This window comes from Diorhabda carinulata, chromosome X, assembly GCF_026250575.1.
Source record: "Diorhabda carinulata isolate Delta chromosome X, icDioCari1.1, whole genome shotgun sequence".
Taxonomy (NCBI): domain Eukaryota; kingdom Metazoa; phylum Arthropoda; class Insecta; order Coleoptera; family Chrysomelidae; genus Diorhabda; species Diorhabda carinulata.
In genome coordinates, this window is record NC_079472.1 from 18,434,574 (window position 1) to 18,506,662 (window position 72,089).

The 72,089-nt window shown below is 32.8% G+C and overlaps 1 protein-coding gene across 2 annotated transcripts; it reads right to left on the reverse strand.

The window, feature by feature from the left end:
- Window positions 1–1,138: 1,138 nt before the first annotated feature.
- Window positions 1,139–56,601, reverse strand: LOC130900824 (probable nuclear hormone receptor HR38). 2 transcript variants are annotated; one of them, XM_057811718.1, is made up of 5 exons: window positions 56,319–56,601; window positions 51,404–51,568; window positions 11,203–11,312; window positions 5,037–6,333; window positions 1,139–2,458 (listed from the first exon to the last, which is right to left on the reverse strand). In XM_057811718.1, exons 2-5 carry the CDS (start codon window positions 51,513–51,515, stop codon window positions 2,202–2,204), a joined length of 1,776 nt encoding a protein of 591 aa, XP_057667701.1. In that variant the 5' UTR covers window positions 51,516–51,568; window positions 56,319–56,601; the 3' UTR covers window positions 1,139–2,201. The 2 variants fall into 2 exon arrangements, with proteins under 2 accessions (XP_057667701.1, XP_057667700.1); XM_057811717.1 differs by having other exon boundaries at window positions 51,142–51,568.
- Between the last annotated feature and the right edge of the window lie 15,488 nt (window positions 56,602–72,089).

The following is a 72,089-nucleotide window of genomic DNA, read 5'->3' on the forward strand; positions in this document are numbered from 1 at the left end:
AAGATAGGGGTACCAATCCTTTTGACCTCCAAAAAATTAGATTACGGTACCAATTTGGATCGTTTCATATCATGGTAGAGGTTTACATCATTCCATTTCTAGTTCATCTCTTCTCTGGATATGTCGCACTTCCTAACTTCATTCACAGTATTTAGAAGATTTCTCGCGATAAATCTGGAATGTTGGTGGGAAAAGTCTTAATTTTTTCACAGTAGAACATCCCTTGGAGTGAAAAATAAGGGTACCAATCCTTTTGACCCTCAAAAAAGTAGATTACGGTACCAATTTGGATCGTTTCATATCATGGTAGAGGTTTACATCGCATTCCATTTCTAGTTCATCTTTTCCTGGATATATCGCCCTTCCTAACTTCATTCACAGTATTTAGAAGATTTCTCGCGATAAATCTGGATTGTTGGTGGGAAACGTCTTGATTTTTTACAGTGGAACATCCCTTGGAGTGAAAGATAGGGGTACCAATCCTTTTGACCTCCAAAAAATTAGATTACGGTACCAATTTGGATCGTTTCATATCATGGTAGAGGTTTACATCATTCCATTTCTAGTTCATCTCTTCTCTGGATATGTCGCACTTCCTAACTTCATTCACAGTATTTAGAAGATTTCTCGCGATAAATCTGGATTGTTGGTGGGAAACGTCTTGATTTTTTACAGTGGAACATCCCTTGGAGTGAAAGATAGGGGTACCAATCCTTTTGACCTCCAAAAAATTAGATTACGGTACCAATTTGGATCGTTTCATATCATGGTAGAGGTTTACATCGCATTCCATTTCTAGTTCATCTCTTCTCTGGATATGTCGTCCTTTCTAACTTCATTTAGTTGATGGGATTTGATCCTGCGGATGGCGTCTGCTCCCTAGATCATTCGTCTATTCCACTTGATTCTTTTACGGTGCATCTTTGTTAATCTCCATAGACCAATGAACAACCTGGAGTTTCTTCATGAGATCTTGTCTCAGTGACCAGACTTCACAACAATATTTCATGATTGGTGTTATTAGTTGATTAAATAATCACTACTTTAATGCGTTGTATTTTAGATTTGAAGATTATGAAATTTTTTCCGTATGCTTGCCATGGAAATTATATTCTTCTGCTGATTTCAGGAAGCTGTGACTTTTGATATCTGGTTAGTTTTTAACATGTTAGGATCGATGTAAGTATTTTCTTATTTACTAGACCTTTTCATATGTTTATGTTTCAAAATGTTCTTGATCTTAGGTCTGTACTGATTTGAAATTAGTTTCTTTCAAAAATTTTTGAAGTCAGATGAAAATTTGTAAATATTTTTCGACATAACCCAGTCTATCATAGCTTTCGTGCTAGTTAGACTGCATTTTTTATAGCAATCGCTTCTAGTATTCTTCATATATCATTTTGGCTAACTATTATCACAGTATTTGACTTAAAAATCAATTAAGCCGGTTAAATAGCTCAAAAAGCATTCAGATTTAAGTCAGTCCTCATTCAACGGTAATTAGTTTCGATCTTTCTAGTTAGAACTATAAATACATGGTGACTCCTTTAAGTAGATTACTATGAACTTTCCATTAAAAGTTTTCTGTTCTTTTTTTTTAGATTTTCAAATGACTTAACTATTTTCCAAAGAGAATCTGTTTCTCTTCTGTATTCCAAGCCTATGAGATTTCAAGAAATACTTGGAATTTCATGTACAAGGGTGGTTCAAATATAAAATATTATTTTTGAATAAACATAGGAAAAATTTAGTGCACCTACAACAAAGAAACAATCAAAACAATGGACTGAAAAGGGAGAACCGGCTTAAAAGAATGTTCCATCTGTAGGCAAGGATAAGTGGGATAATTTCATTGACTATCTTTATAAGAGAAAAACTATCAATGGCGAGTATTATGCAAATTTGTGATTTTGTCTTGTTTGGAGCGATAAATGAAAATGTAAATCGTCATTTGCATTAAAATGTTTGGTAAACTAAAAAATGTAAGCGATAATCAAGTATACCAAGGGCCTGTACTATATTTTTTTGGTTTGTTAAGCCAAATAATGAGAATTAAAATTGAAAATAGAGTCGAATCAACATCCATTTAATCGAAATAAAAATCTTAACTTACTAATAACGAATCACATGGACAATTTTATCACGGTTTCAGAAAAATATGTTAGGCATATAAAAAATGATACACCTTTCTTTTTTTTTTTTCAAAAGGGTAAACTAGCCACAAACATCTTTTCTATTAAGGGAGGTGCCGGTACCAAGTCTTCGAATTTCAAATAGAATATCCTTTGTAGTCCTTGTACGCTAAGAGATCTGAGTTCGGGAAGTTTACCAAGAAGACGGCTGAAATAGTGCGATTTTCTTTGTGCTTCCGCGTTATAGGTCACGTGGTCGCGCAACGAAGAAATTATCTTCATTTGTAGCTGTTCCACTTTGTGCGGGTCTTTCAAACCGTGCCTCTCTAAAAATCAAATATAATCTTAAATTGCGAAATTTTTTGATCAGAATTATTGAGAAGCGATATCCACAGCAAATAACGTTTGATTAATGAAAATAATGACTTATTTTCCTCTACATTGTCTATCTTATTAGTCAAAATTTAAATTATCTAAGTAATTTTAACTAGTAAAACTAATTTGGAAAGTCCAGAAGCCCTATGTACGAGGGCTGCTACTCAAGTTTTGAGATATGGCAACTCTGATGTGAATATATCAAATCTGACATAACCAAATCCAACATAAAATTTTGGCACACGAAGCACTTCAAAGTAAATGGTCGCCTCTTTTTTCAGAATGGAAATGTCGCAACCGTTCCATTAGAGCCACGTAGAACTGTCGATTCTGAATGATACACCAGTATTTGTTTGCCAGAAGTGTTAGAAAAAATCAGAGGAACTAATCGTAGAATACAAATCATTCTCCACCACGACAATGCGAGCTCTCGCACATCAGTTGACACAAAAACGTTTTTGAACAGTCAAAACATCGAATGGGTCATCTGCAGTCGTTTCACATCCAATGATTTCTTATTATTCCCGCAGATTAAAAATAAATTGCGAGGTCAACATGTATATCTAAATATTCAGTTTCATATCATGAATTTTAATACTTAAATTGAAAACTAATGACTATTAATAGGAAGAAATAGAAAAGGCTAGTGAAAAGATGAAGGTATAAGAAAAAACAGATTAAAGAAGTGTGTGAGAAGCTCGAAATTTTAGCCAAGTTACACATATCATTCACTTATATCACCAAATTCTTATAGAATAATATTTTTACTTTATTAAATATTATACTTTATAAATAAAGACGTTGTATGTTAACTGTATTTTTGTGTAACGAATTAAATATCTTATTAAACTCTCTTTTTAGTGAGATGAAATATTTATTTGTGTTTAAGTTAGATTATAATGAAAAGCTCTATTTAAACAACGATCTAGTGAATCACATGTTTTGTAGGACACCTCAATCGGAATGAATATCGACAATTGGTTCAAACTTATTCCTCCCAAAACTTGAGTAGCATTCTTCGAATTTGCAGTTTCTTAGCCGTATCATAAGATATTTTAGAATGTTAGAGGGTTAAAAATATTGTTTCATTTGAATTCTAATAATCTCTTTTCGACAATTTCCAGCGAAAATACGATTGTAGGTTTTTGTATTTATACTCCATTCGGAAAAAATATAGAGTAATAAATCCATCCTTCTCCTGGCCACTATAGCCGTAGTCACAATTTATTATTTCATTTTATTAAACCTTACCAAATGAATCCAACATTTATTTTCTGAGAAATTTATTGTATCAAGTGCAAATTTCCAATTTTTTGTACTTATCGGCCAAAACAATTCTTTTTTGAAATTTTAAAAAGGGAATGATGTTTTGTGGGAAAAATGATAATTAGGTACATTTTGTAAGAGGGTAATAAAAGATTAAAATATGAGGTATACTTAAATGGTTATTGACAAGTTTTAGTTTAAGAAAAAATTCTATAAAAGAAAATTCCCAATCCACAACTGCATTTCTAGCGCAGTATTTGTCACAGAAACTTTAGTGAATACTCAATATGTCGGCCTTTGAAAACTATACTCCAATACATAAAGTGAAGAGGCATCCACTCCCTGTTAACGAGAAAGCCATGGCTTTAAATGTATATGCATTAAAATGGCAGTACCCTTAAGTGAGTGTGGATGATCTAACAAGTATGTGTTCGATGATGACAGGTCTAGGTCTACAAACTTCTTAAGGAAAGGAAAACTAAGTGGATGTTTAAGTGGTCCAAAGGGTCGGTCAGGAAGGCCAGAGATTTACATCGATGAAGATATGCAATTCGCAGGAAAGTCCACTAATTTTGCTTTAAAAAGGAAATTTCTACCATTGATAAAATTTTGGCGCCCTTTTTAGAAGACGGATGGTAACCAATCAGCAGAAATAAGTTTTGGCCGGTTCTACACGAACTAAATTTTTGTTGGGAAAAACAACGTAAAAATTCATATTTAAAAGATTTCGAGGAAAGCGTGTGTTGGAGAAAGTCCTATTTTCGGACGATTAAGAAACTCGGGGAGGAAGGAAAAACTATTTTTTATTTGGACTGTAGGAAAAATATAGGCAAGATAAGACGGTTAACAATTTTAGACAAGCTTTCTTGGAGGGACTGTCAACTGTATATATTAAAAAGCTATAATAATATTTTATTAATTACGAAAAACCCATTGCAACGGCTATGATGGTAAGGGATTTCTTACTTTTGGGGAGATTCAGATGTTGGTGTGAAAGTATTAAAAAAGAAAGAGAAATAAAGATTTATAAATAATAAATAAAGAAAGTTGTATTCATTCATTCATAAAAATGGACTAAAGTTGAAATTTTTAATCTCTTAGTTGCTAATATTCTCAACCAACGCATATTTTTGACTAAACTTCTTATTCTATTTTCGCTTGTGCGTGGTGGTACCACGACTTCTCAGAATTATACTCATAAATCTCATATTTAAAGTAAATTCTTTACTTTTGTAATGTTATTGTGTGATAAAAAAAACTTACCCGTAATCAAAGTTAGCGCACAAAGACATGCAAACGCGGATATGTCAATTTCCATGGCATGTAAACCGGCGCAGAACTCCATGATTGAATTTAACCAATCGCCGAATGACCTCTGACATTGTTGCATATCCAACACGACTCCATTACAAAAAGTTAATTTCGAATCATTCGGATGCGTGCGATACGCTAACCTCAAAACGAATAATTCTAAAGAAGCCGATTGGAATAGGAGTTCTCTATCATCTAAACGTATATCTTGAAAACCGGGAATCTTTTCGGCAAAATGCCTTATTACATCCACCGACGTAGTTAATAGAGTATAAAATTGAAGAATCTTCTCAGCTTCCGATATGATCGGTTCAATCGGACTGGGCTCTAAATATTGCGAATAATCTAAATTAGCTAGATCAGGCGTTGTATCTACGTGGGCTCGAACTAAAGCGGTTATTAAAGAAACGGGCGGACTTGGCGGAGATTCTTGAGGACTTTTAGGCTTGGAAGGTAATCTACCTCTTCTGCCTTTCAAAGAATCTGTGCGTACTACCTCTTTGACCATTCCCACTGCGAGACACTTTTGAAATCTACAAAACTGACATCTGTTTCTTCTTCTTTTATCCACCGGGCAAGCTTTATCGGCTAAACATACGTATTTAGATCCTTTTTGTACGGTTCTTTTGAAAAATCCTTTACAACCTTCGCACGTACGAACTCCGTAATGTTGACAAGCTGCCGTATCGCCGCATACCGCACACAATTGCGATGGAGACGGAGGAGTCGGACCTTTTGATACTTCCGGTATACCTCCCGGACTACTAGATGCCGAAGAACAAGTCGAAGCCGAAGGACCGATTCTCAATTTAGGACTCTCGCTGCTACTCGTTGATTCGGATCTTTGTAGAGGTAACGACGCTCTGCGCGATTTGGACGAAGTCGTCACGTGCAAATCCGACGACGGATAAACCGGAAGGGAATAAGATTCCTGGCTGTTGACCGTATCGGTACTCGGAGGAGGATTATAAAAAGAACAAGCAGGAGTGTACTGTTGTTGCGAGTAATCGTAATAATGATTATGTTGTTGATAAGATACGTTGAAACATTCTTCGTCCATTTTGAATGGTGATTGATATCTAACTGAATAAGTTTCTTGAAAGCTCGGTAGAGGAAGCGGAGAAGAAGGTTGAGATTCGATAGCGACGTCGGCGAAAGGATTAAGTTCTTCGGAAATAACGGCGGAAGTGGGATCGTCTAAAAACGGAGCATTCAGCAGATCAGCGAAACTGCTTGGTCCAAACGGGGTCTGAAACAATTAGAATAGTATATATATTTAATCTTTCGTGCGGCCATAAATAGTATCATCATTATTTTAGTTGTCGATTAGTGGGCTAAGAATAAAACAGCGGGGACTTGTAATAGATACTGAATAAAAATATAACCGTGTCGGAATCGACGACTTGATTCAAGGAGGGTGATGTAACAATCGCGATACCGGGTGTTCCCTGTTTCAGCTTCGGTAAGCAAGGCCAAGTTTCTTTCACGACCTTATCATTATTCAACTCATATAATGACGATTATCATAACTAATACTAATATTAAATGATTAAACTAGCTCACAAATTTTGGTTTTTTTTCATATACCCCGAAACAAATGTTTATGATTGTGTCAATCTACCTGCCTTTCAAATCTTAGAGCAGAATTAATCTATAACGTTTCTCTCACGAGGATGGCCCCAGAAGGTAGTTGCTTGTAAATAAAGTACATAATCTATACAGCATATGTTTCGAGTTTGAAGACGACACGTTTTGTTTAGTATTTGTTTGGTAGCCATCAATAGTTAACGTTTCAGTGGTAATTGTTTTGTTTGAACTACCTCAACCAATAAAGAAGCTGAGCGTGACTGCTTCTTCGTTATCAATTGTAAAATATTGCAGATTTTAAGCGAGACCGTACAACCTGTGAAGACTAGTATCGACTGAAAGTGCGCGAGCTAGCATTTAACATAGTAAGCATTTAAAAAAGTGCGGTAAATCGCATATTAACTGTAAATTTGGATATGAGAAATCTGTGCGTAAGATGGATGCTGCGTTTGCTTACAATGAAACAAAAACAGTATCGTGAAGATGTTTCCATCGAGTTTTTGGCAATGTTTCACAGGAATAAAGGCACGAATATGATTTCCGTGGCACCTGGATTAGCCATTTTGTAAATCGACCCAAAATAAGTCGAAAATTAAGAATAAAATTTCTCGATATCTCGAAAACGAAGCGAGATATCGATACTTGAAGTTGGAAAAATTTAATTTTTGTATATACATATCAACTTAACCTAACCTAACCTTCTCGTGGTGCACTTTGAGTGTAAAAAGTTAAAAAATCGTGAATTTTTCACACCAAAATTGTCTAAAAATTTTTTTCTTTCCGTGAGGATTATTTTAGTTTTATTGTATTATTTTTTTTTCTTATGGGTGGCTTCGCCCCATGCCCCCACTGGGACATCGCCCTCGACCCCGGACCCTGATCTGTCCAAAAGCCACAGGCCGCGAGGAGCAGGTGAGTTTGGGGGCAGATAAATTCGGGGCGGGTGGATTTGGAACGATTTTTTATAGTAATTTTTCTTATTCGATTGATTTTGTCGTTAAAAATAGGATAAATGCAGCAAAAACAATTGCTAGAGAACTTTTCCAGGATAATTGTGAAAAACTACAGTAGTTTGGCTTTTCAATCATAAAAAAACGAAAATAAATAACTTTTGAAAGCTTTCAGAACGTACTTCGTACGTACGAAATTACTAATTAAATCTTCAAACTATGATTAAATATTTTTTTATTCTATAAATAATGAAATACAACCGACGATTCTTTATGAAAAACATCAAATTTTTCAAGTATTTTCATGCACTAACGTTTGATTATAACTTCAAGTATCGATATCTAGAAAACGTAGCGAGATATTGAAAAATTTCATTCTCCATTTTCGATTTATTTTGGTTAGCCAAATCCGCTGTTAAATCGCGGCGCCACGGAAATCGTACTCTCCCGGAATAAAGCTGCATTTTTGCACTGTTTCATGACCATGTAAGAAACATTGATCCATCACTCAACACAATAGGCTGAAAAGGAAGAATCGGTTCCAAAGAAGACAAAAATCGTTCCATTTGTAAGCAAGATCATGGCGTTGGTTTTTTGGGATACGCGTCGAATGAGTTCTCTTGATAAAGAAAACACTATCAACTTATACAACGTTTAAGCGAAGAAATAAAGCAAAAATGGCCGCATTTGGCTAAGAAGAAAGTGTTTTTTCATCAAGACCATGCACCAGCTCACACATTTTTTATTGCAATGGCCAAGATTTAGCACCCACTCAGGTGGTAAAAGGTTTTCCAACAATGAAGAGGTGATGTCGACAGTTAATGACTATTGAACATCGCTGGGAAAATTGTGTAGAGCTAAATGGAGATTACGTCGGAAAATAAATATATTTTTTTCCAAAATTAGGTACTTCGTATGTAAAAGCACTGAACGTGACCATTTGCTTTCGTTCCCACAACAAACGTTTTCCGATATACGTTTTATAACTGTATATCTATTTATAAGACACCCTTAATATATGACCGTCACATTTCGCATAAAACAATTACTGGAAGTTTTGACTTTCCGTACCTACCTGACATATTAACATATCTTAAGTAATAACGTAAAATCAACCGCACTGACACGTAAATCACTTTCGCACGATACTCGATTCTCGCCGATGGACCCGATAGCTCTGATAGTGACTCCGCCAGAATTTGAAAACAAAGCTACCGAACCGTTTTAATTCATGACCGATTATATTTCAATGTGCGGTGTGCATCAAAAACGGAACTAAATAAATAAATCTACTAGGCGGGGCTGGCTTTTTTCCGGAACATAAGGTTTTATAAAGCGCGCTTCCACTGTGCGCATTCTGGGTGTGGTTTTGATAAAATTGAAAAGTTATTGGTCCTAACTTTCGTATGTTTAACAAATGTAAGGATCCCGAGGATGCTAGGAAGGTATAATAATCTAGGGAGGGTTGAGTTTTAGAATATTAATAACTAGATTCAAAGCCAGTGCAAGTGCATTCATAAGTTTAGATGAACATAGTTGTACAGAAGTTTGAAGAAATGCATCAGTTTTCATCATATTATTATGAAAATTGATTAATTTTATAAAAAAATATATTATCAAATGTTGACTTGGTTTATCCAACATTTGTTTTGTGAACGGTCGCAAATGTTCACGTTCAGTGCTTTTACATACGAGGATGGCTCCAACAATGAAGACACAAAAATTTTGGAAAAAATAGATTTTTGTGGGAATATGGAATGCAAAAATTCTAATCTTTCAAGATATTGTACTTTTATAATAATGATTCTAATATTTTGGAAATAAAGTTTTCTATTTTAAAACATCTGTTAAACACATTTTAAACTTGTCGAAGAATATATTTTGGTATTACCTAAAATAAAGGAAAAAATGTTTTCGAGCTACTGGTCCTAAAACCAGGTATAAGTTTATTTATATATAGAATGTATAATAAAAAATCTAAAAATGTGTTCATTTTAGGAAATAGGCAGTTCAGTTATCTTCAAGAATTAATGTTGTAAGGACCTCCGAAACTCTAAGTGAAATAAAATAATTTTCCAATTTATAACGTATTTAGAGTAAGATTTCCGTGGCGATTCAACAGCAGATTTGGATTAATTAATTAATTTATAAAAAAATAAATCGAAAATGAAGATTGAACATTTTTTGATATCTCGCTTCGTTTTCGAGATATCGATACTTAAAGTTATAATCAAACGTTAGTTGAAAATTCGCTTTTATTGAACAGATGAAGGTCAATACTTCGTTTCAAAAGAATATTTTATCATTTCAAATTCAATATGAATCTTATAGTTCAATATTATTCATTAAACAAGAGATTTTTTAATTTATTTTTCATATTCTTAACACTAATACTCCAAAATTATATTGAAGAAAACAGATTTTTATAACACAATGAGTAACTTTCATCACTTTGTGATGAAGATAACTTAACATACGATAAATACATGAATAATTTGATGTTTTTCATAAAGAAATGTTGGTTGTTTTTCGTTATTTATAAAATAAAATAAATATTTAATGATAGATTTAATTAGTTAAAAGTACGTTCTGAATGCTTTCAAAAGTTATATATTTTCGTTTGTTTTATAATTGAAAAGCCAGTCTACTGTAGTGGGGGGCGAGGGGACGAAGCCCCCCATAAGAAAAAAAAAAATAATAATAAAATAAAACTAAAATAATCTTCACGCGTAGAAAATTTTTTTAGATAATTTTGGCTGTAAAAAATTCATTATTTTCGAGCTTTTTACACTCAAAGTGCACCACGAGAAGGTTAGGTTAGGTTGATATATACAAAGATTAAATAAAAATAAATTTTTCCAACTTCAAGTATCGATATCTCGAAAACGAAGGGAGATATTGAAAAATTTTATTCTTCATTTTCGACTTATTTTGGGTCGATTTACAAAATGACTAAACCAGACGCCACGGAAATCGTACTTGTGCCCCGTTACTTTATCTATAATCCCAACAATTTTTCAAAGTAATCTCATTTTAGCCCCCATACACTTTTTACAGCGATGTTCAATAATATCCGTGACATTTTTTCAAATCTGGTAACAGATAATTATCCGACTGGGCTAAATATGGCTAATAGAGTGTATGAGGTGGCAGTATAAACTTTAATTTATTAATTTTGACCATTGCAATAACGGATGTGTGAACTGGTGCAATGTCTTGATGAAACAACACTTTCTTCTTAGCCAAACGCGGCCGTTATTGCACCTCCATGTCAAAAGATATCGAAAACGTCAGTAATTGTGTGATCTGATCATTCGCTAAGTGCGTTTGCCGAATCTATAGGAATAAACAAAGAATATGAACGACAAATTTCACACGAAAATATTTGTATTGATACTTGGAATGCGTTTGAAAATGAAACAAATTTATTAGAAAAGGAGTCTGTTGAAGCTGTGAAAAGAAAAAGCAACGCGAATCCTAAGGGAACTAAAAGAAACAGATTTCCTGCACTTTTTCGACAATGGAAGATTCGAATTATCTAGAGACAAAGATTTCTTTGAGTTTCTGCAATAAATACGTACCTGAGATTGCAGCAGTAGCATGCTTGAATGGGGACTGGTTGGAGTTGATGGCTGAGCACTTTCCGCCACCAATGGGGTATTGCTTACTTCGCTTTGAACTAACAGCGTGCCTGGAAAAATAAAACTTTCATTCATTCATAATCATAGTGTATAGATTCAATTCTAAAGAGTATAACCGTTGAGTTTTTCACACAAACAAGATCCAAGCATGTACAAAGTTTTTATCATTCCCAATATGGGTTAATATTGAAAGAGTTTTTTGGAGTTATTTGTTGTCTACGAGACGATTCTTTGAAAAATTTTGTCTTTGGCATCAGAAAAAAAATCGCGTTTCGCATTAAAGGTCTTATTTCGGTTCATAACTTGCGCGAAAAACTCGCAAACGTCTCGCAATTTTCATGTTGGCTATCTAAATAAAAAACATTGATAAAACGGTTCAAATTTTTATTTCAAATAACAAAAACATAGTAAGCTACTAAGATAAATATAAAATGGAAACGAAAATCAATAAAAAAATATTAAAATCATTTCTAAATTCCATTTAAATGAACAAAAACAAAATATATGTACAGCTTTCTTTGCTGCATCCCGTATGTCGTTATCCTGGATAGCTCTGTCTTTCATGGTCTGTTCAATTCAAGATCTTTCAGGATTTTCTTCGTCTTTTGTCATCTGAAACGACATATTCGAGATCTTTGCCTTCTTCATCATTATGACCATCTTTAAACATTGGACACCATCACTCATGAAGTTTTCCACATACACACAACTCATTCTCCGATGGATTTCTGCAGCACCTTCAGCCTGTAGAAAACGAATCACACTTCGTAATGCACACTTGGCTCGAGCATCAATAATGGCGGTGTTTACGTGGTTGTAGCTGAACGCCGACTGACGCCTGAATGTCAACAATGGCAGTGTAGTGCGAGAGCTTCGTAGTCACCTAAAGCGCAAAAAACGGCGCTCGTAGATTAAATATCAGTTAATAACATGATTATTTTCTGAAACTTCTGAATCCGAATAAAAATTCCAACTTGATAAATTCTCTGAAGTGTATAGATTCACACGTGATTGAACTATGGCGTGCGGAAAGATATTTACAACTTTTGATAAATAATGGAGAGATTTACACATAGATAGATCGTGGAAATATATTTAGTTGGTCACCCAAATATCCAAAGCTAACAATTTTCAACTTTGGGGTCGAATAAAAGATCTCGTTTACACCAATAGACCCACGACAACAGATGATACGATTGAAAGAATGCTACAGGTAGACATGGCGATCTGAAATCGATTAATCGATACCTCGTATCAAATAAATCGGTACACAATAATCAGTTGATCGATATTTCACCATTGAAAATTAACATTCTATTTGTTTCTCTTTTGATAGAAACTATAAATTATTTATTATTAGCTGAATGTACTCGTAATATTATGGTGATTCCGGAAAGGATTAATTACTTAAAAACTCGCGAGATGGCTGTGAGGAACTCTCTGACAGATTGTTGTTTTTAGAGCTTTGGGAACTATCAGCTATATTATGTATCTTCTTAACTTTTTAATTTAAAATCCCCGATTTTACTGATAAGAAATGCCAGAAATTGATCATTGTATCTTTCATGTTTTTCGTGAAATGAATTCATATTTACTTGTAAATACAAACTTGTACAAAAATCGATTGACTAGAAGTCGATCTTTTAGACCTCGATTTTTTTATGAATCGATTCTTCAGGTTGCGATTCGCCTAAACTTTATTGCAAAATTCGGTTAACATATAAAAAGTGCAGCTTGAAAGGGGAAGTTCTAGAATTTTTGTTTTTTTAATTTTATATTTTCAAATGCGCTCTCTGGTGATGGACTTATCATTCTAAAAATGAATTCTATGTGTTTCTCGGGCCACTTTTGTTATAATTTTTTCCCCTGAAGGTATAATATAATAATTGTTCATAGAATCAATTTAAAAATTATAGAAAAAGGTGGTGGTATTTAATGATCTTTTTTTAAACAATCAAAAATATCTGTACTTTACGAATTGAAAGAGAAAGATCAAACGATAATTTTTGAAGGTGTTTAAATGTTTATAACTTTTGAAATTCTTCATGGGTTAATTAAGTGAGAAGTAAAATTTTGGTTACCTCTGACCTATTTGCGGAATGTTCATTTTATGATATGAGAAACTACATTGATAGTTAGAAGCTACTATAAAATGTTAATCAATGTATGTAAAATAACAAATTTTTCTTTTGTTTAATTATAATGTTCATAAATGTTAAATAAATTTTAATGTTTGTACTTGAGCTTTTATAGTAAGTACTGGTTAATAAATTACATTTTAATATATTTTGTGGGGTAATAAAATTATTTTATTGGAATTATTGTTTGTTTCCATTGTACAGTTATGTTGGTTTGATAGAGCCCGTTACAAAAGTGAATAAAAATCCAAAAAAAGATCACAGAATAATTGCTATATGAAAGTGGAACCACTGTAGAAGGGACTCTTAAAAGTCACAGTTTTTTAGAAGCATAAAAAGTTGTTTGGGACCAGTTTTATATATAGTTTCGCAAGAAAAATATGGAAGATTGTCAGCGATTTCTTCTCAAACATATACCATAAATCTACACTACCGATCAAAATCTTTATCACACCCCATAATCCATTCATTAAATTTCAAAATGATGTATGACCGTTATTTGTTCATTTTTCATACTAAGGCATGTTTAAATTTTGTCGGTGAGTGAGACAAGTTAAAATTAGCAAGTACTGGACCATTTATTCATTAATCGCAAGTCTTCTTAGTTTAGACAAACGTACATTGTCGCCGAATTAAAAATAGGTACCGGACCAAGAGTTTGGGCGATAGAAAACGTTCAGGGCGGCCTCAAACATCACAACCCCTGAAGGTAAACGTATTGTATCGATCAGTAAACGTGGTTCAGATAGCAGCTCAGATCAATGAATCTAGGAATCTACCTTTAAGTACTTCTACAGTGGAAGGGACATTGAGATAATTGGTCTTTATGGAAGGGTGGTAATGAAAAAATAAAATTAGGTTGCAGTGGGCTAAATAGCATAAAAATTGGACACATAAAAAGTGGGAGAGATTTTTATGGGGTGACGAGTCAAAATTTTTGGGTCAAATGAAGAGCTGATGCTAGATCCACATGTAATTTTTACTATAAAACACAACTTAGGCTCGGTGATGGTTTGGAGAATGGTTTTGAGGAAGGACGACCGGAGACCAGTTAACAATTTAAAGGATTTCACGAGAGAAGGCTTTAAAATATATACAAGGAAAATGTAATACATTCCTTGAAGCTGTGCAAAGACTATTTGAAAGAATTGGAAGGGAAGAATGTACTGAATTTAATAGCTGTCATAGTTGCTCGACCTAAGCCCGATTCAGTTGTGGGACAAATTCAACAGGGAAGTCATGGAGCAGTGTCCAACTTCTACTTCAATATCTATTATATTCTGAAAAATAAATGGAACAAAATAGACGACGACAAAATTGGGTACCAAAATAATAAAAGAAAAAGAGGTTACGTCGATATATCAGAAATTTAAATAGGTAACAATTACAGATTCCGGTGTAAATATTTATACCGATATTAAATCAAACCAAAAGCGTAAAGTGCTCAATGAATGGGAGAACAAATGGTTAACGTCCACACATAAAGTTCGTGAAGTAAACCAAGGTCAATACTATCGAAAAATCGCAGATGAAGTCTCTGTCTAGGCCATACGTGACTGACCCATAGCTACTTATTTGATGCGAAACCTGAACCAAAATGTAGCAACTGCAATTGCAAATTGACTATAAAACATCGCAGAATGTCCATCATTTAATTCAGATGATCAAATTTACCACTCGAAACAATACGTGAAATTTTAGGATCTAAATACAATATTACCTACCTTGAAAATTACCTTAAAACAGATCTCTATCATAGATAAACTTAATTTAACAAATAACTGTAGTTAAAACAATTAATTTTTACTGAATCGCTAATAAATAAATAAATAAAATTGTAGTTTTCTTATTATTTTATTCTTACCTATATATGTTGTTTGGGATATAAATAATTGTTTTTATTTGTTGTGTATCTCGCAAAGTATAGGGTGTGGAAAAGCTTTTGACATTTAGTGACTAGTTCATTGTAAGGATAAAGCCAAATGGATTGATTCCCAGCATCCCATAATTCGAAAACGAGGGTTCAGAACATTCAGAACACCCTGTATATCTAACATAGTTCAAATTCCTTCCAAAAGTAATACTACTACATCCTTTTTTTAATAGGTAATAGGAGTAAAAATTTTAAAAAGTCAATATCTTTTCTTTAGCTGTTAAATGTTAAAAATGACGTTCTGAAAATTTTTCTGTGATATGACACGGTGGGTATCCCACTGCGCGGTCGGCGTACCTTTCGCTCTGAAATGCTTACCTGCCTCAGATATCCCTTAGCGACTATTTCTAATTGTAAATAGTACATAGGGCTACATATAGTTGGCACTAGCTAGACTAGGACCTGTTTTTGTGTTAATGTATTAGTGTAGCGTCAGTTGCATCACCTTTGTCGTCACGTTTTCAAATTTTAATCATTTTTTTTAACACTACCACTACAATTATTCATTTAATTTTGATCCGATCGATACAAAACTTCGATAGAAGCTTCATAACTACGTAGGATTTTATTAATAAATAGAAAACTTTTTGTTTTACGACCGATTTTTCATGATTTTTTTATAAGAAAAAAAAAATTATTTTGTAGAACTTTCGCTAAGATTTGTTAAAATTAGATATTTTTCGAAACCCCTATGTACTTCTTTTGCTTTTAGTTCAAAAATTAAGGAAAGAATTGATTGATATTTCACATCAATAGCTACGACGAAGTTGGTGGCAGTGGAAAATTCCTATTATGCTTATAGCTCTGTGTTGACGCCATTTTGTTTTTAAACGCTCTATAAAAATTAATTTAATTACCTCAAAATATGTATAATAAAGTCATCTAATAAGATTTAGCATCTGATTTGAAGTTTTTTCGTAAAAAAATTCCAAAAATGATCTTTAAAAATCAGGCTCTACAGTGGCGTTACCCCTTAAGTTAAATCGACTTATTTTGACTCAGTTGTGACCTTTTTAAGATGTTTCCATTTTCACTTTTATCCAATATAGTTGTACAATTATGTTTATTTACAAAATTTGTAAATTTGTTTTTGTTATTAGTAGATACTTAACATATGAGTTTGTCTTGTTTGTATCTAATTGCAAAAATATTTCTACTTAATTATTATAAAGAGACATTCATTGTATCAATTCGCATGGATTTGAAAAATGGTAAAGTTGAGCTTTAAACACTATATTTCCATTAGAAAAATCACATAATTCTCTATTCACCTCCAGTAAGTAATTATCTGGTTATCTGTTTCTAATAGGCCAGATATTCAAGCATTTCCCCTCCGAATTCTTTAATGCAGCACCGATTTGTTTGAAATTTTGACAGATGATAGATGTGTGTCCAAAAAGGGAGATCTATATGGTGCCGAAGTGTGCAACCCACCCGGGGGATGCCATCCCTTTTAGGGAGTGGAAAATTTTTCACCCAAAATAACCCCAGAAATCGAAAGATTAGCAAATTTATAGTAAAAAACTTTATATAAAGTTTTTTCGCCCAATCAATAGTTTTTGAGTTATTCGCAATTGGAAATTACGATTTTCCGTAAAAAAAAAACCGCATTTTTCAATAGTTTTTTACTCTGTAATGATGCATTTTATCGAAAAAAGTGTACTGAACAAAAATGAAACTTATGAAAAAACAAAGGAATTAAGCTATATGTTAAGACCTTAATGTTACAACCTAAAGCAAGTTATAGATACTTAAATAGTTTTTGTTTTACGTAATTGAGCATTTAACCTCAAATAACGAGAAAAGGGTACATTTTTCAACAAAAAGTCATAGAATACTTCTTAAAGAGCTTAAAAAAACCTTTTAAACGACCATTAATAATAGTCGTTTTGTCTGACATTTCAGTGAGATATGATGTAAAATAGTTAAAGCTAAAAAAATTGCACTAAAACTAATGTCATTTCATTGGAAACCAAAATGAAACCTATTCCTTGTACCAAATACTTTATTTGGATGTAATTTATGATATCTGAAAGATTGGCTGATTAGAAATGCATAATTTTGATAAAAATGAGTATTAAATAATACCTTTTTTTATTAAAAAAAATTTTTTTGCTTATTTTTTCTCCATAACTATAAGAGACACAAAAACAAATAAACAATCAAATTAAAGTATTTTTTATGACGATTATTTTGTTTTTGTTATTTTTTTGTAGCATAAAAATTGACCGAGTTATTACCAAATTAATCTGTCACTTTAGTGTGAGGATTGATTATCCACAGCCCTTTGACCCTTTATTAATAAAATGTGGAGGGTCTCAAGCCCTTCTAACATACACAGGCTTGTAGCCCTGAACACTACCTTTAAAATGGTTTTTTGTAGGATGCTTCAAAATTAATGGAGTTACATAAACAATAAAAATTTGGGAATTATAGGATATGAAAAAGTTTAAAATTTTGGAGCACGGATTTTTTTGTTTCATACTAAGCTGTCTGTAAATTTTATTAAAATGTTATGAATTTTTCACAGTAAAAATGAAATTGTAACGTTTCACATCGTTAAAAGATTTTTTCCTATATTTTTTTCATTATAAATCGAAATATATAAATTTTCTATTATACAATATATTACGATATTTAAGCTGCATAAACGAAAAAGATTTGAATTGAAAGAAATAAGGAAAAACTATACTACTGGAATTTTTCGATAAGGGGTGGTTTTCACCTCTTAAAAACAATTTGCACACCTTGTCACCTTGTATATCTTGTTATGGATGGTAAGATGAGCTTAATTCTAAATTTTGAGGAAAATCGGAGCTGCATTAAAGAATTCGGAGGGTTGACAGTATTTTAAGCTTGAATGCCTACACTATAATATTTTTCTAACAAACTGATTTATTTCTCATTTAATAATAATCTGTTAATAAAATTCAATGCTCATCTTACCAGTATCCACAAAATCCTGAATCATTCGTTCAAAAAATAATAAAAAATCATTCTGTTGCTATTCGTCACTAATAATCTTATTAACACCACAAAATACGAACTGAAAATAACCGGAAACGCCGTACCGTATTGGCTTATATAGAAAAGGAGGAGGGTGGCGTTTGGCGAAATTATTATCATCCCCAGGGAGCGAAATCGTTGATATTTAAAGCCCCAGGCAATCAGGACTCCAAAGAAAAGTTATGGCCCGTGAAGCTTTGCTTTGTACTTGATTAGGATACAACATATTTATAAAACATATTGTGTTGGTGTAGTGTTACAATTTTAATATAGTTAATTCCTCATTGAATCATTCAAGAAATTTATTAGTTTTCCTCATCGCTCATATATAGAGCATTGTTTAATGAATATTAATTTTAAAGTAATCGAAAATATTTAGTTGGTTATAGTCCATTAGTTCATTATTTTACCCGAATGCAAGTAATAAAAATAAAAATTCCTTATAAACCTTCTCATTTATAAACCTTTCTAGCGTCCATTTGAATGGTAGTCATCCATTGTGCTTTTGACTCTTGCTTCTTAACTCCCAAACTTTCTTATTATCGCTTTCATCCGACTTACGTAGCCGTATCATTTTAGTTTTGTTGTTTCATATCTATTCTGTCTATTTCTTCCAGGACTTTTCTTTGAGTTTTCCTTGGTATCTAGCTTTCGAAGGCACAGATCAGGATCGGTGCATATAAGAAGTTGTATACAGCCATCTTTTTCTTTATAGATTCCTCCTTCTCTTTTCTCTAAAAATGTATTCTTGATAGTTTGGTAAACTTTATCTGCTTTCAATATTTACTTCAACTTCTTAATTTCCTCAGCAATCCATTATTATTTGAAAATGTCATTTATATACAATAGTTATTTGTATGCCAAGGATTGAAAGTGCTACTTTGTTGGACGAGTCTGAAAATTCTCAACAAAGTACTATTTCAGCCACAGCGTACACAACATTTTTTAGACGACGCATTACATCCAAAACTGAAGAAAGAAAATAAATAATAGAGAATTATAAGTATTTGGTGGCGTGGATTCATTGCTGATGTTTCCTTTTTCATCATCATTCATTGTTAATCATCAATTTAGACAAAACTTCGGATAAAACAAATAATTTCAGAAAATTAAAAATTTAAGGTTATGCAAAATCATCGAAATGAAACTGTCAACTGTCAACATTGAAGTGGCTAGAGTCACATTTAAGGAAGTTAAAGTTGTCTACTCCAGAGCGTCCCGAAAGTGTTTTGCAGTACGGAACTGTCACTTTCACTACATTGAACACTCAAAACGCAACTTTCGGTATGTAAATGAATACAGAACGAGAAACTTTTAGATGGCGTCGACTAAAAATGTTATTTTATACGAAAATACTCGAGATTGAACTTGAAAAAATATTTTAACTGTCTACTAGAAGAATAGTTCAGAGCTTCTTAAAATGTATTATGATAGTTTTTGAATCAGAATGTCGTTAACAGACGCCTTTAGTTAGAAACAAAACCAAAAAAATGTAACAAACTTAGTAATCAAAAAATATTGTGATGTTTTTCGTATTTATTTACTTTCTTTTTATTCGTGGGGTGAATTAATCAAACTAGTCTCTTACGTTCTTGATTTATTTACTTACTATACAATACACTCAACTGTAATAATCTACTTATAAATATTACTTAAATAATTTCTGTGATTATTTTTCATAATTAAGTCTTTTCACTACGACTATTTATTCATAGCTAAACTAACTGCGTTTATATAAATCATTTAGATACCTAAATAAATCTCTACAAAGTTCTAGAACAAATAGAATCAAATTTCATAGACGCGTCCACCATTTATAAAAAAGCAGATGAAAGGCTACGCGCGAATTTGTTATCAAAGCTGCACAGGGCCGGCCTAAACACCATTTTGCGAACTTGTTCGTATCAATAGCCTACAGGCGGTAAATCTGTAAATCCGTCAATGTGTAGTACTACCACAATTGAAAATAATGTATTTAACTTTCGTTTCTTATTGTATTTCTCACGCGAGAGGCAGATGAAACATAAAAACAATCCTTTCTTATTTGAAAAAGATACTCAGCTCTTTCAAAACAAAGGATCATTGTAATAGATTTACTACGAATAATATTACTAGAAAAACCACTCAACGTAGGTGTTAGATATGTCAGAATGATACAACAATAATTTTTATTTATAAACATCCGTTATCTCCGTATAAAGATTTAAAAACAACGGAATTGTTTACGTTCGTATAAATATGTAGCTATAATAATATTTCACCGCTAGATGATATCATCGGTATTTCTTTGGAACAATTTTTCTATATCATAGTAGCACTTCTAAAAATTATTGAATACCAAGTTGTTTTGGGTTTAGCACAAATAACACTGGATGCTAATTTTTTTTTAACACAAAAGAAATATAGACACGACCTCATCGGATAATTATAACCTATTGTTACGGTTGCGAGAGTATTAAAGTAATAAAGCAATCTATTCATACGTATATTACTTCTTTCAGTGGACAGTTAATATATTTAGATTTGAACATTGGAAAATGTACACTTATCTTGAATAGTTGATATTTTGCAAACACTTGATGTTGGAGAGGATTAGGAGCGGGGGGACCTGTTGAAAATTTAGACTAATTTTTAATACATAAAACCCCCCCCCCCCTAAGCTCCAAATCCTCTTCAACATTAAATATAATTAGTTACGAATGATTTAATAACAAAAATCAAAATTTCTACCAATAATCAATTATTTACTCGTACAAATAAACATCAATTTCTATTGGATAGATTCGTGACATTCCTTCAATAAATGCTTCAATTCTATTTGAATATGAATAATGTCTTTTAAATAGAAATTCCTCAAAATACTGACGATAATGAGATCTGGTTCTTCCATAACGAGGTATGTTATCACGAATATCTCGCCAATATTTTGAGTATGACCCTAACGTATCTAAATTTTCAACCTCAAAAAAGTATGTGAAGGAATAATTTCCGAGCGCCACATATCATCATCTTATTAAATTAATCAGCGTAATTTTCTTCACGACATACTAAAATTTCAAGGAAATCGGGCGTATGTAACCTAAATTAAATAATTACTAAATAATAATCGAGTGTACACTTACATTTTAGCTAATTAACTTACTTATAACTTCTAAACAACTTGTGACGTGCCATTCAGCTTGTTACGTTTTTCTTCAAACATTTTGAATATTCCTTTATTATTGTGGTACAGTAGTCACTCAGATTTATTTATTCTGGCATTCTGAGTTTTTGAAGAAATTAATTTGTTGCCCCACTCTATTCGAAAAATTCAATAAAACCTCGAAATTAAATCGAATTCTTCATCTACCTATCTACACTACACCTATCAAGGTAAATTTTATTATTACAGAGTAGTAAATATGTCCTCAAACTATTACGAAATGCGGGAAAAGATGATATCGATTTGATTTCCATTGGCAAATGATTGCATACTTTTTGGATTGTAAAGTATTGAGCCTTTAACTAATTCTGAACGTGGAGTAGGCAGATCCGCGTTCCTTAGTAGCCTAGCTGTTCAACGAACTTTCTGAAATTGGAGAAGGCAAATGGATTCAAATATGAATATTTCTAATCTTTTAAAGACTCGGCAGTGAGCCCTGCTGTTTAGTCCGAGTAAATATCTAACAGCTCTCTTTTGTAGTTTATAGTATAGATTCGCTCAAATTGAGTCGCAACACACGTACCCTGGAAGAGAAGGGTATATCGGAGATGCAACTGAATAAGGATGTAACGTCTATTTTAAGGGATTGTCCATAGCAAGTACTAAGCGATGTGTTTTTATATGATAAAGATTTAGTTTTAGAAACGTTTAGATGCAGAAGATCGCACCATGATTTAAGGGTGATTAGGTCACTAGATATGATCCTATGAAGTGCTGTAAGATAAAGGTTGCTCCAAGAGAAACTAGTATATATTTTACCACTGATGTCTAGATATCGTTTATAAACATAAGAAACAAAATAGGGCCTAGTACTGAGCCTTGGGGCACTCCACATTCTATTGGCTTGCAAGAAAACATCCTTGTATCATCCCTTACAAACTGACTTCTGTTGGTAAGGTATGACTTAAAACATGCGAAAGGTATTTCCCCGAAAACGTAGTACTACAATTTGTTAATTGAAATATTATTATTAACAGAATCGAAAGCCATAGAAAAATCTCAAAAAGTTGTTGCAGTGGAGTGATGGCTGTTGCAATTGTTATTAACAAAATAAATTGAATAAAAATGGTATTTAGTTTATCGTTAATAACTTGAAACATATTAGTATGTAAGCAATTTTGAAAAAAGGACATTTCCGATAAAAAAGCCATAACTTCCGGAACTCGATATCTCTTTATTTATAATTTTAATTTGACGCTGAAAATAGGGCTCCGCGTGGCTGTTTAAATAATATATATGTTTTTTTACGCTTTATGCCGTTTAATATATAACCGGAAAAATTTTAAATAATAAATATACACAAATACACAAACATTTTAAAATAGAATCATTTATGTCCAGCAGAGCTCCAATTGAATAAACATCAAACACAGTAAATATAATGTTTAAAGAATAAAATTAAGGATAAAAGTGAAATTAATCATTCAAACACATTTTTTATAGGTGATTCCATTCATATTTTTAGGAACTTTATCTTAATTTCCACGTTTTTGAACTTGTTGACTAGACTAAAAATGGTGAACATTTTACTAGGTCAACAAACTGTGATTGGTCAGTAGAATTGAACAATAGCTTTGGGTAAGAGCTAACTGGCTTTTTAGAGAAAATATGGAGCCTGGAAACACAAATATAGTAGTTCGTGATAAAATTATCATTTCGCCGTTACATATAAAACAGGTCATTATGAAACTTCTTCTTAAGGTGCCATGTCCATTTAAGGAAGGTTAAAGACAACTTCGGCAAACTTATTTCGGTCCTGAGTGGTGCGAATTAAAGATGATGTGTTCTTACCAGTCCAATCGCGTATGTCTGTGCCCAGGTCAACGTTTTCCTTCGATTTTTCCTTCCATTATTAATTTCAGTATATCATACTTGTTGTCACGGTATATGTGGACCAGATAAGCGGTCTTTCTTCTTTTTATTGTTCTAAGTAACTCTCTTTCCTTTCCCCTAGTCCAAGCACTTCATCGTTAGGTATATGTTGAGTCAATGATATTTTTAGTAGTCAACGGAGGATCCACATTTCAAAAGCCTCGAGTCTGTTCATGGTATCCACTTTTAATGTCCATGCTTCTGCTCCATATAAGCACGTATGTCCTACAAAACGGTATTTTAAGTTTAAGTTCGAGGTTGCGTTACATAATAGGTTTTTCACCTTTAGGAATATGGGTCTAGCTTGTTCTATACGTGATTTTACTTGGACGTCAGGGTTTAGATTTTTCTTTTAACAGAAAATAATCTGAGGAGGCTAAATCTGGCGAATAGGGTACATAAGGTAGCAATTCAAGCATTAAATCATTAATTTTGGCCATTGAAATAACAGATGTGTGAGGTGGTGTATTGTCTTGATGAAAGAACACTCTTTTCTTAGCCAAATGCGGTTGTTTTTGCTTGATTCCTTCGCTCAAACGTAATGAGTTCGTACAATCGACCGAATCGACGCCTTGAACTTGCTTGCAGATGGAACAGTCTTTGCCTTCTTTCCCTTTCCAATCCATTGTTTTGATTGTTATTTTGTTTCGAATGTAAAGTGATGGACCCACGTTCCATCCATGATTATGAAACGTTCGTTATGCAGCTGCCAAGATATTTAGATTTCTCAACTTTCTCTATTGCGATGTCAAAGATGTTTATGTTCAGTTGTGGGTTTGAAAGTGTTGTTATGGCCATTATTTTTGTTTTCGTTACGTTAATTTTCATGCCTAGTTAATCTCCCACTTGATCTACAACTTGATTAGGTGTTGAAGGGCATCATGAAACAGTTTGTTAAATCAGTAATTCAAGATGGGAACTGATGTTCTTACATTTGCGAAAAATTTACCCAACACACTATAGAAAATTGAAGCGATATTTCAGATGGCCCCCAAATGAGGCAACTCAAGAAAGATTTTCAATTTAGAAATAAATTTAAAGCATTAAAGCGAAGAACCCGGGAAGAGTGCTGTAAAGGTTTATGTCATACGAATCTGACTGTTTTCGTCTTTGAAATGTCATTTTCCAAAATCTACACATCAGAGAAGAGCATTAAAATGAAGTTTTTCAGGACTCAACGAATAATTTTTGTTTAGTAAAGTTTTTCTTGGTAAATACATGTTTTTTCTGTTTTATACCTACATAGCTTAAATTTAAACACTAGAGCTGATAAAAAATCTTCTGTTTGTGTTTTTAAAAATATCATCAAATGTAGTCTAACACGGCTAAAATTTATGCAAAGACAGTAAACTAGTGTGGTTTAATTATCTTCAGAAAGTTTCACAGTGGAATTAATAAAGATTATCATGCTAAAGAATTATTTGTAAATTTGAAAAAAATTCAGTATTTTTGTGTTCTTTAATATATTGAACTTCTACCAGGAACGTTTCGTGCTATGCTATCAATTCTTCTACCAAATATCGTACAAAGGAATTTTTAACTTATACAAAATTATCTCTCATTCAAACCATGCATATTTAATCATCTTTTGTTTCGTATATAATTATAAATCATACATCACATACATCCTAGACAAGTTTCAAGACTGCGCCTCTGATTTGTATGCGAGCTTTTAGTAGGGCACTGATGATTATTAATTTAAAGAACCGGTTTTCGGTATACTAATATCTTCGAGCCCGAGGCGAGTGTCCACCAACGCTTTACACTTTCAATTTCTAACAGAACCGGAATTGAGCACAAAGAGAAGAAAATAGATTTTAATCCAAAAGTGAAATAAGTAAAAAAGTCGTCGCACTTTCAGCGCGGGAGACTATAGCGCTTTAGTTACTGTTAGAATCAATAAATATTATCAAAACTATAAAAAAAAGTTTATTTAATAATTTTGTCCTAATCATTTCTCGACAATTCACATAATAATTGGTTAATAGAATGGAAAATGACCTCAAATGACATGAATTGAAGACGTCTACTGTCATTTGAAGTTGGCTCGATGTCTATTGATGTCGGTTCACGTCATTTCATGTAATTTTGCCAATCACATTTTGGTTAATTTTTTCCCAATAATGCCCAAAATGTCTTTAGTTTCGGCACATCTACAGCTATACAGGAATTAAATGCAAATAAACAGGAGCTATATGTTTCTTATTGTTACTACAGGTAGATGGACAGAGTTTTTCTTAGTAAATAATGCGCTAAAAACATACCAGATTGAAGGCTCAAGGACGTTAACGAAGAAGAAAATGAAGAATATTATTAAGAATATAGAAAAGGTTAACAAAATGTATTGAAAGGTATTACTATAAAAGGTATTATTATAAAAATATGGTGTTTATTTTATATTTAGAGGACAAATAAATTCACTATTCATTTTATTGATTTATTAACACGGATGACAAGATTCTAGACCGCATCCTAGATTTTTCCTCTAACAGAAGATAATCCAAGGGGGCTAAATCTGGCGAATAGGGTACATGAGGTAGCAATTCAAATTTTAATTAATTAATTTTGGCCATTGTAATAACAGATGTGTGAGATGGTGCATTGTGTTGATGAAACAACACTTTGTTCTTAACCAAATGCGGTCGGTTTTGCTTGATTTCTTCGCACAAACGTTGCAATGAGCTAGTATAATACTCGCTGTTGATAGTTTTTTCTTTTCCACGCTGGTAAATGAAAATCATTCCACGCGCATGCCAAAAAACCGAATCGACGCCTTGAACTTGCCTGCAGGTGGAACGGTCTTTGCCTTCTTTCCCTTTTCAATCCATTGTTTTTGATTCTTTAGAATATGAATTGATGGACCCACATTCCACCCATGGTTATGAAACGGCGACTTCATTCCAGTAAACATTGCCAAACACTCAATGGAAACATTGAAATATCTACTATGTCTGCTAACTCGCGCAATTTCTGTCGACGATCATCCAGTACCGCTTTGTAGGTTTTCTTCAATATATCTGATGTCGTCACCTCATTTGGTCGACTCCTTCGTGGATATTTTACTGTTGATAAGGATCTCACCTAGGTAGAATCTAGTTCAGCTATCGGTTGGGCTGAAGCCTATCAGGCTTCCAAGTATTGTATCACATAACGATGACCAATTTTTCTATGTTTACAAATTCACTGATGTCTGTCAAACAAATACTAAACAACGTGGCGTCTTCAAACTTGAAACATATGCTGTATAGATTGGGTATTTTCTAATACTGTGTGTATTTTTCAAGCAACTACCGCCATCTCTAGGTCCAGCAAGGTAGGTCCGGGACCATAGAGACTTACTTCGAGTGCCAAGGGAAGAAGTCTACCTATCTTTGTATCTTTGATTAAGATGTGTTCTCCTTTCCAGGATATTCTTTCCAATATCACGAAGGAAAGGAAGAATATATATTTGTGGATAAATTGATGTAAACGTGGTGTTTAACGACAACTATCACTTAATCTATGAATTACTAAGAGAATATTGCACACCAAGAGTAGAAATTTTTCTCATTATGACTTATTACTGGGTGGTTGAAGGTAACCTAATATTTAACATCATATTCATTTAGAAAATTAGATTAACATGTAGTAGTATCGAACTAATTTTGATTTACAACACTGATACTTTATCATTTTAAACTAATTAATTCAATAAAATATTGAGTTATACTGAATCTAGTCACTACCACAAAGATGTACTAATACCTCTCTGATTCCTAACACTTCTTATATTTCTTGATTATATTGCACCTTGGTTGGCAGTATGAAGAAGAGAAACACATTTCTAATAGCGTCTAATTTGCAACATGCAGTTTTTTTTATGTAATCCTCACAAAATTATGTTACGTAACGTTTAGAAGTTGATGTTAATATTATAATACTATTTAGGATTATCTAGAAATTTTTGTGAGGTTGTCGATGTTAATCTATGTTGTAACTGTGCAAATAAACGAATTTTATTTGGTCATACGGCTGTTAAATTTCAATTTGAAATTCAAATTTGTTTTTTTACGAGTTTTATTTAAAATACGCAAATCATAAAATTAATTTGTATAGTTTACAAGAGTATAATTTTTTAACACAGAAATCAAAAGAACACGTGCAGATACAATAGTTTGTAACAAGCTTAAAATGAAATAATACGAGGAGCCACGAATATCCACTTTTTTGAAATTCTAATCGAGTAATTAGTGTATTACTCTATTAGAATTTCCATTTTTTTTCACGACATATTTTTTCAATAACCCACTTTATTTGCAATCTGTGGAGAAGTTACAATAAACTATATTTGCGAATCGCTTTAAACTCTATCAGTGCTGACTTATTCTTAGGTGAATTTATATTAAAGCAAACAGAAACACCAACTGCATCATATTCCATCTTGTCTACATGTATGACATCAACCTATACGCGGCAAACTAGTATCAAATCAATTACCTTCTTGATATAACACAAGGATTCTCCACATATGAAGTTTGAGCTGAACTGCCAGACCCTATGTATTGAGAAAGGCATTTACTTAATAGAGTTATCTTGCAGACAATTTATAAACCTACAAATACCTGAGATTTCAACATACTAGGTTATTGGACTACAAGCTGGCAAAAGCTAGAATCCAGAATCAATACAACAAAAGAATAAACTCACTTATGCCACTCTGGTTTTAACATTTTCTTTTGAAATCCTCAAGTGGATGGAATAAGAGCTAAAAGGTATTCAGAGGTGAATACGAAGAATGTCAACGAAGAACAACAACCACCACTTAAAGTCATCCACTTCTAGAAAAACATTACCCTTAAAAAAGGGTTGAAACAGCGTAATTGTGATTTTTTTTAGAGGAAATCAAAAACCACATCCTATATGGGGTTATATCAAAGGCGGGTGAAGATTAATCACCCCTGAACCTCGATTCGCCAGAATCTGACTTTAAGTTAGTATTAGATCCTGAGATACTGGAACAATGGTCACAAAAGACATTAAACGGTAGACATCATCACAACTTCAACCAGGCGCATATCGAGAAAAAAAGTTTCAAACAGATGGCTTATTAGCGTAAAGACGGTAAGCTTCATGATGTCTATCCAGGATCCGAACATTAAATCCGACAAATGCAGAAAGTGTCAGCAAACATCATATAACATTTACTTGTAATGTGTTCGGTCTTTTCGATACTTGTACTATAAGTACCAGCCACAGAAGGTACTCAAAAATGACATTCCTAACCATACTACAACAGGTCCATTCCATCGATAGACAAGTGACGAATAACAAACCTGATAGCGTAGTAGATTCAGTCTTTCACTCACACTATTCTCAACCAGCCAAATACGCGGTTCTTGATATTGAGATTAAGCAGATGTGGCCCACCAAAAATGTGGATATCATCGCACTTATTATGTCAGCAGTTGTGTCTAAGAACCTGCACGATAGAATTACCAAACTGAGATTACCAAAAAACACTTTCGCTGACATAACACATCGATCAATAAGTCGTGTGTTTAACTAAGAAAAACACATTTTTTTATTTATCAATGTAATTCCAACGCATCTCTAACTTCTCGATGCCGTTCTTGTAGAAGGATTTGTCTTTTGCCTCAAAATAGGCTTCAGTTTCAGTCATTGCTTTTTCATTTGAGTTAAATTTCTTACCGGCGATTGTGATCGGTGTATTGTCTTGGTGAAACAGTGGTTTTTTATTCGATATATGAGGCCGTTTTTCCTTGATTTTTGAATTAAAACGATCCAAAAACTCTACATAATTGTAAGCAAACTACCTCAGCTATATCACGCAACTTCAATTTACGATTAGATTTAACCAATTTGCAGACTTTTGGAATAACCGGATGATTAGAACATTCACCATCATCGGTGTCTGTTTTAATTCAGCAAACCAATAACAAATAGCTCTTTTTGATAGAGCCCGGATAACACTTTTGAAGCCATTGCTGATCTTGTACAGCATTTTTCCATCAAGAAGCAATGATAAATTAATACACCGAATTGTTTTGAATCCATTGTTTCGAAAATAACAAAAGTAGCTTCACTTTTTTCTTACTTATGTTTTTTGAAAGTTGGTACTTGATAAACTTCATATGGATTTGACAACGCCATCTGTGTGTCAGTCAAACCACTTATTGAGTCTAAACTGAAGTTTTCCTTCGAATCATTTTGATAATTTTAAATTTTACATATAAACTTTGTGAAACCACATTTGAATACCTGTAAGTTATTTTAAAGAAGATAGAAAAATAGGTTTAGAGATAGCGAAAGGTCAATGAAATATACTTGGCTCTAAATAAGACACATTTAGGGATGAAAGAAGTAATCGAAGTTAAGTTAGGCTAGGTTAGGAAGTTAACTGTACCTACTTCAATAGATAGAAGTGAAGCACATGCAATGAAGAAAAAGACACAGAGTAGAATAGCGGTAGCAGAAATTGAGCACCTGAAGAAAATAGTAGGGAAAACAAGGATGGATAAAGTAAAAGATGAGGTAATTATAAAAAAGCTCAAATAGAAAATAAAATAATAAAAAGGTATTCAAACTGGTACGATACATAAAGAACACTACAAAGCCTTATAAGAAAAAGCACAGAATCAAAATATTAATGTAAAAAATGAGATTAAGGAATACCCAGAAGAACTTGGTTACAAAAAGTAGCACAAAAAAGAGGATATGGAAAATAGAATTTCAAAACTATAGTGCTCGAAAGGGCATAAAGGGTTCACTTCTACACGAATACAATATTGTACTCTACATCTAAAAATTCTTTTTGTAGAAATTAGTTTTTCACTTATATTTTTTTCAAATTAATCAAGTCATATTTTAAAGCATATCATATATATATATATATATATATATATATATATATATATATATATATATTTAAAATTTCTTGTTTAAACTTATAATAAAGTATTCCGATGATTCTTATTCTTCTTGTTTTTTTTATCATCCAAGTCGTGATTGAATGTTGTGTTTATTTCTATTAATTTTTTCAGGTCAAAGATCACCGGTTACGAAAGTAGACTCTCCATATTGCTATTGTTTCAAATACCATTTCAGTTCTTCAAGTATGTGCGAATGAAAACTTCATGCCATATATATCTTAAACATTTCGGAATATAGGAGGGCACACATTTTACAATAATTTTTCCTAAATAGCCACCCTCTTAACAGTTTTAAATTGAGTTAAATTTCTTTCAAAATATTTTTCTGAATACAACAACAACATTTATTGTACGATTTGTATTATTGCAAAATTTAGTCCCTTTGGTATTTAATTCTTTAGAATTAAAGACGGTGAATCAGATCGTTTGCAGAGCTTGTATTCAAACAATTTCTGTGATACTTTGTATGTAATCTGCTATGAATCGATAATTCACAGTAAGTGAATTATCTGATCTGCCATGCACTCTATCGCTTGGCATGATGCAATACATGTGCAAGAAATTGCATGCAATTACTCGCAAGATCGAAATATTGCATAGATTAATATAGCACGTCGCTTGAAATTAATGCAAGTCTCGTGCCATTGCATCGTGGAGGCCACTAAAATTCTATCAGTAACAAAGAAAATAACAAAGCTTTACAGAAGTCAGCTGATCTAAGACTGACATAAGTCAAAAGTAACTAGATTTCTCAAAATTGCAGCTAGCACTTAATAAAAATTGTCACAAAACCGATAATGTTGCAAGTCCGATACAAGTTACGTGAAATAATCAGCTGAACTTCATCTGCGCATGCTTTTGATCAAGAAATATTGCATCTTGCATTGCATTGCACGTTGTATTGCATCATGTCAAGCGGCTGTTACTAAACAGTTTGCACTTGCTGGGTCACAACGATGTGGACCGACAACCACAAAACTCGAGAACCGAGTGGGTGCAGCTTTAATAGCCGTAACTGTTTTTTGATACCAAAAAAGGTATGTTGCTTAGGAGTTTATGCAACCTAGAACAACAATTAATGCAGATTCATGTTGTGAAACGTTGCAACACTTACGGAGAGCTACTACGACTTCTGGAATTGTTAGTATCAACGATAATATCCGTCGAGTCCTGAGTTAGCACCGAGTGTTTTCATATTTTCCCTAAACTTAAGCAGTTGCTTGGATGGCGACGCGGTGCTTCCAAACTGACATGGAACTCAAAGAAATTAAGATGTTGGAACAAGAGATAAATCGATAAATTACTACTCGCTATATTTGTTTTGTTTGGTTGTTGGGAAATATTTATTGAAGGCAGTATAATAAAAAAAGCTTTCTATGCTCTAAAAGCGAAAACTGGTTGAACTCAAGGTGTACATCATTTAAATTATTTTCAAAACTTGAAATGGCATTAGTTTTCAATCGAATTATAATGATTACAATAAATCATTCGATCTAATTATTATTCTAAAAATATATCATTTCACTGTCACTGTTAACGTAATAGTTAGATTTAGATCCAGTTTTGATCGGCATATTTTTAATCCTCTCTCCCAAAACAACTAAAAAACGAGATTCTGAAGGAAAAAAATCACAAGTTGTTATGAAAGTGATTCTTGATAATATGCCGTTACCAAAATCGCTTGTCGCGCGAGGTCGTCCACTTTGTTAAACCGGTTCCGCACATTGTACTAAGACAGAGATACATGGGTAGCTCGTCTAGGGTAATAGGGTAACCAGGATATCAAATTTTGAACAAAATTGCAAAAGTTACATTCAATTTATATAAAATACGATAATTTGTTTTCAAGACATTTCAAATATGCAATACTGCAATCATGTTTAAATGGAAATGATTTATTATTTAGCAATTTGACTTTGACTTTGTCAATTGGAATATGATAGGGGCAATACTCATCCAAATGGGCTACCTAATTAACTTAATAAAAAACCTTGGAAAGTACTGCTGTAGCCAAAATAGAAGAGGAATTGAGATTTCCGCCTACAAAAGGGTAAGAGAGGTGTTTTATCATTTACACTGTTTAACTTCTATAATAAGGAACTCTCTACATGAATGGAAGGGCGGAATTCTTATTTGGGGAGATCGAATAAGCAACAAAAGCTGATGATATCATGATATTAACTATAGCAGAGGAGGATATGACGGTACTCTTCTTCTTCTCCTTCTTCTTCTCCTTCTTCTTCTTCTTCCTCTTTCAATAGGACCAGGTTCTGTTCAATCCTGTACGTTTGGCCGTCTTCCTGGATCTTCCTGAGAAGCTGAACTCCAGCTCTCGTACCACCTCTTTGTTGGTCTGCCTACAAGTCTGCATGTGTTCGGTCTCTGATCGAATCTGTCTTCTGGAATTCTTTCTTCGTGATCCCTTCAGAATCTTTTTCGTGCCCTGACCCATCTCACCACATCTTATTCGGTCCCTGAGGGTGACTCCCTAGATGGTTCGCAGTATTTTCATCTCTGTGGTTCTCATTATTCTTTTTGTTGTTGATGTCTTGGCTCTGGTTTCTGAGGCATATGTGAGAATAGGTCTCACACTCGTTTTATAGATTTTTGTCTTGTTTCTCCACACTATATCTCTAAGACAGCCTCTGACTTTTGCTTTCATTTCATCGCTTGTGTTCGTGCCTTCTCTGTCAGGTTTCTTTTACTAGATATATTCACTCCCAGGTAATTGAATCTTGATACCTGCTGTATTATTCCGCTATCGACTGCCAATTTGCATCTAATAGGATTTTTTGATATCACCATTGATTGTATCTTGTTGACTGAGATGCTCATATTAAATTTTTGGCAGAAATTTTCATCCTATATAGTAGAAGTTGTAAGTCTTCTTCAGAAATGACGGTTCTCCTAAACAGAACAGAGCGGGGGAGAGTTCTAACAATAAACAGAACTAAAACAAAACAACTTTACATATCTATAGTTCATAATAGGTAACTAGGTGGATGCGGAGACGAAATTGAATAAAGTATAGACAATAGTGTGTTGTTAATACTAAAAAACACTCAAATAAATCTGGTCCGAACGTTGGTCTACCGAATCTTCTCATACAATAATATTTTTGACACGTAACTATAGATAACAATATAGACAAGCTTATAGTGATGGAAGAAGTACAGGGAAAAATATGTAGAGGCCGATCGCCTATGATATGATCTGACCAAATCAAATACGCCACAGACCAACTCTTTCATGTATAGTTTCACCAAGCTGAAAATCGAAAAAAAATGGAAGAAGACAATTGAAAAGGGGCTAGAAACATTCCAAAGGGGTCACGATCCTCACGACTGAGGTAACAATTATAAAACATTTCATTTCGGTATTTTTCATAAGTTACAAATGTATTTTTTAAACTGTACAGATTGTATAAATTTTTATCTATGAGAAATAATGCACCTAATCTTCCGAATAGCCAGCATTCTATTAAGTAATTTTCCTGCTTACACAAGTTGGTGCATTTGAGCCTGCCGACTGTGTTTTCATTATCTAAAAGTTCCAAGGTCTGGTGACTTCCAGTGAATTTCCTCTTTTATTTTTTGACTGTTTTCATATGAAGTTTCTTGTAATTACCTTTATTAAAGATATCCCACAGTGCGTTAACTATTTTCCTTAATATTCGGCTTAGAATAGTTGTGAACCATAAAAAATTCAGTTCCAAGTTTTCTCTTTCATATGTTCCTACCATTTCAGTTTAATATCCAGATGTAGTTCCAGAGATTTGACCATTTTCCTTTATGGGATTGTCTCAATGTTTAATACAACTAGAAAATTAATGGGCGCCTCTCCAATTGATTCTTCTACAGCTAGTTTTGCAGTGTCGTCTACAATTGTAGAGGATGTCACTGGTATGTGATAAGTACAGTGTTGGTTTCAAAGCACTACTTTAATCAATCGAAGTTCTGAATAGTCGCTTTCTTGTTTGACTCTGATTATTAAGTCTTTCAGCTAGGAATGTACTTGCTGAACATAATGTACAAGTAAATATTCTTTGTTTTTTGGTAACACACCTTTATATCATGCTTTATCAAATGCTTGGGCAATGTTTAAAAATTTTATTTTCTTCAATAGATCTTTCTATTATATTTGTTGGCATTATCGTTTACTTCTTTATTATCTTTACGTTTCATTTTGGATTTTTGATTATAATCGATTGATTTTCCTAGATAAAAGTTGATTTGAAAACATATACGAGAATCAAGAGATACAAAGATAAGGAAATACATTGAAGAGACATTAGAGACAACAAACTACGTATAGAAAGTGGAAACATATTAATATATATGTATAATGAGGATCTTAATAGAAAGGGCATTAGAATATGGGGATGAATTACATAGTACATATCTAGATTTATAATTGGTATGAGATAGTATAGAGAAGATGAAAGTCTATGGAAAAATAATATAGATAACGAAAGGAGTAAGGAGGAAGGTTGAAATAGATCGAGAGAGTTTAGGATGGATATGAAGATGAAGCAAGTTTCTTCTGTTTATACTAGTGATGCAGAAAATGATGAAAACAATTTAAGATAAGAACTACAAACTGGAAACCTAGAACCGATGAAAATATACGCAGATGAATATGAAAATATTTGTAGAAAGCCAAAATGGTGTCTTAGAATAGGTTTTGATATTATTAGCATTCTTATTAATGGTATTATTTCGCATCTTTAGGATACTATTTCATATTCTAGTTATTATGGTCTGCTTCAGTTCTTTTCCATGTTATTGATACACATTGGAGCTCAAGGTTTGTGAGTTTCACAATGGTGTTTCTCGGTAACTGTTGCTTTTGTTATTAGCTTGAATCCTGTCATAAAAGTGACATTTTCAATGACTGTCAATAGCATTAAGAGATATTTTTATCATTCAATATGTCAAAAGCATTTAGTATATAAAATTTGGTCTACTTAACCTAATCGAGTTCTAAACTTGAAATTAAGGTATACACATGGGCCAAAGGATTTGAATGTCCTTGATATTGACATGATGATTAAGTTTTTCTTCTTGCCTCTTGGTTAATTTCCTGACAGTTGTGATCTATTATCAATGTACAACTGGGCATTAACATTTACCTTAGTACTTTGTTCTGGAATCTTTTTGATGATTGCTAAGTTGTTTGCTTCGGTACATCTGGTACAGATGTATACTATATAAGCTTAAGTATATACTTCTAATTCATAGTGTAGAGATAGAGTGAAGATTTTTCTAATTTGCCACTTTAATTTTCTATATTTCAATTCAAGATCTTTTTTTTTCTTTTACCACGTACTTTCCATCGAAGTTTAATTAATATCTAAGGCATCTAAGTATTTTATTGTGAAATCAGATGAGTTATCCTTGTTTTGGTGAAGTTAATATGAACTGATTTGGTTTTAAAAGATGACGAAACGCTATAAAAATATTTTTCAACACTAATATCAAATATGTTTGTAACATTTTTTTCATCCAATAGCAGTTATTTATTCAACTTCAAATTTCATTATAAACAATATATAATTTTATATTAAGTATTATAATTAACGAACATCAAGATAAATTAGTATAATTGCTGATATTAATAGCTAGTAATTTAATAGATTTTGAACGAGACTTTAAGCATTTAATGAAATGAAGGATATAAACGGCTGGAGCTTCCATTTCTACCTGCAATGAAGAAGACCTTCTAAAACAGTAACCTGTACATTCCTTCGATTCCAGTTGTTTCCAAACCTAAGATTTTTTGTTTTTTTTTGTAACTATATCCCTCATTTTTTGTCTTCTCTCTCTCATTCCTGTTGAAATATTTTCTTACATCAACTCCATTTTGAACCAAAAAATTCACTTAACAAACTTGACGAGTTGTTTATTCTCATATTTTCTTATCGACATGTTGGAATGATGGGTTAACTGATGTTTCCACCAAAGTATTTCATTTTTACATCCATTGCAAAAAGTAAAATAAATTTTTAATGCAATCTTTTATTATCAAACGTGGAAGGTGCAAATCGTAATCAAACCATCAAAACTGCAGTTTGTTTTGTTGATGTTGGATCAAGTAAAAACTGATAGACCAAAAATCGTAAATAATGAAGATTCTTGTATATCATGTTTTTGGCGGATCCGTTATTAAGTATAAGCTTTATCCTTCTAATGAAACGAAACCATGAATCAAAAATTATTTCTATTAAATGATAATAGGAACAATTTTTGACATGGATGTGATACTGATCCTAGATAGATGCGGAAGTCGTTGAACTGTTTCCTGCAGAAGACAACACATTTAGATTTGTTAAAAAATAGGAAATTGTCTGTAATAAGATGTAATAAGAAATGCAGTTAGTAGGTTGGTTTCCAGGATATTGCACAAACAAACTCTGGTTAGGCAATCAGATCTTCCTTCAGACTATTGTTTATATGTTTTAGTCTTATAAGTTTGGTGAAATGTCTTTGGAGGGCTAAATTATTATAATACATGATTCTACCTGTTGTCACAAATAGCAAAAGTAAACAAAAAATTAATAAATGATCCCAATAAGAGTCGCCACTGATGAAAGACTAAACACAGACAGATATTATATATATATTGTCTATTTATAAATCATATTAGTAATTTCTACGTAATCAGAGAAATATAGAAAAGGAAGTAAATAACATAACAGCTAATCAAATCGAATATTCTCATGAGAATTAATAAAATATGGTTGCAAAATATAATAAAATTGTTTTTTTACGTGCTATATTTGTATATACCTAATTGTTATATATATTATTTAGATATATATACCGTATAATACGATTAAAAACATTGGGCTTAGAATCTAGATTCCAGTTAATGTAATTAAATTGATGGAAAATATGCCCACTGAATAGTATAGTCAATAAAGAGCGTTTAGCCAATTTTGTTTCGCATATGCTTTCGAATTGAACCTCTAATATTATGCTGGAAATTAAACGAGTATGAAGAACGTGGTCAAACTGGAAGAAAGAAATAATATCTCAATGGAACCTTTAATAGATTCTGTTTTCTAATTATAAAGGGGTTGCTACTTAAACTTCGAGATATGGCAACATTGATGTGAATATGTCAAATCTGACATTGCCATCATAAAGTTTGACATTTTTTAATATTCATCTGGGCTAAAAAATGGAAATCAATCATTTCTCTTCTATGATTTTTTAAAACTTTCGAGCCTCCGCGTTTTGCTAGCTTTCCGAATTTTATCTTCTGTTGCATGAACATTCGACTGTCAAAAAGATTTGTTCAAGTTGGATACCGCATAATTTGACAATCGATAGGTGCAAAGAAATTCAATCACGGTGCATCAAAAGTCGTCCATAAGATCCATCCAACAAAAATTGTTCGCGCACGAAGCACACCAAATGTTCACCTGTATTTTTCTGACTAATAATGAGACACCAGCATTTCTTTACCAGAAATCTTCGAAAAATAAATGACGAGGTCAACGTTTTTCTACATCTAAAGTAGAGGTTGATGCGTTCAAATGTTTTGGAGGTACCTCAATCGGAATGGAAACAATTATTCCACAATTGGTTTAAACGCTTGCAGTCATTTATTTCATTTATTGATCTCAATGCTGATTCTATTGAAAAACAATGAAGACATAGACAATTATATATATTTATTTCTATTTGTCTTTCTCAAAACTTAAGTATTATTAAGATCATTCCATGATCCTTTTATTATGACTTTTCCTTTATTACCGCGCAGATAAGCTTCTATTTTCTATGTTATTATAAATAATATAACACAGAGGTACCCAAACTTTCTTTCCTCGTAACACCATATTCTCCGTTCCTTCAAAAATTAAATCTAACCATGGAAATTTAAGTATATTTCTATTATAGAGCCTTCCCTGGACGCCTGGGGGTACATCTGAAGCACTTTGGGAATCAATAATGTGATATTTCTAGTGCTGAATCACCTTCCGTTCTCCACATATTCATAAAAGAACATTTGCTCTTTATAAAGGTGATAATTTAATTTTCTCGTGCCTTAGGGTACTTCTTGTTAAAGTTGCACCAAGGTATTTGAAACTATCAATTTTGGATCAAAGTTAGCATCTGTATTTCATTTTAAGCAGTAAAATTGAACAATTTCAAGCAGAATCCAAGCAGAAGACAACAAATATTCAAAACCGTTTTTTCCTACAACGATCTTTGGTGCAGCTGAAACTTTATGTTTTCAAACCATTAGCTTAAGATATTCAAATTTTAATTAGGTTAAAGAGACAGTTTTCAAGATATTTACATGGTCAATCTCATTGGTTAGTATTAATCATATCTTTCTATAAATATAAAGGCTGTTTAGAAACTATGATCCGAGGTCGATCAAATGATTGCGGAACCCAATCCAGAACAATTTCCGAACGTCACGTTCAATTTTTGGTGGAAATTTCAAATTTGAAACACAGAAACCTGTCAATTAATTTGTTCGTGTGAATTAATAGTAGACAGCCATTTAAGAGCAACAAATAAAATTCAAAAAACCAAACAAATGAAACAACTCATTAGCTGATCGCATTTACCTACCAATCTACCAGGGTAAAGAGGATCCTACATATGATTACGACTTGATTTACTCGATCAGTTTCCGAAAAACAACGAACGTGATCCGAATAAGTTTCCGAACATTGAAATCTTGATCGAGTTAACCCGATCTTAGTTTCCAAAATATCTTATAGAAGCAGCTGGTTATAACTTGTAAGATCTTATTAATACACTTAATTTTAGAACCAAAATACTACGATTTTTTCTTTTTTCTTTCATAGCATCTTCTTCTTCTTACGACAGCTCTGAAAATTTCTGTAGACGTCTGTCCGAGCCATCTGCGCAAGTCTTTAATTTGCTGTAGGACCTCTATGTTTGTCTTATGTTCCGTCCAAGATATCTGCAGCATTCGCCTTTAGGCGTACATTTCGAACGCATCTATTTTCTTCTCTGTGGCCGCATCCACGGTCCAACTTTCGCATCCGTAAAGAAAAACAGAACAGCGAAGCATTCTGGTCCGGAGTTACAGGCTGAGGTTGCAGTTTACCAGAAGCGTCCTCATGTTGTTCAGAGTTTTCCGCGCTTGCCCAATTCTTGAGCTGATTTCGAGTTTTGTATTATTGACTAATCAGATGTAAAATTCTGAAATACGGAATATGGAATAATCGATCTTTGATTAAACAAAAGGACAGAATTCAATCATTGTTTTCTCCAGAAGATTTATTGAATTCGGAGATGCATGTGGTCAAATATGGTACTAACAAAAGGAATGGTGTGGCTATATCAGACTCGGAATTTATTGAGTGTTCTAAATCAGTTAATTGTGTTAAGTAGATTCACAAAATTAACTGTGACCATTCAGTTTTTGTAAATGTTAAGTTATTCTAATTAGCTTCAATTACACTGTTAATTTCTAACATTACGTATTTATTCCCAACCATGTAATTTCAAAGATAGATAGCCCGAGGTGATTATTGTGAAAATAAACAACTGATCAAACATTTTTATAATTGGAACCAGTTAATTACGTTTCATTTGATTGATGACTCATTATGAAATGACAATTGACTGACCCGAAATTTTGACTAAAAACATTCGAATCCACATACTACCGGGCTTTTATATAAGCAGAATTATTGAAAAGAATTTAACGAATACACAATAATTTATAGTCAGTCGCTTTCTCTATAATTTGTCGGGAACCTCTTTCAATTCTTCACACAAGGTGCTTATGTGTATTGTTGCAATAAAAGAGAGATCTAATCGTATGAGAATACGAACGTTTGGGGAGTAATCAACTGATGTGCTTTTAGTTAGAGAATGTTTCAAAATATATAATTATTGCTTACCTACGCTTACTAGCAACGGACGAATCGATTGGTTTTTTTTTAAACGCGAGTTAAAAATATTTTTTACCGTTTCAATTCTAGAGAGACCTTTATTAAATAACAACAGCGATATTGTCGATATAAAAAGTAGTATACATACATACTTCAAATCCTGAAGTAGTTTCTGCGGTTCCTTGGGGATAAGTATAAATATTACTTTGCTATTGGGATTTAACCACTTTCATACTTTACATATGATCCGATTTAACCAGCATTGATCAAAAAAATGATATTTTCATTAATCTTAATTCATATCTTCGTTATAGCTTCTTTTTAGTCACTGCCAACGCTCAATATAATATTCCTTACACTTGTTATGAGCATCGCATGGTAGGGAATTTAGCAACAGCAACAGATAAATGTTTTATGAAAGAGGGGATGGTCTGAGAAGTAAAAGATTACTTGTCGGAGCCGCACAAGGGTCAGTTCTAGGACCAGAGCTTTGTAACATATCCTATAACGATATTCTTAGACTAGAGGTGCCCGATGGATGCTATCTCATAGGCTATACCGACAACATTGCTATCGTCATCGCTGGAAGGAGCAGAGAGGAAAGTTGTCCAACGCCATGAGAATTGTGAGAAGATCGCTTGATAACCTTGGAGTATCCCTAGCGGCGGAAAATATCGAATTGATCTTCTTGACCAGATGAAGAAAACAAACTTTGGCATTATCCAAGCGGTGAAAGGATTCACGCTAGATACGAAATGGAAAGTAAACAAACAATTAAATAAACAAAAATACCTTCCTAAAAATTAGTTCTGAAGAAATAACATAACAATTCGCCACTGTTTATAAAAATCTATTGAAACCGGACAGAATCGATTTCATGACCCATGTCGTGGACGAGTTCGTAGCAGTAATAATTTAGATAATCTATTCAGTAGTGTTAACGTCGTTGAGTAACAAATATTGAAATTTTCAAATTTGTATTCAAATTATTATAAAAATTTTCAAATTCAACACTAGCTTTTATTATTTTATGACTAAGTTATAAAAAAAAGTCTTGTGTTTTATTAAAATTCTAGTAACGATATAAAATTACGTATGCGTGGAATATTGATTTAGTCAAAAAATCCTTACAAATATTGTCTATCGTATTTGAAAGATTTAATCATACAATTTGTATGTTAATAGATATGACTTTTGTTTTTATTTTCACAATAAATTGGTAGAGTATTATTAGATTTGCAAATAAGCTTTTAATTTATTGAAAAATGTTAATTTTGAATACTGTTATAAGTCATGTCACTTTTTTTTATTTCAAAAAGTGACTTTTTTCTAACAGTTTCTTTTATATTTGAAACTTTTTTTTGTATAACGCATAGGTTTCCTATGAAATTTATAGAAAATTTTCAATTTATCATTGACCATTAACTAAATATTTAGCAAAAACCATATTGAAAAAAGTTTGGAGCGCTATAATTAAAAACCTATGCGTTGTACAAAAAAAAGATTCAAATAAAAAAGATGGAAAATGTTATTATCTACAATAATAATCTCCACAACCTACTTTTTTGGTTGGCGCTCTTGAACTACACACGGAAAATGCCTTCTGAGCTTATGCTGGGTGAGATTTATCATTAGAGGTTGAGCCAATGTATAGGAATGAGCATACGAGAGATATTTCTTCTTTATCTGACTTGAAAATCACAAGCAAATCGTTGTTGGGTACATACCGTGAAGCATTTACAATTCTGAATGATTTTTGACTGAAATTTTTCTAGATTTGCAATATTTGAGTTGCCTCGTAGTTGAATACCAAACTCCAGATAGGTTTCAAGGTGACCTTGTATATTAATTGCTTTTTGACGATAATTAGTTGAGCATCTTTGATCTACTAACCAGTACAGTTTACAAGTTTTAGCCCCAATCGCTGGGGCTAATATGTGTTATCCAGGAGAACTGTCGGTCCAGATGTACTCTGGACAAATAACAAGTATAGATTTATTTTCATCCATTTTTATTCTCCAATATAGTTACGTTGTTGTGGGTATATCAGCTGTCTACATAAAGTAGAAGATCTGGTCACTTTCCCATCCCTCGAGAAGGCCTGACATCATTGTATGTAAAGTTGTGGTATCGTCTTGAATTCTGATTGTCTGTCGTGTAGGCAGTATTATAGGATTAGGAAAAAGTTTCTTAATTTTGTATACGAGGATGGTCTCAGAAGTACCTGGCTTAACCTAGAGATGGTGATAGCTGCTTGAAAAATACCACTATACATAATCGTTTGAAGACGCCCAACCAATATCAAAACTGAACTAGATTGTACTCTGTGTGAGACTGCTCCTTCGTTATCTGGATAGCAGAGTTCAAACGAGGCTGTTCGACCTGCGAAGAGCAGCATCCCAGTGGTCGATCAAATGAGGTTATAACTCTAGAAATGTTGAAGAAAATCCACAAAGCTGTACTGGATGATCGTGGACGAGCTAGCAGGCATAGTAGGCATTTGAAAAAGTGCGATACGTCGTAGATTAATTGTAAATTTGTACATGAGAAAGATGCGTGCAATATGGGTGCCACGTTTGCTCACAAAATTGACTGAAACTGAAGAACCGGCTCCAAAAAAGGCTTTACGATTTCGGTTATCTTCATCGTAATCCGGAAACTACACTTTACATGAAAGTTTTCGGTCTATATTGAAAATATTTCTATTCTTTCTTATTTGCCACTGGTATAAAACGGTTTTCTTTTTACTGCAATATGGGCTCAGTTTAATTCTTCACATTCCATTTTCAAAATACTCCCGAAACATTAAGTTGGTGTTAGATCAAAATTCAATAATCCATATATTGGGAAAGTATTCCTATATGAATTACAATCAATTTATTAATTTCTGTAAGCTGTGCCTCGACTTAAATATCCTGTATACTGAGTATTTTCTGCTTCTCATGCAAAAAAATTAGCGGTTGTTCTACCACGAGGAAGACAGAAACAGAATCATAAACAACAAAGATGCAAAATGTTACGGGTAAATCAATAACGCCTCCAGTTTGTGACGTCATCGTAAAATCGATAACTCCCCAGTGACGTTAAACCTTCGTCAAGGGTCAGTTGTGGAATCCTGCGACAGAGCTATTATTATTATACGAATACGACGTCATCAAGCGCAATATTCTTCTTTTAGTATCTTTTGAAGTTAAAAGCTCGAAGTTTCATTCACTTCCATATGGTTTGTATAAAATTTTATCTAAACTTGGTCATTATCTTATGAAATCAACACGTTATTAGAATCTAGTATGGACTAACTAAGTTTGTATCCATTATCAAAACGAAAAATTGGGAATGTGAAATACGTGGGTTGTCTGAAAAACTCAATCTGTCGTTTCAAAAACTTTGAAGGGCAATATGCCTACGCAAATGGGAAAGAAATTAAACACTGAGCGCGGGGACTCTTCTTCGATATCTTCTCCCATCCTGGCTCTAGATTATCACTCCACCTTTTTCGTGGTCGACCTCTACTTCCTGCTCCAAATGGAGATTAATCCCTCGCTGTTTTTACAGTCTATTATTTGTCATACGCTGCGATACCCATTCGTTAATGTTATCTACGTTATTTGATCATATGATGCTTTCGCTTTTTTCTCGGTCTAATAATGTTTGTCCCGAGATCCGCCTGAGAGTTTTGATTTCTGTTATCTCCAGCAGTTGTTTCGTTTTTGATATATCTGGTGTTGTTTTCGAGGTATAGGTCAAGTCTGATTGTGCCTTTGTTTCTTTTATTACGTTTTGACGGCATGTCGCGACCTTATTTGCTCTGGCTACTTGTCCTCTTACCACGTATTCTACGTCTCCATAATTGGTTATGTCAATGGTGGATATCATGGTAGATATCTAATAATCATCTTCATTTTCGGCACATATCATGGCGTCATCCACATAGCACAAGATTTTGATTTCCCTATCATCCATTCAATAACTTTTGCAACCATTAATATGTTAAATAACATGGAACTGAGCGATTGTCATTGTGTCATACCGCTATTAACTAGTATGGTTTTTGTTTGCTTACCATTAATACGAGTCTGAATATGATTGTCTGAGTATATGTTTTCGATGGTCAGGATTATATTTTTAGGTATATTTATATTGTACAATAGGTGAATAACATCTTTGTCTTTAATACGGTGAAAGGTTTTTGTGAGGTCAATGAAATGAAATGCTAGTTTGTTATATTCTATGGATTTCTTAACACGTTGAGCCCCAACCAACCTTGATAAATTTTGCCCTTAGCCCAAAATTTTTTTGTGTTTTTAAACTCCAAATGGGGTTTTGGATCCAAGGAAAAACTTATTTGATGTAAAAAGTAGGAAAAATGATGTTTTTTGTGTGCGGTTCATAGGCTCGCTCTGGGCCCGAGGAAAAACTTTCCCCAGGGCTCTGAGCGGTACTTTTTATTCGAAATAAATCTTTTAATTATATTTTTTTGAATGTACACCCTAATTGCAGTATGAAAAAACAATTTTTTTGGCTTGTTTATCCTGTGAACGATGATTTATTTTTTTATGTAAAGTGCACAAAAAAAATGCGCGATGTGATTTGAAAAAAAGTTAATGAAATATTATTTGAATTATGTTGAAGACAGCAAATGAAATAAAATACGTCGTGCAGTCCACGGGACCGTTCTGGGTTGCTGTGACGGGCCTATAGACCGCACCAGTGCTCAACGTGTTAACCAGTTGTCGTAGCATCTACGCAGGATGTTCCTGATCTGAATCCTAGTTGCACGTCTTCTAGAGTTGTCATCGACTTAATTTTGTTGGTAATAATTTTTGTAACTAGCAAATTTATCCTCCTGTAGTTAACCAGATCTTGTTTATCTAATTTTTCTAAACATGAGGATAATCGTATTGTTTCGCCGTATAGATGAGATGTTTACCATCGTAATTTAGTAGTTCATTATGTATTCCATTGAAACTAGTTTTTTTTTCATAATGTTTCTAATGATACAATGTTCAATTCAACTTATTTTACACTTAAATGTATTCAACGTTTATTTTACTCTAAAATAAATAAAAATGTTTCCAATGATCATTCAACATATAATTATCATTAGTCAATAATAGGAACTCCTGTTGACACATTCCTATTAGAACATTAACATATTTTTAAACAAAAATGTATCTCAATGTTTAACTATATAAAACTTTACTAACTTCCTCATAGGAATAGCGATCATTTTTGGGATGTTCGTCGTTCGCGTTTCGGATCTCGTGGTAAATATAAACAAATCGACGTGATTCATGTGATTGATCATGTCTAGATTACTTGCCAGAGAATCTTACACGTGAAATCGTTGAAATATGTCGTTAAATCTATTTAGCAGTTCACAGATCATTAAGTTGCACACGAGATAAGGGATCATCGTTTCATATTAACTTTCATTTATGAATCATTTCCGACACGTTTTAAAATCGATTGCTATATTGCAATAAAATCATTTTGATTATTACTACAATTGAAGACGTTCATCAACTCAAATTTCCTTGTATTTCTCCAAATAATATTATTAAATGAATCAGAAATATTCATTGCTCGCGAGTATGATATTATAGGTTATCTACCATCATCTTGAGAAAAATAAAGACATTAACATCGTCGACGAAACCAGAAAAGATAATGAAACGGAAGAACTTATTTTCTACTCTCCTCAAATCTGATGTTACCTCTCCTATCAATATCTTTTTCGGCCTGCCTCTTCTTTTTCTAATTCCCTCTCCCCATTTTGTGCGTTTTTGTATGCACTCAGTCTATACACTATTTGCGTGATATTAGGCTCGTTATATATTCGTTTCAGCTCCACATTTGTTGTTTTCTCTTCCACATTTCTATTTTTTCAGCACTCTTCTTGGCTAGCACTCAGTACAGTCGGCTTGATCATTGTTTTGTTCTATCTTATCTTTGTTGCATTCAACTACCTCTTGCTATCCAATTTTCTAGCTCTTTCGTCTCTTCATCCGTATTCGTAATCAGCACACAGTTGAAAAAGAACTTTTTCAAAATGATATTCCTCGTTTTTCATCTGAATTTTCCATGTATTCAGTTTTTCCGTCATTTACCCTGAGGGTAAATCTTTTTGATTCCTTCTCCAGTCTACTATAGACTTTTACCAATTCCTACAGGGATCTGGCTAGTAACACAATATGCTGAAATTTTATGCTTCCGGTGATAGATCAAGCCTTTTCTTATTACTTACTTATTACTTTTTACTTTTTTACACATATTTCTCATAAATGAATCACTTTGTAAAGTTTTTTGGAAATTTTACGTAGGTATTTGTTCTTCATTCAGTTTGTGGCATTCTAAGACGGTAATAAATTGTCTTATTTTTGATTACAACACGTAACCAAAAAAAAGTGGTACCATTTGTTGAATATTTTGTTAATGATTCAAATCTAGATGACTTTTGACGCTATCAACTCCATTTTCTTTGTTTTCCACCATTCATAGATTCCGTTCACTGCGTTTAATAGTCTCTTTGAAGCGTGCTTAACTTAAGTAACTCATTTTGACTGCGGTGTCGTCCGCGTTAAGATCCGTTAATGTGTTTTCTGTTTTAGGAAAGTAAATGATGTACTTGAATGCTACAGCTGCTCCTCTCCTCGAAATTATTGTACAGAAATTATTTATGGAGTTTCATGAATCATGATTTTCCCATCTTATAAAGTAAATCTTTGCTTATGTCGAGGAAAGTGGATTCTTTTTATCGAAACCTTGAGACATGCATTCCGGAAGTCTCAAGTTTTTTTGCTGATTGCTTTTTCCTTCATTAAAACTCAATGGTTTTGTTTCAGACTAGGGAGAACTTTTGTGTGTTTCGAATTCTCTGCAATTTCACTGTAGATCTTTTGGTTCCCAAACTTTTCGATTTCATTGATCACTTTCAAATTTTGCTGGATTCGGTGGAACTTCTACAGCTACATTATTACCAATTTCTAAATCTTGAAAAATAGTGAAGATTAGATCTTTCGTCGAAAACTTGCATTCTGGCCAAGCAATTGTTAGAATTGATTGGTTGTTAGGGTTAATTATTTGATAATAAAATCAACTAAATAAATTTTCAATTAAATTTTAATTGATTGTGCTGTGAGTCCCATTTTTACCACTCCCATGGGATGGTATATTTTCTTGTTGTGTTATGGGCTTATTACGCTATTAATTATTATTGCTATAACAGTTGAAATATAATCAAAATTAAACACTTCTACAATGGTAATTACAAAAAATATGCACTCAATGGATTGGCAGCAAGTTATTAATATTTGGCTTAAGTTTTCTAAGGAATCACCGACCGCAATCTCCTCGTTCTATGATATTCAATTTGCTCCAAAAATTTCGATACCCTCTTATAATGGTCACTTTTGGCTCCTCATTAGTGCTCAAGAAACTCATTTACATTCCATCAAATTTATGATTCGTGGTGGTATTTCCATCGACAGAATATCTTCAAATCATCATGCGGAGCAATCAAATTTTGGACGAATGTCTGAAGATCTTCATCAAGGCATTCCACCTGCGACAAGTTTGAAAAGTGTGGAAATTCGCGCCAACCAATATTTTCCTTAATAAATTTCAATTTATCTAGAAAAACTGAAATTACACTCTTTTTTTTATTAATAAAAAAACCATATGCATGTATAAGCAGGTAGATACTTAATTTTCCGGCACTGGTCGACACTAATATCGATTAACTTTTCTTTATGAATTTCCGAAATAAGTAACGTTTCTCCTTGATTTCGTATTTATATTGGTGAAGTATCTAACAAGTTCATGCAAGATTGCAAGCACATACAGTTCAAGTCGTATTAATTTACACGTCTGAAAAAGCGCTGTGGAGGAGACGGCGGCCGGCGCGGCAACGGCAAGTCTCGACGCGTTATACTGAATATGTAATAAGCAAATTTTTTTTACAATTAATAGCAGCTGAGCTTCTTAAAATATTACCTAACCAGATAAATTTTCATGGACGATTGAGGACCCCCATTTTTTGTCACTTCCAACGTAGACCCCTGTCGAGTCTCCCGTGGATCACTTGGACCGCTCTGGGAATCACGGCTGTAGATCTATCGAAAATTGGATTATTATCTAAATTTCCTATTATAATATTCACTTTTTTTTATTCCATAGCAAACTTCCTTTCTATTAAGATTGTGTATCATAGAGATTTTGAGAGTCCTCTTTTAGGCATTAGTTGATATTTCCTACTGCTATGTCTCAGAAATCCATGCCTTCGTCGACATGTTCGTTTCTCGTTGATTCAGTTTATTAACAACATTTCTTTCCTGTCCTTCTTTATTATTTCCAATATATTCTATACATTCTGATATTTCTTCTTCGAAGAAACGAACTTCTTTTAAAGATTCTTCACCGGTAATTCCCAAAATAATCCTTAACAGGTGTCCTGTTAGTCTTGAATTTTGTCCAGTTAGCTTTCTTTATGTTTGTCTAAGACTAATGGTGTTAGACAAACATAAAGAATGGTAAGTACAATATGCACTTAAGAATCGCCATATGTATGTTCCGCCTCTTAATATAAATTTCAAAGTTTCTACCCCATTTATATTCATGGGTGTATTTTTAATATACCCATGAAGATACAAGGTAGTTCGGAAAAATTAACCTCTTATACGTAATCGTGAAAGATGTCTACAGAATCGGCGAGTGTTTGCGTCTTCATTTTAAAAAAAATGGAATTTCAAAGAGGTTTATAATCTTTAACAGTAAATAATTACAAATTCTGCATATTATAACAGTTTATATAAGAGAAATCAGAAAATTATTATATGAGACTATATATTTACAAAACGACCTTGGGAATTATGATAATTTATCGATAAAAAATAGTAATCTACCTATAAAATGCATAGGTATTTTCTTCGAGCCGTTTCAAAGTCGACATATCTATGTAAATGCATGGTACAGGGTGATTTCAATGACATCACGCTTATTTGTAGGTAGAACTTATAGAATGAACACGTTTAGAAATAGAATAAACAATTAGGTTTGTTTCTAAATTTTTGACTCGAATAAATAGTTTTAAATCTCATATCTTAACTACACCTTCATTATACATTATTTGATTATCCTTCAAAACACAATTCTTGATTTCACACCTACACAAAATACGTTTGTACGTAAGCTACAAATATTTTCGTTGTCTTCTAGAATGATTAACTTTGGCAATATAAATAGCAATATCAGTCAATATAAATGGAGGTAAAGCTTATGATGCTATAAATATCTAATATTCAGTATGGAAGTTAGAAGAAGAAATAAATAGTTAAATGAGCTCACGAAATATCGCAAGCAGAAAGTATTGTATAAACGACATAAAAATTGATATGAGTCAGTTAAGGAATAAAAACCGTCGAGATATTTCAAAAGTAATGGAACTTTTGCGAAATGATGAGCGAAGAAATAGAGCTGAAATATGGGCCAACGGCCTTCTTCTTCATGAACAACACGTCGTATCACTAGATTCACTAGTCATCACTTAATCAAGAGCAATACAATAATTCCAACGCTTCTCTAACTAACACGATGTCGTGTTTGTAGGAGAATTTGTCTTATGCAACAAAACAAGATTCAGTTCCAGCAATTGCATCTTCATTTGGGCTGAATTTCTTACCGGCGAGGATTTTTTTGAGGATTAGCTATTAGCCAGTAGTCACTGGGGGGTCAGATCTGGACTATACGAGGGATGAAGAAACAATTTGAAGTGTAATTCGTTTAATTTAACCATCGTTGCCATCGACTTGTGAATCGGTGCATTGCCTTGATGAAACAGTTGTTTTTTCTTCGACATAAGAGGCCGTTTTTTCTTGATTTTTGCATTCAAACGATCCATCAACTATATGTAGTATTCGCTATTGATGAACTCTCACTTTTAGCGATAATTTATAAACAATATTTCTTTCGCATCCCAAAATACTGAAGCCATAACTTTTCCAACTGACTATTGTGCCTTTGGACGCTTCGGACGTGGTTCACCGGCTGCAGTCCACTCACATGATGATCGTTTTGATTCCAGAGTGAAGTGATGGATCCATGTTCCATCCATTGTCCCATATCAATGCAAAAAATGATTTAATACGTGTAAACATGGCCAAACACTGCTCTGAATCATCCGTTTTTGATCGACTGTGAGTAAACGTGGCACCCACTTTACAAAAAGCTTTCTCTTGGTCAAAAGCTTATGCATAATTGTACACACACTGCCTTCTGATGTCTTTACGTCCGCAGCTATCTCACAAAATTTCAATTTACGATTAGATATAACCAATTTGTCGACTTTTTTTATGTTTTCTGAAGCAACTAGTTCAATTGGACGACGAGAACATCCGGATGATACTTTTGAAGCCATGACTGAGCTTGTACAATATTTTTGTTTTTTTCATCAAAAAGCAATGATATATTTAAACACGAAATTGTTTTGAAAATAACAAAAGTAGCTTCACTTAATTTACTGTCATGAAATTTGACAAATAGTCTTTTGGAAGTTGGTACTCAATAAACGTCATATGGATTTGGCAATGGCAGCGCCATCTGTGTGTTAATCACACGACTTATTGAGTGATGTTATATTTGACCGTCTGATCGAGATTTCAGATAACTCACTGAATCTTTCTTTTGCTAGATTACAGAATTTGCTCCAACTCAGCTGTACTATAAAAAATCACAGTTATGTAGAATTTGACAATAATTCCATATCCAACGAAGAAAAAAACACTTGGAAAGAAATGAGAAACATACTATAATAAATTTCCTTATAAATTGGGTATATAAAAAAATTATCGTTTGTAATAATTTTTCCGATGACATTTTACACATTCATGCTGATAATATCAAAATATTATACATACATTTATTAGTTAGTCCGTTGTTGTATTCGGTTTGATTGTTGTTGGAATCGACAGCGCCCTCTCTAGGAATATTAAATCGTCCTGGAAATCTGTGGAAGCCGGAAGCGCGAAGCTTGATTACTGGAGGACCCGAACGCATCTCGTAACGGCATTGCAAATGTTTTGATTTTTTTTTGCTATACTAGTCTCTAGTCCACATGCAAAACAACATTAACACATACAAAATTCTACTGGTAACAGTTTAAATTAACAAAGAGATCACCTGGTGAATTCCTCAGGAACAGTTCGGGACTACTACACGGAGACGAGCGCGTGTAGTCGCCTTCTTGGGGGTCCGAAGGAGAATCCACGTCGATGTATGAATATATTCTCATCAAATACTCAAGTTGTAATCAATCAATTTGAAATAAGCTTTCGCGAGCTAGATCTGCAACAGAAAGAAAGAGAATACAATACTACTTTCAATAAAAACCTTTTTGATGGATCCTACTTACAACAAGTTGTAAATTTTAATATCAGTCTACTTTCTAGTCTTGAATTTTTTATCTATTATTTCTTATGAATCGATTTCTTTAAATATTGCTTAGTACTGACTACTTCTTGGATAATCATTTATACCTCTATTAACTTGGTTGTATAGAAGTTGTATATTATATTATATACATGGAATGAGTTCAAAAAATGTCCTAACCGCGCTCTATCTCTCCTATCTTCCTACCGATTGCAGGGCAAAATAAGGCATCTATAGAAGGCTGGTTATACCAAAACCATCTCAATTTGTGTAGTGTTTGATGCAAACTAGATGACTCCTAACCCAAATCAGATATATTAATCTTATAAACAAACTGGTTTTGTTTTTTGTTTTGCATATCTGAAATTATTGTTTCATTATTGACTTCAAAGCTACGATGAGGATCTAGGATTTATGTATGTGTGCAACTCAATTAGAAATTTTAGTATCCAATGGTCGTATGTAGTAGGGTGTGTTTGCCTTTTGGTCGAATACAACCGATTGGTAGCGTCAATAATTATTTGATACTATAAATTTATCAGCTTACTTGCTTTCGGATTATTTTCACTCTTTCAGGATATGTCTTCCTCTTCTCCTACTCCTTCACTCACGGTCAAAAGTTTTTGCCCATTCTGTAGTTTACGTAATACACAACAAATGAAAACATTTCTATTATTATTTCTAATATCTTTCGCACAAGATCGAGAAATGCTTGGGATCGTTAACATGCTCTAATATAAATTTTCTGGTAATCAGGCGCTGGCCAGAGCGTTCTAATTTCGCCATTAAATTTTCACCAGGTCTTCAGACACTCTTAGTCCAAACCATCACTGAACTTCCGCCGTGTTTTACAGTCGGGATTGCACATGGTTCTAGCATCCGTTCTTCTTTTGACCTGAGCACAAACTCTATTCTCTTAGACCCAAAAACATCAAGCTTTGACTTACCACTTCAAAAAACTGTCTCCACTTCTCAAGTTTCCAATTTTAATACTCTTTATTATACAAAGTTTTAATTTTACTTTGACGTCTACACAAAGTCAGATCCCAAGATTCATTGATCCGACCTAGTATCTCTGGGCCCGTGAGAATACAATACTTTCATCAACAATGATATTGATTCAACGTTCCTGAATCCTGCAGATTCACAATACAATGTAGAATTTTTTGAGGAATCCTTGTATGTTTCATATTCTCAGATAATAAATTTTTATTTTATATCTTTGACGGAATCTCCTACTTGATAATGTATGTTTTAACAATATCCTGTTTTGTTTTCAGAATACGTAGTTTTTGTTCAATTCCTTCTAATTTATGGCCACACTTAAAATTACATAAATATTGTATAGGAAGGTTATCTCGCATTTGTATTCAGATGCTATAATATTATGTTAATTTCTTATTATATTATAGATATTTCGAGCTTTTGAGTTATTACTATTCACAAAAATCTGGTTGTAGAACAAGAATTTGTTAAAAATAATGTAATAGATAAGTAAACTTGATGGTAACTAAAACAAATTCATTAAATCGTGTACAGGATTGTTAATTTATAATGATTTTTCCGACGACCACTATAAAATATGGCATATTCCATACAGTTTTACCTTCTTGAAATTTTCAAATTGTAATAAATTTCAACACGGAAACAAACGATCGGCATACCCGTGTCAAATGGGAAATTTGAGAAATCTGCTTGACCGACTGCTGTGTGTTTTGATTTCGCATACATTTTCACACAATGGCATAATTATTTATCCGCAATTAAAGTGCTTTGCCGAATGATATTTTCAATTTGATTGAAACATTATTAAAAATATTGATTCATTGCAATAAAATTTGGAAATTTTTAAAACGATGGATTTCTGCGATGAAAATGACGATAACGACAGAAACAGAAAGCTAACAAATCATGGACTGTTAAATGAAATACAAAGTGAAATTCTTTTCTGAGAATGAGTTAATAATTTATTTTGGTGAGCTCTGAACCAAATACAAATCTAGTACCCTGTTGATGACGTTAACATGCGAATTAAGAGCTCCGTTGAAGAAGGAATCAGTTAATTATGTCCAATCCAACATCCCAACCAGTGACAACATTAAAAAATTTCTTGAAACAACTCCTGATGAATTATTTGTTAAAAAAGATTTGTAAAATGACGTGCAGCATTTTTATATTGTTCTTATTTTGAAATTTGTGGATGTATACGAAAATGTGATGATGATAAACAATTAAAAAACCTCAAAAATTTGTTCTTAATAACAATTTTTATAAGATTTGAAAGAAATATATAAATCTACGACCTTTAGGAATGACTGACAAAGATGAAAGATTCTTTGTCAGATATTAAAAAAGAGAATGCACAAGCAATTTGTTGGCATCACTGAATTTGATAGACTGATTCAAGACATCGCTAAATTTTGGAAGCTACCCAACCCAGAAAATGGGATTTTGTAGCCAAAGGTTGCTCCTATCAACTAAGGGTTGCGGGGTTTTTCGCCAAACCAAAGAGGACTACCTAGAACTCCTTTATCTTAGCAATATTTGTGCTTATATAGTCCAAGATCGTGAATCCATTTTCCATATGCCCGATTATAATATTTGAAACTTATTTGATTTGTTCTGAAAAAATTAAAAACGTTGCGATTTTTGTTCATATTGCTATTAATCTCGATACTGAATTTCTTGTTTCACAATTATAAACATTTAAAGCAAAGAAATTATAATTTATAGTGACAACATTTGAAAAAAAGCAAGAACTAAAAGGAAAAGAAACTTTAATTTCTGGGAAGGTAGATTTACAAAAGATTTTGAGCAATTTTCTTTATTGATATTTCAAATGTTTGTTATGTTTTTAATGAAAAAAAAAATTCAAGTTAAAGTTTGAGCTTTTATGTTACATCACTCAATAAGTCGTGTGACTAACACACAGATGGCGCTGCTATCATCAAATCCATATGACGTTTATAAAATACTAACTTTCAAAAGACTATGTGTAAAATTTCATGACATTTCGCTAAGTCAGGAAAAAGTGATAACCATTTGAATGTAGCTACTTTTATTATTTTGAAATCAATTTAATGTGTGTTAATTTATCATTGCTTTTTGTCGAATTAATATTTTACAACTTAGTAATGGCTTCAAAAGTATCATCCGGACTCTGTTCTATAGAAAAGAACCATTTTTTATTGTCTTGCTGAATTTAAACCTGGTGATGGTGAACGTTCTGGTTATCCAATTGAGGTGATTACTCCAGAAAACATCAAAAGTCCACAAATTGGTTATATCTAATTGTAAATTGGAATTGTGTGAGATAGCTGACGTCATAAAGATATCAGAAGGCAGTTTGTTTATAATTACGCATGAACTTTTGACCATGAGAAATTTTTTTTCAAAGCTGGTGTGCGTTTACTCACAGTCGATCAAAACCAACAACGTGTTGATAATTCAGAGAAGTGTTTGGACACGTTTAGACGTAATAAATTGAAAGAATGAATGAAACATGGATCCGGAATCAAAACGATGATCATCTGAGTGGATTGCAGACGTCCGAAGCGCCCATAGGCACAACAGTCACCGGAGAAGGTTATTGCTTCAGCACTTTGGGATCCGCATGGAATATTGTTCATCAAATATCTCCTCCATAAGTGAGAGACAATCAGTAAAGAATACTACATAGAATTGTTGGATCGTTTTAATGCAAAAATAAAGGAAAAATGATCTCATATGTCGAAGAAAAAATCTAATACTTCACAAAGACAACGAACCGATTCAGAAATCGATGGTTTCGGTGGTTAAATTGAGAGAATAACACTTGGAATTGCTTCTCCATCCACCGTATAGTCCAGATCTGGCACTCAGTGACTACTGGCAAATTGAAATTCCCACCGGTAAGAGCTCAAATGAAGAAACAATTGCTGAAGCTAAAGAAAAGACAAATCCTTCTACAAATACGGCATCGAGAAGTTATAGAAGCGTTGGAATGATTGTATTTATCTTGAAGGAGAGTACATTGATGAATAAAATCAATTTTTGGCAAAAAATGTGTTTTTTTTAGTCACACGAATTATTGAGTTATGTGTTACCTATTTAACCAGTATTACATAATGTTCTTCATTCAAAGAAAAATAATTAATTTTTAAAAACTCTACTTTTGTAACTTCACCTGTTTAGAAGTTATAAGCAGGTTAGTTTGGTGAAAATTGTATTCGTTCTATTGATACAAATGTTATTTCATAGTACGCCTATGGATTACGAATGTTTTATCATTTTATTACTCTCTTCATAAAAATGGAAGTAGAGATTTATGTAGAAAATTATACTGTAAAAAAGTTATTTGGTATACATACTAAATAAATTTATCTGTCATTTTTGTAAGGTTTTTTATTTATCTGTTTCCTTATGAATGATTTGATTTAAGAAATAATAAAATATCTCATAAACATTTGCTATTATTAAAAAAATTACTTATATTCCCATAATATGTTCAGGATTTTGGAATACTTTGGATTGTCTTAAAACAATTTTCGTTTTTTTTGGCATCACTCATTTCAAAATATAATTTATGGCATTTTAAATGTTTTTATCAACATCTGCCATTCCTATAATTTATGAAACTCTTTTTCATATGAGCCAAATTTTTTTAAGCGAACTTATTTACACCCACCTTTACGTTAACATCCTGTATACGTTTTAAAGTGCGATAGTAATTCCAGAACGTCATAAAAACTTCACAAACAAATATAAATATATATATATAAAAAAAATCACAAGCGTTTAGTGACGAAAACACCGCAACTATTCGAAAAAAGATAAAAAAAAATTGATCGTGTCATTCGCGTTAACCGGTTTCACTCTCGATCAGACACACATGATTCAAGAACAACAAGACTACAGTTTCTAGTTTACCAGAGGAGCTCTTCGTTCTTCGGCATTCGCCGGCATTCTACATCCCTGCTAGTCTCAATCACTCTATTATAAAACCGTTGCGTTTCGCCGTGCCGCTTACGTCATACCCGCAGTGACGTCACTGATAATCGATTCCGTTATGCGCTATCCCTCCTTTAGACCGGAAAAATCGTTACGTCATTGTTGTGACATCAATGAGATGACGACATTACTTCCGCCGGAATTATGCTCGGAGCAGACTCTGACCGTGACATAGACCTTTAAAAGATATTGATTTTCCACCTGGAGTTTGTTACGTAATAATATATATAGAACTTGGCAGCTGTTCAGCTGGAAAATCATTTTTCCTTTATAAAGTAACTGGCTTCGATATTTGATGAGCATATAGAGAATATGTCGTTAATTGGGTCTTTTCATTCAGAAATTCATTGACAGATAATTGTATGTCAAATTTATTTGAATCACTTCAAAACTTTAGATTTTTTTAGGTTTCATTGAACTGGAATATGTGCTTTGGAAAAAGAAATATAAAAAAATATAACATCCAATTCTGAACTTCTAATTAAAACTTATACTGATCAAATGAAAAATGAAAATACGAGGTGTGTTCCAAAAATATGGTAGGTAAACCATAGTAAAAAGGTAAATAGATTTCGCCAAAAAAGTATCGTAACTACTATTTCCACTGTATCATCAACACCTTTAAATAAATCGCACATCCAGAATGAAAAAAGCACAACTCAAAAAGTGATGTTTTCAGGAAATCTCGTTTAAAGTTTTACACTTTTTCGAACGCCATATTCAGTCTTTTTTTAAAGTTTTTTTACGAATTTGTTATTTTCGTTTTTGTATCTTGATATCTCTAGTTTAATATTGGTTCTCTCCAATTTTTTTGAACGATAAGAACAATAAGAAAGCAACTGATTTAAGGAATTTAATTTGAAAAATGGATAAAAGGAAAATATAACTAAATAAAATTTTAAATAAAGTAACATGAAATTTATAATACTGAAAATTACAAAAAAAGTATGTATTAATGATTTACATCAGTCTTTCTTTCAATAATCCACCTTGGCTGTTTCTAATTTACCACAGCATGATTGCTAATATCACATCAGTATTTTTTGTATAAATGAAAGAATGTTATAACTATAAATAAGGAACATTCAATTATTTTCACAAATTTAGTTTTACAACTAAAATTACGACTATAAATTGCACTTTGGGAAATTACAGCTCACAATTTCAATACTGAAGGCTGAAGAAACCCCAACGATTTGAAAAAAATTCAAAATAATTAGAAAAATACACACTTGTCCTTACAAGCTTCCATAAAAGGAATGATGCTCTTGAGAAATAAGGTTTTTCTCAAATAGTTTGAGCAAATCTTGTTTTTGGCTCTGTTGGATACCGCAAATTTTGTAGTAAGCTAATTTGGGACTATAAGTTTCATCGGTAATGATTGGTACTTTTTGTCTGGATAGTCTTGTCTTTAAGCTAATAGTTTTGTATCATCTGCGTTTAATATCTTGTATTGGACACTATTGGGGTTGTTTTTAGTAACCCTCAAGATTTTTATGTCAGCGATGTGGATTTTGTGACCATCTTTATTAATTGTTCCCCACTCGAGAAGTATATTCTTTGAAATGAAAAAAGTCTGTGGCTCAATTCATCTACATTGAAAAATGGTTTTTTTTTCTTCGAGTCTTTCACGATCTGTGCATACTGTGACGGTATGTAGATCTCAATGACCATTTAATTTGTTTTTCGATTACTGAATGTATCCCATCGCCTTCATTATCATTTAATGTTTGTCTATAAATGATTTAAAACACTTATAATATTAATGGTTTTTCATTAACCGATTTCTCGGCGTTTACGCGACCTTTCCAAATTTTTCATAATGACACCAGAATTCACAATAGGTTGTATACTGCACCTTGTAAGTTGCAACTAAATTAAACTGTTAAGAATACGTAACTTGAGCTGCACCTCCTTAATATATGCAGAAACCTCAAACTTTCGTCTATTGTTCTGTACAGCTTATGAAAGACATAAGTTTTGGACGAAGAAGACTCGTAACAGCAAGACAGCTTCAACAAGAGTTAGCTGAAGCTCGAAATGTAAAACTAACTTCCCAAACCACGAGATATGTTTTAAGACACGCTGGAGTAGTTGACACTGCTCAACTGACCAGGTAACACCTGTGCAGCTAGATTAAGATTTGCGCGAGAGGATGTTAATTTGAAAGCTTAAGATAATACTTTTCACAAGATTTTGTTTTTTTACTTTATACCGAAGAAGAAATAGTGAGAGTTATTTTCCATAAATTGGAGAAGGATCTATCATATTGTGGGGTGGAAAATCTCTAAGGCCTCACACAAAATTGGTTAATGTTAAATAGAGGATAATTAGTTGTTTATAGGTATATTACAGAGCCACAATAGAAACAAAACATAACCTAGAAATTGCTTTGACGCATCTAAAATATCGTGTTCGGATACACACTACGGCGCGAGGTAATCTCATGTCGCACGATTCTTTCCATAATGTGTGACATTTTTTATTATTGTAGCTTGCGAAATTGTGAAATAACGTATAGTGTTTCACCTAACTGGTGAAGCTTCTAGTGTGTAAACAGGGTTCTATTCCGGGTCGTCCAAATTATTTTTTAGACGACGCCATCCGAAAGTTTTTCGTTCTGTATTTATTTACATATCGAAAGTTGCGTATTGAGTGTTCCACGTTGTGACAGTTCTGTACTGCAAAACACTTTCGGGACGTTCTGAAGTAGACAACTTTAACTTCCTTAAATGTGACTCTAGCCACTTCGATGATTTTGCATAACTTTCTTCCACCGCAAATACGAAGACACAAACACATCTATATAGATTCCATCAACATCTAGTGGAGATAAACATATTCCATCTGCATCCAATCCAATAAATATTAATAATTGTCTTGGAGATACAATCAACATTACTTTTTGTAAATAATTAATAAATTAATATTGACATCGCAAATATCATTAAGTACATTATATTCTTCAATAAATAAAATGTTTATAATTCTCTATTATTTATTTTCTTTCCTCAGTGAAATTGAAAAATTTTGGATTTTATGCGTCGTCTAAAAAATGTTGTGTACACCACGGCTGAAATACTACTTTGTAGGACTCGTTGCACCCGACAAATTTTAGACTCGTCCAACAAAGTAGCACTTTCAGTCCTTGGCATACAAATAACTATTTCTGATACCGAAAATAACGTACTATTTTCCATATTCACATGGATTTAGTGGCACAAGTAGTTGCACCAGTTCTATTTTGATTCCACTTTCAAAAATAATTTTTTTTCGTTATTTCTCTGTGCGCTCTATGTCCAGTAAACCTTCCAAAACTTGTAAAATAGTCGCTAAATCTTTAGTGAAAAAAAATGCACATCCCATAAACACGAGTAAGATTCATATCCTTCTAGAAATTTGATGGTTAATTCTGAACGCCGACGACCTGCACGCACTTGTTTACATTTACAAGTTTTGATCTTTTTGTACGCTGCTGGCGCCAGTGATTTCAAAAGAATGTACAGTTTTTAGGTATAAGCTTGCACAAATCATAATTTTATACAAGTGAATGTTTACATTTGATAATTTAATTTACTGTCATGCCAGATTGACGCCACTAAATCCATGCAAGGGTAAACTCACCATAACTCAAAATGGTTATAACTCGTTATAATTGCTTACTAGTTTAATATTGGCATTAAATTTCTCATCAATAATTTTATTCTACTGTCAAAAATTATTTTGATTGTTGCTAGAAGCGTTTTTTGAAACTTTAAATCATTCTATGCTTATTTACGTAATATATACAAATGTGTTGATGGTTGCATTTCGATTTAGTAAGTTCGGAAATGCGCGCTTACTTAGTTCGCGCACTAGCTCTATCTTTGACAAGATGCGAAGGATACAGAAAGAAATTTACAAATCCTGGCTAATATCAGGATAATTATAGATATTTTGATTATCGTCAATTTTTGACAAGTATGCAAAGTTTACAATTCTGTGTTTTCTCAAAGTCAAAATCGAGACCAAAATGTCAGTTATTAACATACAGGTGAAACTAATAAAAGCGGTTAAATACAAAAATACTTTGTACAATATATTTTTTTTGTGTTGAATTGTTCTATATTGATAATTTCTTTTGTACATTGATTATAAATAAATAAAAGATTAGGGTTGTTTTAAATAAGGGCATTAAAAATATCTTCGTATTTATTATATAGATATATAATGAATTCAGACCTGGATTAACACTTTGATAAACAAAACGAAATAAACGTTTCAAGATTTTCAGGATCTATTTTATATTGCGTGCAACGACATTAATGTGCTTTATATTTTGTTTCCTGGCTTGTCCTTGAAGTCCTGCCAGGCTAGACGTCGATAATCAGACCTTCAACTGGTTCTGTTTGGTTGATATGAGATTAAAAAGGTCATTTTTGTCGACTACTGGTCTAGTAACTGAATTTAAAAAAGGATTTGTTGTGATATAAATCAAATATAAAAACTAGTGAAGAACTCAACAAAAGTTTTCGGAAAAATTTCGTTGCCTTCAATTTAATCTGAAATATCAATCACTATTTGTCATATTCTAAATTAGTTATGGCGTACAAGTTCGATGTACTAAAAAGTGTATACAGTTTGTTGTCAAAATCTGACATTCCGAATATATTTAGAGAGCAGAATATTTCATTTTCGATTATTCATAGAACAATAAGTGAATGTGAACACAGAATACCATGTTTAAATCTACCAAAAAGTGGGCGGCCTGAAGCTTTGACTAACGCCCAGTCAAATAGATAGGTGGAATGTTCCAAATACTAATTAGGAACATAAACTCACAACTGTTAAGATAATCCTTAAAAAATATATGCATAGGATGATTTTATTTTGTAATTCAGTGAAACGATACCTGAAATTATGGAAATTACGTTAAAGTTGAAGCCAAGAATAGCATGGACTTAGTGTCAATGGCAGTGACAATAAAAAAATAAAAAAGAAGATGAAGTTAGCATTTTATAAACTGGGTAATAATAAAAACAAAGGTAAACAGGCAGTTTCCGTAAAATTTTATAATAACCAGCAAAGAAATTAAGAATTTTTTAACAACAAGTTATTCAAAAACAGCAGAATAATCACAAGAAAAAATCTAAGTACTGAACTTATTGAAAGATACGATAGTCCATTAAAATGTTACGTATTTCTGAGGACGCAATTTTATTTTACCGATGTGTGGGGGGGTCAAGGAGAGCTTAACTCCAATTTTATGGGGTTCCACCACTTGTCCCCCAGTCGCCATCTTAAATAAAGGGGTGAAAAGCTATTTTTGACGATATCTCGTGAACTATTATCCCTAGAAAAAATTCATGTGGACATAAATTGTGGCAAATCGTTTTGTCTACAATTTTGTTCATGACATTTTTTGCCATTAACCGCGAATTTAATTTAAAGAGTTATAAGCAAAAATTGCTAAAATTTTGTCAACAATTTCTTTTTTCGCTCAATAACATTTTACTTTTTCAATACAATGACCTCAGAACAATCTTTTAGATCGTTCTATGAGGATTATTACTATTACAAAGATTGGGGAAAAAGGTCGAGTATGGAGTAGTATTGGAAATATTTTTCTAAAACTTCAAAATGAAGCAGGTGTTCGAAGGATCGAATCACTGGACAGCCTCCTCAACATTTAGTGATGAGCCTTGAAATATTTTATATATATATATATATATATATATATATATATATATATATATATATATATATATTATATTTTCCCTTAGGGAAGTATTTAATTAGATTAATATTAATTGTAATGTTTAATTATACAAAGTACCATTTTAAAACATTGGAGTTACAAACATCTTTTGCTCGATAGTTTCTTTGTATTTCCATTTATAAACAATGAAGTTTTATTTGTCTACTATCTTTAGCGATAATATTGTTTGCAAATATTGTTTGTTTCGGGCTTCAGGTTTCCCACAAACAATTGGAAAACACTTAAAATATCTTGGGCTAGTTAAGAAAGTTAATATTTGGGTACCTCACGAAGTAAAATGAATTTTTCAAATAAAAACACAAAATTTTGCGATATGCACCTTAAACGAAATAAATCTGAAGCTTTCTTGAAAAAAATCATCACTGGTGATGAAAAATAGATCCTGTACAGTAACTTATTTTGAAAACGGACAGGAAGAAAACGCGATGAACCAGCACAAACCTCATAAAAAGCTGAAAAACAACAAAAAAAGTTCGTGTTGTCAGTTTGGTGAGATTACAAAGATGTTGTGTTTTTTGAGCTGCTTCCATGAAACCAAACGATTAATTCTGATATTTACTGGTAACAATTAATGAAACTGTATGAAGCAATATGAAGCAGGCCTCACACATCTTTGGCAACTCATGGGAAACTATTGGGACTTGGCTGGGAAGTGATGCCACATCCCTCAAGTAGCACTGATCTGTCATAATATGATTACCATTTATTTCGAAGATTACAGAATTCTTTCGATGATCAAACTTTAACAAATGACCTTCAATTGCAACTGGTTCAGTTTTTTGCTAATAAGGACTAGAAATTTTATGAGCGCGGAATCATGAAGCTCAGAGAAAGATGGCAAAAGGTTATTGAGCAAAATGGAAAATATATAATCGATTGAATACTATTCTTTGTTAAAAAAAAGTGTTTTATTTGATATTTGTTAAGCGATACGTAGTTTTAAGTAATATACAATCTTTTGGATAGTTTATTACGATCTCTTAATTTTTAGACATTGATTTTATGCTGATTTGTAAAAGAAACAATTATAATTATAAATTAACCTGGTTAAGGTCAATATAATGGAGTGGATCAAAAGTTGTGAAAACTAAATCTTGCCAACGTCTCATTAAAAAAAGTATATCAATAAAAATATCAGTTTCAATTTTCTTTTATTGAATTTATGTTTGTTGTAACCTCTTGACGGCATCTATTGATAAACGTTTTATCTCTGCCATAAATCGAATTGTCGAGTCTGCTGTGAAGGTTATTTATATTCAGTTTTTACAACTCAATTGTCCGTTTGTTTTTTCTTCAGTGAATAAATTGAAGAATGATACTAACCAAAGGCAATTTAAAGAGTAGGTCTTATATTATGTATATCTTCAACTTCCTGTTATCAAATATATCGGTGAAATTTATGTACAATATTTTACGGAACATAGAAATTTTAATAGTGACACTATTAGTGTCAATTTAAACAGATCCTTGAGATTTGGGAATCTAGTTCCACAATTACTGAATTTCTTGTTGTTATACCTGGAGTATTTTTAAATGGAATAACATTTGTATCAATGAAAATAACAAACCTAACAAAAATGAAGAATTAATGAATATGGAAGTACAAAAGAAGAAGACTTGCATGTTTTAACTTCTTCCGCTATCCGAACATCCACGGACTCCTATTTTGTTTAGATCATTTGTAACTTGATTTTCCCATTGGCTTTTTGGTCTTCCTCCGGGCAGAAGGGTTTTAATTCTATCATTTTTTTAACTCAACTTGTCAGTTGTCTAACTTTTTGGTCCATAAATTGTCCGCATCATTTTTCATTCAAAGGTGTTAAGTTTTTCTTCATCAGTCTTAGTAAATTCATCGTTTCTCCTCCTCCATAGTATGCCCGGTGTCCTGCGTGGATTCTTTGAATGATTCTTTTGCTTTACCGCTTCCATCGACTCAAATCGGGTCCCTTTCAAAGCAGATTTTGGTCACTGTTTCCGGAGTCACAGGGCGACCTGGGTGCGTTCTCGGCCCTCAGTGCTTTTCCGGTTCTCCCTAAAGCGCTTACACCACTCAAAAACACGAGCTCGGGATAGAGAATTGTCCCCATAAGCGTCTTGCAACAATTAAGAGTACTCAGTCGGAGTTTTTTTCAATTTAACGAGAAATTTGATTGATGACTGATGATTGATACGCTTTCGACAACACGAGAAAAAAACACGTTCGTTTCAAACCGCTACTGCTCAAATACTATAATAGTGACGGAAACGTATTTTGGGACGTGCAAAGATAAGATATCTAAATTCATAACGCACTATTCGTGTTTTACCCCACCAGTATAGAGCGCCCTCTAGGCACGCAGTCTCATTATTTAATAGCCAGACCTCGTATTTCCCTATCGCTACATTCTTGTTTAACATCATTTCATGTTATTTTCAACATCATCTTTCCTTAATTTAATTCTAGTCCTCTTTTAATAGCAAAAAGTTTTTCAGTCATATACGAGGTATGATAAAAAATGACGGTATTTTACTTATAAGTAAAGTACCGTCATTTTTTGTAAAATCGAAAATTATCTCCAAGAAAATTTATTTAAAATTTTAGATTATGTTTGAACATGAAGTTTTATTACATTTACAAAAATAGACGATTGCGATCAAAGCCAAACTGCCTAGATCTGGGCCGCTGTGACAAAGGGATTCCCCTTACTATTGAAAATTAAAAACAGGTCAAACAAATGTCCTAAATGCATGAGTGAATCATATTTAATTAGCATCAGAAGAGAATTCCATCAAGATGTAAATAGATCACTCCGAACACATTAGAACAATTTTCCTAACAGAATAAAGGTTTAATTGCATTTTAGAATCATTTTTTAAATACAATATTTAATTTTGATTCGGATGAATTGGTATTTAATGACAAATTTCATATTTTTGCATTGTAATTTGACAACATTTTCAGTCGCCAATAATGAATACATAAGTATTCCTAAGTTCGGAATGTATATTTAAAAGAGTACACTTTGGTGTTTAATTGCCTAAATTCCACAACATAAACGTTGATTTATTTTTGCCAGCCCCTGATAATAACTAATACGATTCAAGTTTAAACAAAATTTGGGCATAAATAGAAACAAGATTCTTAGTTAATAAATTTGTTATACCGATACTTTTGGTAAAAAAGAAGAATTATTGCAGACAACTTCGAATTATTTACCAAGTTTCACAGTATCGCTTTCTCCGGTTCTTCGCTATCTTCATCAAACGAGGAATTTCATGAACTGCTCGGTTTACACGGATCGTTCTGGCAACGCACGATGTTATCGACATTGTTGAACAACTCCGTGTCGAGATAATCTAAGCAATTGCTACCATAAACGTATATCTTTCTCGATGTATCTCTTTTTCTCCCACAATAATTATGTATGTGCTATAGGCAAATCAATAAACGAAAGATTCCTGAGATAAACTGTAAAAACTTTGCTAATTGTATCAATGAAAACTCACTTCCCTAATAAATGTTGATATGTTAGTAAAACTGTGTTGGAAAATTTTGATGTGGGGCCAAAAAAAATGTATTATAAATTAAGCATAACCAAAAACGTAGGAAGAATTTGTATACTAGATTTATTATTACCTTGAGGAGTATAAAGAATATGAAATTCAATTTCCTTTACTTGATTCTGATAGATCAATAATTAGGAAGAGGAGGAGTAATAACAAATGCTGAAGAACATTGCTATGTAGTCAATTTTCTATAACACCAATGCTGCTATTGCCTTCGATGAAACTGCAACTGAAACTTATAATTTATTGAAACGAGTATAGGAAAATGTGTCACGTTAACGTGTATTTGAGTGGCTTAACCGTTTTCAAGAAGATGTAGAAGAGGATTCAGGTTCGGGTCCCCCTTTCACGTCAAAAACGCATGAACGCAACCAAGGTCTGCTTCAAATTTCACGTGGAATGTTTAAGATGCAAAAGTGTATGCAAAACTTTTACTTCAATCCCTACTGTCCGCCAAGAGGTTTCTGAACATGTACAAAATCCTAGTATTAGACCACCCACCTTAACCGCCGGATCTCGCACCGTGTGACTTCTACCTCTTTCTTAAGGTGAAATATACAATGAAAGGAACGATATTTGAGTCTGTTAAAGCTGTGAAAGAAAAAGCGGCGTGCGTTTAGCTATTCTATCCTCCAGAACACATTTTAGATGATCACTGATGCCAATTTAAAATGTAGAAGAGTTAGGTTACTAGAAACGAGAAGCGTCCTGTTTTGTTTATATAGATTCGGATTAATAAGTGACAGGAGACAAATACGTATACGAGGATGAATTGATATCTAGTTAGCCTAGACCAGTTCCATGCATAAACAAAATATTGCGTTACCATAGCAACGAACAATAACTTATTAGAAGTGTCAGTGTAAAGTTTGACGTCAAAAAAGTAAACTAGAGTTACGCAATAAATTAAAAGAAAAAAGATATCCACCGAAATTGTGGAAATCAAAAAATTGGAGTATCGAGCCATCATCAAGTTCTTAAAATTTAAAAGGCTTAAGAGGTAAGCAGATTTACGAAGATGTGCTTAATACCCTTGGTGATCAAAGTCCTTTCTATGTGACCGTGAAAAATTGGACTGCAAGCCTCAAAAGAGGTAAATTTTCCAATGAAGATAATGACCGATTGGGAAGGCCAGTTTCTGTGTCAGTCCCCGAAAATATCGATGCAGTTCATGACATGATTTTATTAGACCTTCGAATTGGGATAAAACGGATATCTGAAGCACTGAATATTTCATACGAACGCTTTCATCATATAGTTCACGTCAATTTGGACATGAGAAAAGTTGTTGCAAAATGGATCCCCAAATGTTTGAATGTTGTCCAAAAGCGTGCAAGGGTAGAAGCATCGCGTTCGATCTGTACTCGATTTAAAAACGATGTAGAAATCTTAAGCCGAATTATTACTATGGATGAGACTTGGGTACATTTCTACGATCCACAAACAAAACAACAATCGATGGAATTGCGATACTCTGGTTCTTCAAGACCTAAGAAATTTCGTGTCCAAAAATCTACTGGAAAAGTTCTTGCTTCAGTTTTTTGGGATTGGCATGGAGTAATCACGATTAATTTTTTGGATAAGGGTAGAACATTAACTGGAGATTACTATTCGACATTATTGACCACTCTACGGGAAAAAATTAAAGAGAAAAGACGCGGAAAGCTATCCAAAGGTGTTTTGTTTTGCAGGACAACGCCCCTGCACACAAATCTCATATTGCCATGCAAAAAATTCGTGATTTAGGGTTTGAATTACTAGAACACCCCCTTATTCACCAGATTTGGCTCCGTCCGACTATCATCTCTTTCCTCAAGTTAAAAAAAACTTTAAAAGGTCGTAAATTTTCTTCCAACGAGGAGGTAATAAAAGCTGTGGAAGTCTGGTTTGCAGAGCAAGAAGAAACATTTTTCTTGAAAGGTCTAGAGACGTTGCAGGTTCGTTGTAATAAATATATCCAATTAATAGGAGAATATGTTGAGTAATAAAATATTTTGACGTTGAAATTTTGTTTGGTTCTATAGTAGGCTAAAAATTTTTCAATATATACTTGAAGTATGTATATTTTGCATCTTTTTCAATGCAATTTTTAAACGTCCGCCGTATCGATTATCTCTAACTTTCAACTAACCACAATCTTAATAATCGCTTTCAAAACTAAAATTTTTTCCATTGCACAAAACTTTGAATAACTGAGAATATACGTATGATTTAACAGATCTACATCTTCACGTTTGTTCATAAAAATGTGTTAAAGGACGTTTCATATAGCGCCATCTTTTATTAAACAACAGAACCTAGGAAACCGTTTAGATCATGGATTCAATAGGTTTCTTCCAACCTGCTAGTCGGGACCGTACTGGGACGGTTATCGGAAGCGGCTATGCACGGTTCTTGTAACAGTACTTGTAATCAATCAAAAAGACCGTCCCGGTAACGGTTCACAAACGATAACAAAGTCGGTTGGAACACAAATAAGAATCGTTCGTATAACGGTAACCGTCCGGTTGGAACACGTAATCTTTATTGCGCAGAATCGTTACCGTACCGATTTTTTGATAAGTTGGAACGAACCTTATATAAACAATATAAACGAGAAGGAATGTCTCACTATTAAGATTCCGATTATTTTCTTTCTCGTTTCAGATACCTCGTTCAACTTGCGCATACTTGGGAATGCGCAAAACCGAACTGGAACCTCGGAAATCAATATAGTTTCCTTCTCTGACTAATCATTGATGTCTCTTCACATATCTGGACGTGGATGGTCAGGTAGACTTTTAGTAGCCAAAGCCTCGCGTTGTAATAACGACTTGTGACAATATTCGTTTTTTTTAATAGAAAACACCAATTGGACATTTTATATTTTGACTATAAATTACAATATGGTCAAAATAGAACAATGAACAATTTTATTCTAATTTATATTAATATCATTTATATCTTAGGCTAAAGATCAGCAGTGTTCCTTAGCTTCTGGGTGATGAGGTATTTCTTGGTATCTTTGCCATATTCCAATCTATGTAGCATATTTTTTTGAATGAATCTGTACCTTTCTCTTTCATAGTTTTTAATGTTTCAGGTGTTGCTCTATCGCATTCCGCAGCTTTTCCATTTTCTAGCCATTTGATCGCTTCTATAACTTCTTCATTGGTTTTTCTATCTTCATTTTCATCGTGGTCTACTCTTTTAGTTAAATCATTTATTCTGTTCATTATTATTCTTTGTTCTCATCAGTGGATACGACTTCAATCTCTCCATTGTTTTTGCCTCTACAATTTTTATACTTTATATATATATTTCGTTTTCCGAAATATTTGATTTTGTAAAACAATTTGTAAAACACTTTCCAGTTTGTTACCAAAGTCCAACTCGTTTTTTTTGTTTCGACTACCATATATTTTACATTTTTTCTATGTCCTCAAATTTTTATTGTTTTGCTGCCATTTTTTTTCCCTTTTTTAATTCTCAATTTATTTGGATCGTCCATCATGGTGTCAGTTTGATAGTTGTGTTTTATATTCCACATAATTTTTTTGCTGCCTAGCTTATCGGAGCTTTGAAAACATTCCACGTTTCTTCCAAATTTCGCGAAAAGGTTTCCAATTGTTTAATAATGTGTATTATCTTTGCTTATTGTTCAGGTACTTCTTCCTCTTTCAATTTATATATACTTATAGCCTTTTTTACTTAATAATACCACCATTGAAGTTGTTGACTCTGTAAAATTCTTATTGTGGACAATTTTTTCAAATGGAGTTTTGAAGGAAGCAAACTTAAAACATGCCCTTTTTGAGTCGCATATCCGATATGCCCTTCCCTTCTTATGTTGCGCGACTCAAATTGAGCAAATCATTGGACTGGCTGCTATATATTCACTCAGACTAAACAGTCTGAGTAAATTCAAAATATTTATTCATCTTTCCTAATTTTGCCTAGACCATAAGCACGTTTCTCCTTTTTTAGAATCATCATTGTACAGCTATCCACTTAGGGATGCAGAGCACCATATTTATCTTAATAGGCTCAATAATGTAAAATGCGAAAAAACTGTACAATCACTTGCCAATTGAAATCTTTTCCTGCATTTCGCAAAAATTAGAGAAATTTGCTGGAAAGTGCCTTATAAGTTATAAACGACTTGTATTCTAATACCAATATTTACTTCTGAAGATTCTACACGCTGGTTCAATATTGATATTGAAGGTAAAAATCAAATCGTTACTTATTGTATTTATTGTGTGTATACTTTACATTTTATTTTATTTGTGTATCTATTTATTTATTTATGTGTTTATTTTTTATTTATTTACAAGCTCATGTCTGAGAATTGTTAACAATTTTTTGACAATAAAGCATTCTTCTTCTTTTTCTATAGTTCCAAATTAACATTGCTACAAGTATTGTCTTTACTTTGGTTATTATTACATTTTCTCCTTGCTCGTGATACTAACAGGAAATAATCAGTACCAATCTCAGCTCCGTGTTTGACGTCCGCGTTCATTTTCTTCACTAATCACTAATAGATCTTTCCTCTCTGCTCTTTACTTTCATTGTGTATTAATTAGTGTTGTTTAACCAAATTTATTAGATTGAAACAAATATGATATGATTCTTGGATTGCTAATTGAGACAAGAAATGGAATCCAGACACAAATCGCTCTCCAAATATGATAAATTGAAATTACGATTGTCAGATGACGGAATCTATTGAAAATTGGTAGATGTGGTTGATTTGACGAAGTTTAACTATTGTTAGAGGTTATTTCTCTGCAGGTAATTTACCAAGTACAGTTAAAGTATTTATCCGCCTATTCGATGCGTTGATTTAGACAGGCTTGGCTCTTCGCGATCTAATAACAACGTTTCAATCAAATGAATCATCATTTTTATCGAAATTCCCACGAAACACATTATTTTAAACGTATTCGCGCCGGACCAATTTGAAAATCATTTGAAGAATCCGCGTTTTACATCACAGTTACCCACGATTTTAATAATAATAATAAATTTACTTCTCTCGTCAATACTTTCTCTATTTAACCTTGTGTTGGTGGAACGTTTTGCCCATTGGTGGAGACGAGGACGGTTTATTTATAGACACAAATGTAACAAATATTGTTATAAATAGTTTTACTAAGGATAATGGCGTTTGTGGAATATTTAAATTAAACAAAAAAGACTGTAAAGACGAAATTACATTGTTTTATTGAACGTACTTATGTTTGGGTTAAAATTACATTTAATTATTTTTATTTCATACCAGATATCATACATATAATGTCCTTGTGTGAATTAAAATATAAAAACAGTTTTCGATCAACTTATCTTAATTAACTTTGTATGTCCTTTTTGATAAATCATCCTGATGTTATATTTTTTATTGTGTTTGTCATTCTTTTCGGCCAACAAAGTTGTTCCCTGCATCATTGAGACAGACATTGAGACATCATTAGTAACTTATGACAGAAAAGGCTTCCACTTATAAACATGAAACTTGTCATGGTGAAACAGTTCATTAACTCACAAGATAGAGGCTTTCATAGCTTTTATCTCGTAATAAATAAATCTGAAAACTATATTCAACTTACAGAAGACTTTCTGCTACAATATATAGGGTACAGCATAAGAGCATCGCAGTCCACTTCCTCTATAGTCACCCGGGCAGGTTTGCAGAAAATTTTGGACATCTAAGAAGAGCCGGGAAAGCGTATGAATGCGGACCTATGTGTCATGAAACAGCTCAACTAGGAGTTCTGGTATACGAATATGATGTCTGATTATTGTTGGTCGTTTTCCAAAGTCTACACATTAGAGAAGAGCTTTAAAATGAGGTTTTTTAGAGCGGCAACAGATGTACAGTGAACTAATGCAGTGTGAAGCAATTGATTTTCATATTTTTCATTATGATTATACCATATGTTTCTGAAGAAACCGACCATAGAATTTCCCATGTTACTATTTAAACTCCATGTTAACTTTGGGTCGCCGGGGGGGCGGTTACCGCCGACCTTTTCAGTCAAACAGTGTCAAGCTATTAATCAGACCAGTTGTTCGACTAAAATAAATTTAATTTCATAGCGTTTAGTAAATTAGTATTAAGAAGAAAAAAAAATTGTTATTTAATATATCAACAATAAAATT

Coding starts and splice junctions, on each gene's coding strand:
- LOC130900824 (XM_057811717.1), bottom strand. CDS start 51,280: ATGCGTTCGGGTCCTCCAGTAATCAAGCTTCGCGCTTCCGGCTTCCAC. Junction 6,334..11,202: donor TGCTACTGCTGCAATCTCAG/GTACGTATTTAT, acceptor TAATTGTTTCAG/ACCCCGTTTGGACCAAGCAG. Junction 2,459..5,036: donor TGCGCTAACTTTGATTACGG/GTAAGTTTTTTT, acceptor TTTGATTTTTAG/AGAGGCACGGTTTGAAAGAC.